Source organism: Carassius auratus, unplaced genomic scaffold (genome assembly GCF_003368295.1).
Source record: "Carassius auratus strain Wakin unplaced genomic scaffold, ASM336829v1 scaf_tig00003761, whole genome shotgun sequence".
In the NCBI taxonomy this organism is placed as follows: domain Eukaryota; kingdom Metazoa; phylum Chordata; class Actinopteri; order Cypriniformes; family Cyprinidae; genus Carassius; species Carassius auratus.
The window spans coordinates 1,322,680-1,394,768 of NW_020523543.1; the positions used below are offsets into that span (position 1 = coordinate 1,322,680).

Sequence of the window (72,089 nt, forward strand, 5' to 3'; positions counted from 1 at the left end):
TAATAGGCTATTTATTTATAACACTTCACACTTAAACATTTTTATTAAAACCTTGTTAAACCTGCTACAAGGACATAAAAAGTTTGTAACATGGTAATTATTATTTTTTTTTTCAACTATCCTTAGAACATAACTTGCTCTGGAGCAGGTTACGTTTAGTGAATAAACTGCTATCGCTACTTGCGTACTCTTAAAGTTACAACAGATTTTGGAACGGAAAGTTAATCCACAATATTTTGAGAAAACTTTCCCATGTTGTATAACCTGTTTTCTGGGAATTTTACTTGGGTATGTCATCAAAAAAAATGTACTGACAAACAGCTTTCAGTTTCACAAGAACACAGTTTTACTTTTGCATTTACAGACAAAAGCTTTTATATCTGCATGATCAGTCTTCTGTGACTTTTGTAAAATGGAGGTCTTTATTTTACTCTTAGTGTGTGTGTTAATGGCTGGTAAGTGCATTTATTTGTTCAAATGTCTTTCTGAATATCAATGAAACCAAAAGAGTAGTTTGAACATGATCTAGTTTGAATATATGTTCTAATCAGTTTTAGCTATTGCTGTTTTAAAAATAGGAGCCACTTTATATTAAGTGGCCTTAACTACTATGTACTTACCTTTTAATTAATAATGTAGTACAATGTACTTATTGTGTACATACATGTTTGTACATTGTAGTTATATATTTTTTAAAAAGCTACATGTAATTACATCTGTATTTAATTTCTGTAATTACATTTATAATTACACTGTTGACCCATACTTTACACCTTAACCCACCCTTAAAATTACCCATACCTCCAACCCTCTCCCTAACCTTACCCCTATCCCACCTCAATAGCAGCAAAAGTGTTTTACAATACAATATGAACACAATAAGTACATCGTACTTATTTTTTTTATGTAAGTACATAGTAGTTAAGGCCACCTAATATAAAGTGGGACCTAAATATCTAAGGATTAAGGATACATTTTTATTTTAGTAAGTCGCTGTAACAAATTATAGCATGTGAAATTTTAAATCAGTCTAAAACTTTAAAGTGCTGATAAATCAGATTCTGTAAATGCATGTAAAAAAAAGCACTGTATTTATCTCATTTCCTGAAGTCAATTGCAGTGTTTAGACATAACAATACATGGTTACACTGTATTAGACATTATACTAACTATGAGTAACCTTGTAACTTCGCATCAACTACATGTCTACTAGCTCTCAGAGTAGACTGTTAGGGTATGTTTAGGGTAAGTATAAGTTGACTAAGAAAGTGTAAGAGGATATTAAGTAGACAGTCTACTAACTGCTAGTTGACATGTAGTTGCAAAGTTACTCACTGTTAGTAGAATGTCTAAAGTGGACTATCAAAATAAAGTGTTACCCAATACATAAGCACAATGCATAAACCCTTTACTTTCTTGCCAACAATGGAAAATGAAATATTAGTTTTGAGAGCTCTGGTACAAACTGATTTGTTCTAATGCTCGATATTCAAAAACGAACATTGGAACTTGTTTCCCTTCTAACAAAGCAAAAGTATGTTCACAGCACTTTCCTGTTTTATAATTTAGGTGTTTCTGGTGTTGATGTACATGAAGTGAATCTGATGATGGGCGTTTCAGTCACTCTAAAAACTGGTCTTACCACAGACCAACAAGAAAAGATTAGATGGTTTTTTAAAGACACTCTCATTGCTGAGATCACTGGAGATCTGGGTTACATCTGTACAGATGTTCAGTGTAATGAAAGTACTGAGAGATTCAGAGAGCGACTGAAGCTGGATCATCAGACTGGATCTCTGACCATCACTAACATCAGATACTCAGACTCTGGAGAATATAAACTACAGTTTAACAGCAGCGACAGTGAAAACATCTTCAAGGTTATTGTCTGGGGTGAGTTGAGTGAAAAGCAGGTTGTATGTTTAAATCACATAATATTTATTGTAATACATTTACGTTTTGCATCATTTTGTTATCACAAGAAGCTATTTTGTATTACATTAAGTAATGAATTAAATAGTATGTTATACATGTAACATGTGTAATATGTGCACCATGGGGGTCAATAATGACTGCTTCCAGCATCTGTTGGGTTTGGTTTTAGGTATTTCTGCCAGAAAACAAATGTGGATCCTGGAGGGAGAATCTGTCACTTTAGACGCCGGTGTAATGCAACAAACTGATATGGCAACTTGGTATTTTAATGACACTGTCATTGCTCTCATCACTGGAGATCTCAATAAGATCTGTGCAGATGTGCAGTGGAAAGATAGTAATGAGAGATACAGAGAAAGATTGTGGCTGAGTTATTTGTTTACATGGTCTCTGACCATCACAAACATCAGTACCGCAGACTCTGGAGAATATAAACTAAAGATCGACAATAGCAGACACAGCATCATGAGGAGCGTCACTGTTACGGTCACTGGTAAGTCTGCTTTAATCATTCAGGCCATGTCCCCCATGAGCAGCTTTAGAAAACAGTTGTTAAATCAACACAATAAAAATATTTATTTTGTTTTATTTGTAAAACTGTTTGTGATGAATCATGCTTGAATGTCAAAGGTCGCATTTACACTGCAGGTCTTGATGACCAGTTATGATTTTGTGACTACATCCAGTTTTTTGGACGACGTATCAGATGTGTGCATTTTACAATGCACTTGTTGAAGCATATATGACGTCACAAATCAATTTCAATAGTACGTTGGGTTTATTTTTCATATAGAAACATATTTTAATGCAATAGTTATGCAATAATTATCTATATACTTTCAGCACGGATGCGAAGCTGAATGGGCATCAGATGCATTTAACAATAAATAAAGTGCATAAACAGTACTAAGATAGTCATTGTCATACTGTTGTGTTGTTTAAAGGGTTAGTTCACCCAAAAATTAAAAATATGTCATTAATAACCCTCATTTTGTGCCAAACCCGTAAAAAACCTCTGTTTATCTTCCGAACACAGTTTAAGATATTTTAGATTTAGTCCGAGAGCTCTCAGTCCCTCCATTGAAGCTGTGTGTACGGTCTACTGTCCATGTCCAGAAAGGTATGAAAAACATAATCAAAGTAGTCCATGTGACATCAGAGGATCAGTTAGAATATTTTGAAGCATCGAAAATACATTTTGGTCCAAAAATAGCAAAAACTACGACTTTATTCAGCATTGTCTTCTCTTACGTGTCTGTTGTGAGAGAGAGTTCAAAACAAAGCAGTTTAGTAATATCCGGTTCGCAAACAAATCATTCGATGTAACCGGATTTTTTGAACCAGTTCACTAAATCAAACTGAATCGTTTTAAACGGTTCACGTCTCCAATACGCATTAGTCCACAAAGCTGTAAACTTTTTAAAAATGTGGCTGACACTCTCTCTGAGTTAAAACAAACCAATATCCCGGAGTAATTCATTTACTCAAACAGTACACTGACTGAACTTGCTGTGAAGAGAGAACTGAATGTATATATATATATATATATATATATATATATATATATATATATATATTTTTTTTTTTTTTTTTTTTTGCCACAAGTCTATAAATGTTGTTACACCTTAACTATAATGATTATTTTGATTATTTATATGTCTGTTCTTGAGACGTTACAACTTTTTGATAAAACTCTGATTGGTTTTCAAATATGTTTCAAATTTATCTGCATTTATGACTGTAAAGCATATATGTGCGTACAAAATTGTGATTAAAATCGAAATAGCAAAATTGATCAAAGAAATCGCGATATGTTTTTTATTTTTTTCATATCGCACAGCCCTAGTTTATTCAATAAATACAGTTAACAGTCTAGCTTCTGAATACTAAGTTATTAACCCAGCAATAGAGCAATAGCGGAGTCAGTTTTTTTTTTTTTTTGCAGTGGGCCACGCAAACATATGTGTTTGTTTGCGTGGGCCGCGAGTTGAAAAAAGTTGGGAACCACTGAGCTAGATAAATGCATGGGCCTATCAGGCGTATAACCAGTCCCTGGTTATTACAGTTTTAAATATGAATATTTTTCCCAGAGCTTCACTTCAGAAGGCCTTTATTACCCCTCTGGACTAATGTGGATTACATTTATGATAGACGCATGTATTATTTTGGGTTTCAAAATCTAGGCTCCTATTCACTTGGAAGCTTGGAAGAGCCAGGTATATTTAATGTAACTCAGATTGTGTTCGGCTGTAAGGAAAAAGACATATAGACCTATGATGGCTTGACATCCCAGCTAGTACCATTTTGTTTTTATCAAAGAGTAAAAAGTGTCAAAGATATCAGTGAAATCAGTTGCTCTCCATTAATAATAATGACTGTCTTTAAAAATTCCAGTTCGAAGTCTGTTTCCAGCTCTTTTAGTTACTGCTGCTCTGATGATGGCTGTTTATTCCTGTTGCATGGGAAAAGCAAGTCAGAATGGTAAATATTACATACAGGAGATTTTACAAGATGGAAATATAAGATTTAGGTAACACTTTAACTTTCATCAATAAGTCTTTAACAAACAATGTTTAACTAATCATTACTTGCTATATATTCAAATAACCAGAAATATTAAATAATGTGATTTTTAAGGTTAACTAATGAACTTATTAAACAGTACCAAATGATTAAAAGATCATTAATTAATGTAAATGTAAATGCTTACAAATGTCATGCCATTAAACTCAATGTGTTTTTAATAGAAATTACACAATGATTACAAATTTATTTGGTAATGTACTTTTTAATGCTTACAAATGTCATTAAACCTCAGTTCACATATAAGCTAATGCTCATTTTTATATTCACAAATTGTAAAAATATAAGGTTACAGGCACTTCACAAACTATTCTTGTTAATATATCCATTAACAGGTTTATAAAGATTTACTAATCGTACAAGCAGTCATTTTGATGGCAACATGTAAAGGCATTACACACATTATCATTTGGGTGCACACCACATTTTTATCCCCTCAACACTTACATGTTGATATCCCTTAATGCATTCTTGAGGCTCCGATGAGACTCTGTGGGATGGTCGATTGAGTGATGGCACTCTTTGAGTTGTCAAGTGGGCGCCCTCCTTCCTTGGTGTTTCGCTGATAGGCCCACGACACCTCCAGAGGGTTCAGCAGTGAATCCCAGCGCCCCAGGTTCACTCCCTAGGTGCCATCAACCCACTTGAAGACCCAGGCAGAGTCTTTTCTCTTTACCCATAGCCACTGGCTTCCCTTTTCCGCAGCCGTGGAGAGGTCTTTGACTGCCTGTCAGTGGGCCTTTCCTCACACTCTCATCTCCCTGAGTAACCTGGATGTTGAGGTGGCTACGAACCCTCTGCAGCCTACTTCCACTGGGCGTAATTTAACATTCCAGCCTTGTTGTTGCGCATCGGTTGCAAGTTCAGCGTACCTCAACCTTTTATGTTCATAAGTCTCCTCCACTGCACCCTACCAGGGCACGGTGAGCTCGATGATGTAAACAAGCTTGAGCGAAGCTGACCACAGAACAAGGTCTTGTCGCAGGTTGGTGGCTGTGATTTCTGCTGGGAAGCAGAGTTTCTTGCTCAAGTCTGCCAGCAGCTTCCAGTCCCGTGCTCTGCCCAGCTGACCAGAGTCTGATTTTATGGTGGTGAGGTTGGCTTGACCCTCACCCTCCCGAACAAATGGTGTTGGATTCCACTGGGGTGACGGGGGAGGAAGGGCATTCACGCTTGTCCATCGGCTTTCTAACACTGCTGCAAGACACTTTAGCACTTGGTTGTGCCGCCAGGTGTAACGGCCTTGTGTGAGGCTGGTCTTGCATCCCACTAAGATGTACTTCAGTGTTGCTAATCTTGGGCATAAAGGGCATGTGGGGTCTTCGACATACCATTGTTTTAGGTTTGCGGGAGAAGGAAGGACATCGTAGGCAGTACTGATGGTAAAGCTTGCCCTGAATGCCTCCATCTCCACCCCTTCCCATGCTATCCACTGCCCTTGCTTTGCTTGAACCACAGCTTGGGCACACCTTCTTGCTTCCTCCTCCTGACGTACCTCCTGGACCACCATCTTGCGTCTCTGATATGGAGAGGCCTTGCTCCACACTGGTGTACTGTCCCCAAGTCCAAGACCACTCCACCCCTCCTGCACTCGCCCCACGATGTCTTTGTGTCTGATTGCTGCCTTTGCCTGCTTAGTTGCAACCAGCTGGGTCCACTTCCTCCCGGTGGCAAAGATGGGGGCAGCTTGGGCTACAAATGGATAATTTGAATCCAATAGCATCATCTCTATTCTGACTTTGGCACATTTGTACTCCTCTATCAGACTGGAAATGGGCAGATGTAGCATCCCTTTGCCGTAAAGTCCAATACTGCTGAGGCACCTGGGAAGGCCAAGCTACTTCCTTACATATGAGCTGACCAGCCTCTCCAGTTTTTCCACCTTTGAGAGCGGGACTTCATAGAGGGTAAGTGGCCACAGTAGACGTGGAAGTAGTCCATACTGCATGCACCAGAGCTTCAGCTTGCCAGGAAGCAGGGTTCTGTCAATGTTCTCCAGGCCACTGGCTACCTCCTTCCTAAGCTGCTCCACTTGCTCTTTGTCTTTAAGGGAGGGATCATACCGCCGACCTAGGCTCTTCACTGGTTTCTCGGAGACAGTTGGGATGGGTTCCTCACCAATGTGGAAGCGGTGGTCTGACAGCTTCCCCTTAATGAGAGATGCTTCTGGACTTGCTCGGCTTGATCTTCATGCGAGCCTGCTCAATGTTTTCCTGGAGCTTTCTTAATAGCCGTGCAGTGCAAACCTTGGTTTTGGTGAGAGTTGTGAGGTCATCCATGTAGGCTCTGACCGGCGGCAGCCTCAGCCCAGGTCATATTCGCTGTCCGCGAATGGCACTCTTTGAGTTGTCAAGTGGGCGCTCTCCTTCCTTGGTGTTTCGCTGATAGGCCCACGACACCTCCAGAAGGTTCAGCAGTGAATCCCAGCGCCCCAGGTTCACTCCCTAGGTGCCATCAATTAGACCCAGGCTGAGTCTTTTCTCTTTACCCATAGCCACTGGCTTCCCTTTTCCGCAGCCGTGGAGAGGTCTTTGACTGCCTGTCGGTGGGTCTTTCCTCGCACTCCCATCTCCCTGAGTAACCTGGATGTTGAGGTGGCTACGAACCCTCTGCAGCCTACTTCCACTGGGCGTAATTTTATATTCCAGCCTTGTTGTTGCGCATCGGTTGCAAGTTCAGCATACCTCAACCTTTTATGTTCATAAGTCTCCTCCACTGCACCCTACCAGGGCACGGTGAGCTCGATGATGTAAACAAGCTTGAGCGAAGCTGACCACAGAACAAGGTCTTGTCGCAGGTTGGTGGCTGTGATTTCTGCTGGGAAGCAGAGTTTCTTGCTCAAGTCTGACAGCAGCTTCCAGTCCCGTGCTCTGCCCAGCTGACCAGAGTCTGATCTTATGGTGGTGAGGTTGGCTTGACCCTCACCCTCCCGAACAAATGGTGTTGGATGCCACTGGTATTCACGCTTGTCTGTCAGCTTTCTAACACTGCTGCAAGACACTTTAGCACCTGGTTGTGCCGCCAAGTGTAACGGTCTTGTGTGAGGCTGGTCTTGCATCCCACTAAGATGTGCTTCAGCGTTGCTAGACTTGGGCATAAAGGGCACGTGGGGTCTTCGGCATACCATTGTTTTAGGTTTGCAGGAGAAGGAAGGACATCGTAGGCAGCCCTGATGGTAAAGCTTGCCCTGAATGCCTCCATCTCCCACAGCTCTTTCCAGGAGATCTTCCTCTTCTCCACCCCTTCCCATGCCATCCACTGCCCTTGCTTTGCCTGAGCCACAGCTTGGGTGCACCTACTTGCTTCCTCCTCCCGACGTACCTTTGCCATAAATTAGTATACTATTGTGATTCATTCAACAATATTCCTCGAGTCATACATCTACACAAGGGGAAAACACATTTTTAAGAAAATAATTATAAAAACAATGCAATATAAACAGATATAATCGTGTTCCCTGACAATAATCACATTGACCCCTGTACACTTGTTGACCCCTTACCCAACCTTAAACCCACCCATACACCTTATACCTGCATCACACCTCAATAGCAGAAGTGTTGTGCATTAAAACAAGCTTTAAATCATTGAATTACACCTGTTAAAAACCATTCATAGATTTTCAAGATGTGCATGATCATTTGAGATAGAATTGTAATGATATTTGCAAGAATTTTAATTTAAATTAAATGTTATTAATTAGATAACGTTTAATAGATTTATTAGTGAACATTAACAAGCACATTATTTCACATTTATTGATATGTAAATATATTACCTAATGATCTATTAAGCGTTACATAATGTTTGTTAATGATTTATTATTTAAAGTTATTATAAAGTGTTACCAAGATTTATTGTGGGACAAAAATGTATTTCCTTCTAATTCACCCCCCAAAAATCATGTGTTTAATTGAGCATTTTGTTTTCCAGACAGGATGCAGCACAATGATTGTGTGCGATTCCACGTGAGCTGAATCTGTCTCAGATCACTGACATCTGTTATTGACATTTGAGTTTTCTGTGTGTGGATTCATTCAGATATCAGCACATACAAGTTTCAAATGCATTGATACATAATATTATTTTTATTATTAATTATATAATTGTTCTTAATACAATATATTATGATCCTGCTTTAGGGTCAGGTTATAACAAATGTGAGGACAGTTGTTTTCCCTTCCTTTATTATGATAATGATAAAAAAACAACTCGAAGTTTAACAATATGAGTAATATGACAGGGCAACAGGGTATAATGTTATATTTTTTTCTTTCTGTTTTTTGCTAATGTGGCATATATTTGATGCTTTCCAATATATATATATATATATATATATATATATATATATATATATATATATATATATATATATATATATATATGTGTGTGTGTGTGTGTGTGTGTGTGTGTGTGTGTGTGTGTGTGTGTGTATGTGTAATTGCACTTTTGTATGTAGTCTGGTATACTTCATGTAAAAGTGGAAGTGAATCAGTCAGCCAAGTTTTCCACTATTAAAAACATAACAAACACGATTAATGTGAGATCGGTATAAAAAGTCCACATCTTGCATCTAAATAAATGTGCATTTTGATTGGTAATGATGTAATGCGTTATTTCATGACGACAGACGCAAAACAATAATGTTATTATTTTTATGCCCGCTAGAGGCCGTTCAACTTAAAACGTAAATATAAGTTGTAATAAGGAGCTTGCACAAACGACCTATATGGTCGTGTTTTGTTGGAGGACAGGCTCCTTTTGGAGCAAGGGTGCCACCATCTTGCCACATCACTGGGTTAATTCACTCCGTGGCCAGTTAAGTAATATACCGCATTGAAATCTCTTTCGAAGTCACACACGTGTACCCACAAGATAGCAGCACCCTTGCTCCAAAAGATAAAACAATACATCCTTTTTTCTTAAAAACGGTTATATGAATCATGTTTGTTACATTTTTTTTTTTTTTTTGTATTAAAGTGAAAATCAATTAACTTAATAATGTAAACTTTACTGACTGCTTCACTTCCACTTTAATTTATATGTATGGGTTTTATGCTATTGAGATATATGCACTTTTAAGAGATTTTTTGAGTTCATGTGATTGGATGAAAAAATTATACGTGTGCTCCTCTCTGTGTTGAACCTTCATGTGTTTTTGAGCTTGTGCACCACCTTTTTTTATTTCTGAGCTTATTCTGTATTCTGCTCTAATTGGAATCAAATTTAATCTGGGTTTTAATAAGATCTTGTCTGGAAAGTCACACTGTGGAGGATATGTTGATGCACTTCAGGTTTATGGTCCTTTGGTTGGTTTTGGTTAGTATTCCTCTCAGGTTTAACCATGTAGCTAGGAGTATTTATACATGTAGCTAATTAACTTTGCCTGCCTCACTCTTTCCACTATTTCTGTGAAGTGAATAAAAAGGTTAGTTCACAAAAAATTCCCTAATGTGTAAGAATTTCGTTAATTTTTGATACAAAAGTATAATATAATGTATACTCACTTGTTATTTTATTAATCACTTGTCATACGGTCAGGTCTAAGTTAACGTGTTTCATGACTTTGTTATTAAAGGTCCTGTTTTTCGTGCTTTTTTTGAAGCTTTGATTGTGTTTACAGTGTGCAATAAAACACGTGTTCATGTTTCACGTGTAAAAAAACAGTATTTTTCACACAATTCACCTATCTGTGAACCGCTGTTTTCACTGTCATAAAAACGGGCTGATGACTTCCTTGTTCTATAAAGTCCCTCCTTCAGAAATACGTAATGAGTTTTGATTGTACCAGAGGTTCCTGTGTTGTGATTCGACAGCAGCTGAGCGCATGCTGCCCTCCTGGAAACACGATTGGGCTAGTTTTGAGAAGCAAGTGGGCAGGAGCATGTGCTGGAGATGTACTTATAATCACAGGAGCGTTTTTGCTGATGAGATGCACATGAAAATCGCATTCAATTTTTTTTGCACAGCCCTAACATCTAGTTAACAAAGCTAAACAGAGTTGCCTTTTGTGTAATAAGTTAAAGAAACTGTTAAACGCACCAACTTTTGGTTTCTGTCACGCTGTCTAGTCTCTGTTTCCCTGGGTGTCCACTAGTGGGCTCACTTCCCCTTAGGCACTTCACCGTAGGCACTACTATTCCCACTAGCCTTGTCCCTTCATCACAGTAATTGCACTCCTGCTAATTGCACCAGTTGCCTTAACTTAATTGTCATTAGTCTCCCTATATTTACCAGTCCTTTTTCTGTTGTCTCTATGGAGTCCTTTACTTTCGTGATCCTGTCTTCTCGTCCTCCGAGATTCCTCGTATTCTGAGTTCCCGTTCCCTTCCTGTTCCTTCCCTGTTTGTTTTCTGTTCGATTGTTTTCTGGTTTTGATTAATCCTAAAATACTCAAGAATGGTCTCGTCAACAGTTTAACAGTTAAATACCCACAGTTGCAAAGAGACCATAATTAAGCTTTACCATTAACAGAAGGGACATACCCCACAGCAAATCAGTGCATACGTACAGTCGTGGCCAAACGTTTTGAGAATTACATAAATATTAGTTTTCAAAAAGTTTGTTGCTAAACTGCTTTTAGATATTTGTTTCAGTTGTTTCTGTAATGTACTGAAACATAATTACAAGCGTTTCATACGTTTCAAAGGCTTTTATCGACAATTACATGACATTTATGCAAAGAGTCAGTATTTGCAGTGTTGGCCCTTCTTTTTCAGGACCTCTGCAATTCGACTGGGCATGCTCTCAATCAACTTCTGCGCCAAATTCTGACTGATAGCAACCCATTCTTTCATAATCACTTCTTGGAGTTTGTCAGAATTAATGGGTTTTTGTTTGTCCACCTGCCTCTTGAGGATTGAACACAAGTTCTCAATGGGATTAAGATCTGGGGAGTTTCCAGGCCATGGACCCAAAATTTCAACACGCCGATCCCACAGCTGAATCCCCTTTAGGAGACGATCCTGGCGCTTGCTGGACTTTCTTGGATGCCCTGAAGCCTTCTTTACAAGAATTGAACCTCTTTCCTTGAAGTTCTTGATGATCCTATAAATTGTTGATTTAGGTGAAATCTTAGTAGCCACAATATCCTTGCCTGTGAAGCCATTTTTATGCAAAGCAATGATGGCTGCACATGTTTCTTTGCAGCTCACCATGGTTAACAATGGAAGAACATTAGGCTTGTTCGACTTCACACAGCTCTGCGCAAACCGATCGTCAGCTGACTTGAAGCAGTGCACAACGGTTAGAAATATTGTCCGACTTGATACAGTGCTGACGCCACATGACTGTGACGTGTGCCATCAAAGTACCGCGAGAGCGATTGGAGAGTAGCCGGAGAACTCAGCCAGCACAGCTTCTGAAGAGCGGCTGCACAGGTTCTGATGACGACACAACTGATCCACGATTGGCTAGATTCACTGATGACACCGATGACTTGCGTTTCAAATTTATTGCACGACTTCAGTTTCAGAAATTCTCATATGGACTTTTAAAACAGTTCAATACGTTTTTATGTCGTCTTCATCTTATAAATCATATTTATTAAATACCGTTTTACTGTATTTACTTTATTGTTAATATAAAGTTTGTGTATGTTTATTTTGCATGACTTTCTTTTTTTTTATACAGACCTTTTACAGTATTCTGCAGCATAACCTATTCAAATGAGCATTTTTAATAACTAAAATGTTAATCTTAAAAACATACATGTGGTCATAAATGCTCCTATACAAATGATACATAATACATTATGTTCCTCCATTTGTTTGGTTTCTTCATATTGTCTAGTTTATTTTGCTGTGTTTATTCTTCACCTGCATGTGGTTAGCAAACTGCTAACAACTTGCTGTAAATTCAACTTAACAACTTGACAACATTCTGTTCACTTTCAAATAGTTGGTCTAAATCACAATATAAATCCAACAGAATTGTGCTTTTCTGTATATGAAAGTCAGTGGTGTTATGTTTAAAATGTTAAAAAGAGCTCAGCAGGAGGGTACTGTAAATCTTGTTGCTGAAACCTTCTTAAAAAACACATACCCACCAGGTACCCACCATTTTTTTATAGGTTACTTTTATCATTTTGTATTAGCAGAAACACCCATGTCATACTGCTAAAGTATATATTCAATATATTATCTTGTTTTGGAAGACACCCTTCCAAAACACCACTTATACACACATCTTAAACACGATCAAGTAAGCAAACGCCACGTGATCTGCCATGACTGACGTAATTGCAGCAAACGACGGGACCCACAACGTGTCCGGCTTCATATCTCAGTTTGCAGCTCCTCCCCACCTGCACGCGGCTACTCTCGCCGATCGGTTGCATCCAGCCGCAACCGATGTCGAACACACCTAATGATTTCCAGCATCACCCTCCTTTTAACATGTCAAGTCTGCCATTCTAACCCAATAAGCCTGACATAATGATCTCCAGCCTTGTGCTCGTCAACATTCTCACCTGAGTTAACAAGACGATTACTGAAATGATCTCATCATTTCCTTTAATGACAGCAATGAAATGCAGTGGAAAGGTTTTTTTGGGATTAAGTTCATTTTCATGGCAAAGAAGGACTATGCAATTCATCTGATCACTCTTGATAACATTTTGGAGTATATGCAAATTGCTATTATAAAAACTTAAGCAGCAACTTTTCCAAATTCCAATATTTATGTAATTATCAAAACTTTACAAATCCAGAAGCAAGTGACAAACAAAAAAGAAACTAAAGTAAAAGAAACAAATACACTTCCTTTCTGTTCAGCTTCAGTATCACAGCTCATCAGCACATTCACCTGTAGATATAAATGCACAGAACACTCAGGGGAGCAGCAGTCCGGTACTGTGATGGCCCACTGTTAGATGCATGCAAAGGACAATGAAACTGTAGGATCAGATGGTATTCTTCCAAACAGCCGTAAGAACAGCTATAGATGAAGCTAGCATGAGAAACAGCCATAGATACAGGCTTACGGAACAACAGCTAATGCTCAGACTACACCTCAGTCTTACAGCACAGTAAGCATTACGCTATCTGCGCTCATCACTTCGGACATGCGTGCACACACAAGGGGAAAGCAACAGGACATAAACCCCTGGACCTTTACGATCCACAAGACTAGAACACAGAGTGGAATAGCCCTGCCACACTTAGACCTGCTTCTTATAAAGCCATTAGGCCTCCACTGAAACAACTCAATGATTGAGCCAGCAGGTGTAACCAATGACAAGGCATCACTCAATGCCAGCATTGGGAATATGCAAAAGTTAAAATGGAAACGGACTCCAAGGAATCCATTAACCACAATAAAACTCATCCGGTCACATAAGTATGATTTAATGGGTAGTAGCATAGATGGTCAGAGAGTAACAAACAGGACAACTGGATGGAGAGAGGTAAAGTCACATGCGGCCAGAGAGGAGGAGGAGGAACAGTAGAGGAAGAACCAGACAGCAGGAGAGCGTGACGCGAAAACTGAGATGAGGTGAGTGAATGGTGTCCAGGAGTTAAGCAATCCAGCGATGCGAATAAACAGGAAGAACAAATAAGAGAAACCTGGCACAAACACAGAAAGCTTCAAACAATGATCTTACAAACACAAGACGAAAGAGAAGGCAATAAATAAGGAGCAGTTAATGAGTGGCAGCTGTGGCTGATGGAACAATTAATGGTGATGCCCACATGAAACGATCAGTGCTGACGAGAGACACAAAACTCCAGCCACATAGTGTTCAACAGAGAGGACAGTTCTACCAACTGCGACAGTATGAACAAAGGGGCTGCATCCAAAACCACATACTCAATGAGTAGGAACTCAATTTCAATAACTACTTAGTTAACGAGCACTAAAAGAGTAGGTACTCTACTGCCAAATCCCATTAAGTCATGTTGTAAACATGGTATTTATGAGTTGAACGCACATGAACGATGCCACAAAGTCGTTGTTACAAGTGGGGAACTCAAAATTTTCTTAAAGCCACAAATTTCTGAGTGTGGGGCGTGTTGGATGCAACAGACACAACCAAAGATTATATATATGAAGCATCTGAAAATGCTTGAATTTTATGTAGAAATGTTAAAGCTCGAACATACCACGAGGACCTGGGGCCCGTGTTTCACTAAGGAGGTTCAACCAACTCTGAGTTTAAACTTGAACTCTGAGTTGAATTACCCTGAGTTTTCGGTTACAGAACAGCTGAAATGAGTAGGTTTAATCAACTCTAAATTAACTGTCTCTGAGTTATGCGCGTGCACCACAACTATTAAAAGCCATTGATGGAGCGCTGATATTACGATTCACCATGGCAACAGCTCCCACCAAAAAGCCATCTGCATACTTCAGACTCGATACAAATGTAATTCTTCTCAGTGTTATAATATCACAGGTGAAAACTGGCAGAACGTTAGATTAATAAACTAATAGTTAATCATTTTATGGTATCTCATGGGCAAAATATATAAATAAAATAATATTAATAATAATATTTTAAATGCATTTTTCTTATTTTACAAATGATGGCTATTTACACTGATGACGCTTTTGGTATGCCAGCTCTATCTCGCAATGGACACATGCCACGACGTTCTCTTTACGCCCTCAAATCAAAACATTGCTGACTCCTTGCAGTACGTGATTTTTGGACACAGCGCTTGTCTCCTTCCACCAAAAAAAAAAAAAAAAAAAAAAAAAAAATACAATAAATCATTGCGAAAGAACCTGACGTGGGATTTAGAATAAATTAAGAGGCTTCGAGGCAGAGGAATTTGCCTACATCATTTTTTTTTTGTAATCGTGTTACTTGAGGAATCGTTTCAGCCCTAAACTTAAGCAGCTCAAAAGGGGCCTCTCACATAATCCGATAGATGCCCTCGGTTTTTGTTCATCAGACAAAAAAAATGAATAAATAAATACAAATTATTATAATAATAAATATATATATATTTATATATTTCAGCATCGGACAGGGCTCTCCCTTCCGGTGCAGCTGGGCAGTGGCTCCCTTCGGTCGCAGTGTGAGCCTTTCATCTGTCATTGAGTTGCGCTGCGCGCTCAGCGGCAGACGGGGTTATCTCTCCCGGTGCAGCAGAGCCACAGGCCCCCTTTGGTCGTTGTGACATCAGACGGGGCTCCCCTACCGGTGCAGCAGACCTACGGCTCCCTTCGGTCGCAGGGTGAACCCCCCCGTTTGAGTTATGTTGCATGCTCAATGGCGGACAGAGATCTCCCTCCCGGGGGAACACAGCCGCTGGCTCCCTTCGGTCGCAGCAGGAGCCCTCCATCCGATGCATCAAACTGTGCCTCGAATCTTCTTGCCAATTCTGCATCTGATGGGGCTCTCCCTTCTGGTGCAGCAGACCCACGGCTCCCTTCGGTCGCAGGGTGAACCCCCCCTCCCGTCTGAGTTATGTTGCATGCTCAAGGGCAGACAGGGTTCTCCCTCCCGGTGGAACAGAGCTGCTGGCTCCCTTCGGTCGCAGTGAGAGCCTTCCATCAGACTCATCAAGCCATGCCTCACATCGCAAGGGGGACTCGCCTTTCCGGTGCAGCAGAGCCGCAGCTCCCTTCAGACGCAGCAAGAGTCCCTCCAACAGTCGTATTCCAGTTAGCGTCAATCAGGGCTCTCCCCTCCGGGGCAGCACTCCCGCTGCAGAGTTGCGACCCCCCTACGGAGGCTGGGAGAACCCTCCGAGGCGAAAAAAAAAACCGTGCCTCACATTAACCCGCAATGGGGGACTCCCCCTTCCGGTGCAGCAGAGCCGCAGCTCCCTTCGGATGCAGCGGGAGTCCCTCCAACAGTCGCGTCTCTTTGCCTTCTCAGCATCGGACTAGGGCTCCTCTTCCGGTGCAGCAGTCCCACAGCTCCCTTCGGTCGAAGTGTGAACCCCCCATCTGAGTTATGTTGCATACTCAACGATGGCTAGGGATCTCCCTCCCGATGGGGTACAACTGCTGGCTCCCTTCGGTTGCATTAGGAGCCCTTCATCCGACGCGCCAAACCGCGGCTCGAATCTCATTGCCTATTCAGCATCTGACGGGGCTCTCCCTTCTGGTGCAGCAGACCCACGGCTCCCTTCAGTCGCAGTGTGAACCCCCCGTCCGAGTTATGTTGCATACTCGATGGCGGCCAGGGATCTCCCTCCCGATGGGGTACAGCCGCTGGCTCCCTTCAGTCGCAGTGAGAGCCCTCCATCAGATGCAACAAACCGCGCCTCGTACTCAGCCGCAAGAGGGACTCTCCCTTCCGGTGCAGCAGAGCCGCAGCTCCCTTCGGAGGCAGCAAGAGTCCCTCATTTCTTGATATCTGGCATTGTGCTCCTCTCATAAGCGGCACGGAGGGCTCGCCGGTAAGACGTTGTGAGCCGCAGCTCTCGTCGAACACTGCTCGGGCTCTCCCGGTCGCTCTGCATTTTCTTCCCAACACGCATATTTTGGGGGGCAACTAAATTTAGCTCTCTGGCTGCTGTCCTGTGGCTTTAAGCTTCTTTTGGTGAGTTATTTGGGTTCGGGCTGTGCTCCGGGCCCGGACCCCTCCCCCAGGACAGCACACCAAAATATGCCTACTATTCGCCTTCAGATTAGATGTAAGGGTGAACTCGTGAAATGTGGTTTTATTAACAAAGTTCAGGAGAAGCACGATCAGATAATCATCCAATTTGGCACAGGTGCATCTCGTTTAGCTAATCATCTTAAATAGCACACAAGCGTATATATATCCAGTCTTCCTACCTCCTGTCCCAAGACAGTTTTTTCCCTCCTCCACCCCAACTCCTCACTTCTAATCTATTTATCCCAAATTGGGGATAGGGGGAGGTACTTGGGTTCGGGCTGTGCTCCGGGCCCGGACCCCTCCCCCAGGACAGCACGCCAAAATATGCCTACTATTCGCCTTCAGATTAGATGTAAGGGTGAACTCGTGAAATTAATAAATCCGCGTTACAGGCTAGTTTTCCGTGCCAAAAACATGACTGCCTTCACCATTGAAGCCGTTATTCACATGTGTCATATTTAACCTTATGTGTCGATGGAGGGCGGAGTTACAGTAGATTTGCACTTAGTAATAGACACTCAGAATAATCTTGTTTTCCATTTGCATAAAGATAATTTTTATTACCAGACTGGCATATAATTTAACTTAAGTAAAATGCACTTAATTTAGATCCCCCCAGGAAACAAGACTAAGTATCTTAGTAAAAAACTTAGTAAGAAGAGCATTTATCCAGGGTGCATTAATTAAGTGTTTAAAAAGGGGGAGGAGACCAAAGGAAACTCTGGGTTTACCAAAGAAAACCTGCTGCTGACCAGGTTAGGTTCATAGAGTAAGTTACCATGGTATACCATGGTACCATGGGGCTTGACTTACCCTGCTTTCTCGGGTTTGACAAACCTACCATTCTGAAACTGAAAACCTAGAGTTTCCCTCATTTCAGGGTTAACATACTTCGAGTTTTCAATTAACCTCCCTTGTTAAACAGGCCCCTGAACACAGCATGAGAATGCAAATTCTCCTTGAGATTGCCCCTCCCCTCCAGAATGCAATCCAAGTGAAGCTGATTTACTAATTAGGATTCGGTTCACCTTTACACAATCATACTACATGTCTTGCGGAGTTGCCGGGTTACCATACGTATTATCAGAATAAACGTACTCATGAAGCACAACTGGATGTACGTGAAGCAAAAAGGTTAAAAAAGTACCATCTTTTCTCTGAAACTTGAAAATGGATTTGAGAAGCGAGGTATTCCTCAACTTACAACCGATTTAAGTGTGAGACTTTGGTTATTACAAACCACTGTAGAGCAGGCTTATTTGAAAAACAATGTCTGTCATAGGTGTTGTTAAATGTTACTTCGTTTTAATTAAAAATAAGTTAAGTATTAAAGACGAATTGCAGCAGTAAGCAAAACAAAGTTTTAAAAAAAAAAATGGCATTAAAATGCAATTTTTTTTATTGCAAGAAAATCACTGAATTTTTTTCTGAGTGGATTATTAACACAGTTGATATGAAACCAGTGCCCACAGTCATCACAAGAAATCTGTAAAAATAATAATAATAATAAAATGTCAGCAATTATATCATACACAACTGTCCAAAAACACTACATCAGACTGTGGTGAATTGAATACTTTGTTGTTTGCAAACACCTTTTCTTCTTGAGATCAGGCTCTCCAAGTGGGTCAAGCAGATGTTTTTTTAGATGTGTATATAGCCTAGGTAATAAGATTCCCAGACATCACAATAAGGGAATATTAGTGGAAAATAAAAATTTTAAGGGATAAGGGAAAGCTCAAAGAAAACTATTCTCAATCATACACCATGCTCATTACAAAGTGTCCTCTGCTATCACAGATTCCACTGTGCTGTTGACCTTCTTTGAAATATGGAATATTGAAATTATGTAATCAATTTGGAATCGAAGAATGTAAATTATATCATACCTCCAACATCTCCGGGACCTCACAAGGGTCTCGTGCCTCCATGCCAAACATTAAGAAAAATGGGGAAAACCTAGTTGTCAGCTGAGTCTTGGTTCTTAAACCAAACATTACTGCATCTAGGTACTCATCCCATTTTTCAGGTTCTGTATCCACACGTTTACACAAGGCTCTACAGTCAGAACCAAGAGTTGAAAAATATCAGTATAACCATTTTGAAAGACAACCAATATTACCTTGAAGATTATATTCCCACAAAGCCACCTTTTAATAAAAGTTCACGTCTGAATGGTTCCATTTAGTTTTTCAACAAGCCCGTTAGTTTGTGGATGATATGGGGCTCAGAGGCTTCTTTCCACACAGAGGAAGGCAGACAGTTTTCTATTGTTCTGTTTGCAAAACATGCATGAGTTTTGTGCCCTCAGTGCCCTGGACAGTGAATGTCCTCTATGGTGACCCAAATCTGTAAAAGAAATTGATAATAGAGCGAGACAGAACTGCAGCAGCTTTGTTGGGAATTGCATAGGCCTCAGTCCATTTGGTGTAATAGTCGACCAGGACACAAATGTACTTGTTGCCTTTGTTGGTCCTGGTGACTAGGTCCATACCTATAACCACATTCTTTTTTAGGGAAATGTGGTGCAGTTGACCATCTATTAAAACACCATTATTGTTAGCAAAATCTTTAATAATAATAATAATAATAATAATACAGTTTTCAAAGATGTTCTTAAGGCCCAATGCAAGAAATAAGCCCATTTAGTATAGCTTATTGACAAGTATTATCATTGTATTAAATCTTGGTATATATCTATATCTTACTGTCAATATACAAATAACACTAGTTTGCTTACAATCAACTTTGAAGTTGGAAGAGCTACTGCGAATTACATTTTTGCTCCTTTTTTATCTCAAAGGGGTAATTGCCTTGAGTTTTATAATTCAATATGTCTTCATACATTTTTGGATCCATTGTTTGGATTATATGAAAATACCAGCAAGAATAGAAATTCAAGTGACAATGTGGCATGGTCAAGTCCCCTATTTATAGCATTGTTGATTAACTCGATTAAAGGGGGGGTGAAATGCTACTTCAAGCATACTGAGTTTTTTACACTGTTAAAGAGTTGGATTCCCATGCTAAACATGGACAAAGTTTCAAAAATTAAGATGTATGTTTGAAGGAGTATTTCTGTTCCAAAAAAACCTCTTCCGGTTTGCCACAAGTTTGGGAAAGTTTTTTTCGAGTATGGCTCTGTGTGACGTTAGATGGAGCGTAATTTCCTTATATGGGTCCTGAGGCACTTCTGCGGAAGAGCGCGCGCTCCCATATAGCAGAGCACTGAGAGCACAACAGACTTCACTGATCAGAGCGAGAGCGTCGCCAAATGTCACAAAAGAAGTGTGTTTTTGGTTGCCAGGGCAAGACAACCCTGCACAGATTACCAAAAAAAAAAACAGCATTAAGGGACCAGTGGATGGAGTTTATTTTTACAGAGCATCAACGGAGTTGTGCAAGTGTTTGTGTTTGTTCCCTGCATTTCGAAGATGCTTGTTTTACAAACAAGGCCCAGTTTGACGACGGATTTGCACATAGTTTATTTCTTAAGGATAATGCAGTCCCAACGAAAAAGGGTCACGATCGTGTGTTGGAACCGCAGGCGGTGAGTAAAACTGCTTAAAATATCTCTGCCTCCTTGTTAGTGTGTCCCCTCCCATGCTGGCGACCCGGGTTCGAGCCCCGCTCGGAGCGAGTCGTTGCTGCTGCTGCTTTCGTTCAGTTTCAGCCTCTGGATCTGATTCTGGATCATAAATAAACGGCTGAATCTGACTGTTAGCCATGGTTTGTTTTGGATGATGGTTTTGTCCTCACGATAATGTCACAGCTTCCAAACGCTCTCAACGCAAAAGCCTACTCGCACTCGTGATTCGTTAGCTCCGCCCACACGTCACGCCTCCAGCCGGTCGTGTTTTTCCGGGAAAAATCGGTACAGACTATCTTTCTCTTATGAATATAATAAAACTAAAGACTTTTTGGAGTTATGAAGGATGCAGTAATACTCTATAGGTACTCAAGATTAACAGGATATTGAGTGAAAACGAGCATTTCACCCCCCCTTTAATTGATTTCATTTGTGATTTTTAGCTGTGTATGGGGAGGGGAAGGGTATATAAGTGGGCCTGCATTTCAGACTTTTTCGGTCCAGTTTTCACATCATAGTTCAGAGGCATTTGTTCGGGCCTGTTTTAGGCTTCCCGTTTATTTTTATATTTTAGACATCCATCAATTAGCGATGAAAAATATCAAACATGCCGCTGTGTGTCTGCCGCTGGTCATTGAAAAACAAAAACCTATATTTACTGAACCAAAAAATACTCCAAACGTTTTTTCTAAATTAACTTATTAAAAAAACAAAACGAAATATAATCACTTTACCAGTACATACAAAACTGACCTATTTTAATATAGTTCACTTTATAATCTGCTTACTGCATATAGCCAACTGAAACAAAGGCATAAGAAGCAGACAAACACAGCAAACAACAAGACAACACCTCCATGACAGTTATTGTACTGGTGCAGGCATCAGGTTATTTAGGTACACGTGGTTAAGTTCAATTAGTCAATGTAGTTTAGCACATTGAGGATAGTTTAGTTTTGGAAATCGTTGTTTTATTTCGATTTGGCAATCAAATTTGTGGTTAACTTTGGTTCTTCTAGTTTGCCTTAATTTAAATTTTTACCATTAGTTTTTACTGTTTTACTTTTATTATAGTGTACTGTTGTTTTTGAATGCGTCATATACGGGCGATGATGTACTCATTCAAGTTATTGAGATGGGCTGTACTCCTGTGCTGTTGCATGCAGTCTATTCAAAATCTGACCTTATTTTGGGTCCTGTTAGCATTGGTGTGCAGTCACAGTTACCTGTGGAGGGCATGAGCATGATCTTGGGTAATGATTTAGCTGGAGCTAAAGTTTTTCCATACCCGATTGTGTCACAAGGTGACAATCTTTAGGGGCGGAACCAAAATTCGGGAAGTTTGGTTCCGCCCGGAAGTGTTTGGGAAAAACCGGAAAAACAGAACACCGGAACTTCCGGTAGCGCCGTAAGAGGGAAAATCAGGGAATTTGATGCACCTGTGCCTAGTTAGGGACAGCGGTTGGTGATTGGAGGATACGCTGGACAAGGCAGTACTTAAGGCCAAGTTATTTCACAGTCTGGGAGCTCTTTCTGGTGTGTGTGAAGCACTGTGTCGTGCCCGTCTTGGTGCGCTGCTGGTGGCTGTCTGACTCTCTCTCTCCCTCAGGCTGGAATTGTATGATTGTGAAGACATCGCGAACCTTAAAGGTTGAGAAGTGAACGGATTATACGGCGAATTGAGACGACGTGAAAAAGGGGATTGGAAGCGGCATTGATGTGAGTACTAAGAGCAAGCCGAAAGTGCCCTGTATATTGACCTGGCGTTGTGTAGATCTCCCCAGGAGGAGGAGGGCGGCCCTACCCCTAATATAACGTGGTGGGAGAGCCGAAGGAATACTTATTGAAGTAGTCACAACGACGACATCACTAGCTAGGCCGCATATTCCATCGCCAGATCCGAACCAAGCGAAGTGAAGGAAGACGGGTGTCCTTTTCGTACACTGAGTGTGGTGGGTGAGTCTTCGTGCTGTGAAAACCTATAATTTTGACGTGGTGCTGTATATTGCTGTGGGTTGCTGTGTATTGCCGTGTGTCCTGTCAGATAAACCCCCGCCTTCACGCACTCTGTCGCGGGAGGACAAGGAGACTGCTGGTTCTAGCCTAGTTCAGTACAGTATATGTTGTGAGCGTGCTTCAGATCTCCGGAGATAGCACGGTACGCTGTGTTCAGCCCAGAGGTGGGAGCTATTCAAAGCAAACTAACTGTGCTTTGTGTCCAATCTGATACCTGTGGAGAGAAAAGGAAAGAGAGAGTGAGTAACACAAGGAGAAACAGAGGAAACCTGTACTTACAGTACGCTGTGTTCAGCCCAGAGGTGAGAGTCATTCAAAGCAAACTAACTGTGCTATTGTGCCCAAGTTGATACCTGTGGAGAGAAAAGGAGAGAGAGTGAATAACACGAGGAGGAATAGAGCGAACCCTGTACTTACAGTACGTTGTGTCCAGCCCAGAGGTGAAAGCCATCCAAAGCAGAGTAACTGTGTTTTGTGTCCAAGTTGATACCTGTAGAGAGGAGGAGAGAGATTGGATAACGCGAGGAGAAATAGAGCGAAACCTGTACTTACAGTACGCTGTGTCCAGCCCAGAGGTGAGAGCCATTCAAAGCAAACTAACTGTGCTATTGTGCCCAAGTTGATACCTGTGGAGAGAAAAGGAGAGAGAGTGGGTAACACGAGGAGAGACCGAGGAAACCTGTACTTACGCCGCTGCCTGTGGAGAAAGAGAAAAGCGAGTGAGCACCCAAGGAACGAACTGTGTGAACCAGTACTTACTGTGAGCTGCAATCAGCGAAGAGGTGAGAGCAAAACCAAGCCGAATTAACTGTGCCTTTGCGTCCCAGCCGTTGCCTGTGGAGGAAGAGAAAGAGAGTGAGCACCCCGAGAACGAACTGTGTGAACCAGTACTTACCGTGAGTTGTATTCAGCGAAGAGGAGGAAGAAGGAGGGCGCTACGGATACCTAAGACTCTGGCCGGGCCCCGAGTCCCACGCCCCGGATCCCTGTGGCCCCCTTGCTCCCTGACCTCTTCCCGGCCATAGCCCATCTGGAGGGCCGAGTCAGAGTTTAGTTTTAATTGCCCTTTTCCCTATTCCCCAAGCTATTTTTAAATATTTAAATAAAGATTTGTTTTATCACTTACTTGTTCTCGTATTGTTTGGCCATTGGGTTGGCTTTGGGGACCTCCTCGAGGTGGAAGTTGAGAAGGGGTGTGGCTTAGTCAAAGCATAGCCCGCCCCTGGGTGTGACAGATTTGGCGTAGTCGGCAGGGTTTCCACCTCGAGTTGAGTAACCAAGGTCGTCCAATGACCGACGACGCGGGGCCTTCAGCCCAACCCCGTGCTATGCCCGTTTTTATGGGGAGCCCCTGGATCCAAAAGTATGGGGGGACAGAATCCGAGGTACGATTGTCTGAATGGAAGGCCCAACTAGAGTACCTGGCCGACCTACAGGGCCTTAGTGCAGCCCAGCGGCTTCAATTTGTGTTAAACTCCCTGGATGGAGAAGCGCGGCGAGAGGTGCATGCCGCCCCCGAAGCCGTTAGAGCCAACGCCCAAACCGTGTTCCAGTTCCTCACTGAACAGTATGGTGACCACACCCCCGTAGCTGTCCTTCGCTCCCAGTTCTTCAATTGTAAGCAGGGCCCCCGTCAACCGATTAGAGCTTTCGCCCTGAGGTTGCGAGAGCAATTCGCCCGACTACAGACCCGTCAGGACCACGGGTTGGGAGATGGAGAGACTCTATTGCGGGACCAGTTTCTTCTGGGGCTGAAGGAGGGTCCGGTGAGACAGAGCCTACGTATCCAGTTTCGAAGGGACCCGGGTCTTACGTTCGAAGATCTGAAGAAAGAGGCACTGGCCCTGGAAGGTGATGAGACTGAGGTGAGTGGTCCCCCAGTGTGTGCGGCCGTCAGTGAAGTAGCACCAGCACAACCCGGAGGCCCTGACTGGAAGCAAGCACTGAAGGCTGAACTTTTGAAAGATGTCCGCGATCAGATGTCTGAACTGTCTAAAGCCCTCGTAGGAGAATTGCGCCAAGGACGGGCGCGGGAGGAACCACGGCCGGCGCCCCGAGACCGAGTGTACTCAGAGGGAGGCCGAGAGCCGTTCAGGCGCCCGAACCACTTTAATCGGCCCCGTTTTGAATGGGACGAGCAAGGGCGACCCATCTGCAACCGCTGTGGCAAACCAGGTCACTATAGCCGCCAGTGTGGGCCCCGCAGGGCGTCAGAAGGGGGTTTTTAGGTCGGCCGGCCACTGTGGGTCATGTGGCCGGGACCCCTCGAGAAGACCCTGGAAGAGGATATGGCTCTAGGAGCCAGATGATTGGGCGTAGCCCCGTGGCGAAGGTGAGAGTGTGCGGCAAGGAGATTCAATGCCTGGTAGACACAGGCTCCCAAGTGACGTTATTTGCTGAGAGTTTATCCGAAGAAGTGTTTGGGAAACAAGGGGCACCAGGGGCGGAGGCCCCCTGGCTTACTCTGAAGGGCGCAAACGGCCTTGACATCCCATATATTGGCTACCGATTGACGGACCTAGAGGTTCACGGAGTGATGGTCCCCCAGAAAGGTGTGATTATCGTGCAAGACCATTGTCTGGGTGCACATCGAGCCCTGTTGGGCATGAATGTCCTCGCTGATTGTTGGGAAGAGCTATTTCGGGCTAGGCCCGTATCGAAGATACCACCTGCAGAGAGGCCCAAGTGGGAGTGTGTGGTAGCTGACTGTCGAAGGGTGCAAATGAGCCAAGTCCGCAGAGAACAGGAAGAGGTAGGAAGAGTGATGTGTCGTTTTGCTTTGTCTGTCCCCGCAAAAAGTGAGGCTGTTGTGTGGGCGCGAGTACCGCCCCGAAGAGCGGGCCCAGAAGAGTGGGTGCTGGTGGAGCCCCATGTGGATTGTCCACAAGTGGAAGTGGCACGAGGACTAGCGACGGTCCGGCGGGGGAGAGTCCCCGTGAGGATACGGAATGTACACCCATACGCGGTGCAACTACATCGGCACCAACGATTAGCCCGTCTGACAACGGTTACACCCCACCAAGTAAGGGAAGAGAGGGATATTAGTTTTCGTCAGGTGTGCCCCACTGTCATCGAGGTGGCCCTGACACAAGTAGACACCCCATGGGGTGGTATGGAGAGGAGTGTGCCGAGCCACCTGGCGGGTGAGTCATTACAAGGGGAGGATTTAGAACAAGCACAGACACAGAAGTTACAGGCCCTCCTTCGGAGATGGCAGCATGTGTTCGCCACCCACGATGAAGACTACGGATGCACCCAGGTGGTACAACATCATATACCTACCAGGGATGCAGGGCCCAGCCGGGAGAGGTATCGCCCAATTCCGCCCACTTTGTATACCGAGGTACGTACACTCCTGCAAGGCATGCTGAAGCAAGGAGTTGTCAGGGAAAGCAGCAGCCCGTGGGCGGCCCCCATAGTGCTGGTGCAAAAGAAGACGGGGGCTTGGAGATTCTGCGTGGACTACCGTAAGCGGAACCTCGTGACTAAGAAAGACGCTTTCCCTTTGCCGCGGATCGAAGATTCGCTTGCCAGCCTCACGCAGTCGGCATGGTACTCTACCCTAGATTTGCCCAGTGGCTACTGGCAGGTGCAGGTGGCCGAAGCAGACCGGGAGAAGACTGCCTTTACAACCCCGTTTGGACTATTTGAATGGGACCGGATGCCTTTCGGGCTCTGTAACGCTCCGGCCACCTTCCAGCGGCTGATGCAGCGGTGCTTGGGAGGTCAGTTAAGGGAGTCAGTATTAGTTTACCTGGATGATGTGATTGTCTACTCCCCAGATTTTGATTCACACCTGAGGCACCTCGAGGAAGTCTTTCGGGCCATAGAGAAGTACAGATTGAAACTACAGCCCAATAAGTGTCACTTACTACGGAGAGAAGTCAACTTTTTGGGCCACGTGGTCAGTGCGGCTGGAGTGTCCGTAGATCCTGGAAAGGTATCGGCCGTGAAAGACTGGAAGGCCCCGAGGACAGTGAGGCAAGTGCGATCCTTTTTAGGATTTGTGGGATACTATAGGCGTTTTATAAAGGACTTTTCAAAAATTGCTAAACCCCTTAATCAGTTGCTGGTTGGCACAGGTCGTAACCGGGGCCGGGGGTCGCCCAACGTAGACTGGGATGCAAATTGTGAGTCGGCGTTCCAGACATTGAAGCAGGAGCTGCTACAGGCCCCTATCTTGGCATACGCAGATTTCACAAAACCATTCCTTCTGTATACAGATGCCAGCAATCTCGGGCTGGGAGCGGTGTTGGCTCAACGGCAGGACGGAGTCGAGAGGGTCATCGCGTACGCCAGCCGGAGCCTCCACCCAGCCGAGAGGAACGATGCGAACTATAGTTCTTTCAAATTGGAGCTGCTGGCATTGAAGTGGGCCCTAAGTGAGAAATTTAAAGACTACCTCTGGGGTGCCAAGGTGACGATCATTACAGACAATAACCCATTAGTACACTTACAGACGGCGAAGCTGGGAGCCGTGGAGCAGCGGTGGGTGGCCCAACTGGCCAACTTTGACTATCAACTACAGTACCGACCAGGGCGTGAACACACGAACGCGGACGTCCTCTCAAGGCTGCCCGAAGCGGAAAGCCCCGGAGGGGCCAGCCCGGAGGAGGGCTATATGGTAGGAGCAGTAGAGGCACCAGGCAGCAGACAAGAGGCCGTGCCTGAGAACTGGGGATGGGATCCCCGTCGGTGGAGGGAGAGACAGGCCAGGGATCAAGATGTGCGGCTGGTAAGAGAATGGCTGGAACAGGGCCGACGGCTGACGCCAGCGGAGAGGTTAGCCCAGACGGATACTGGGAGGAGGCTGCTGGGGCAATGGGACAGGCTGGAGCTGAGAGATGGCGTTCTGTGCAGAAGGGTCAGTGACCCGAAGTTGGGCGAAGAAGTACGCCAGATCGTGGTACCCGCAGATGAGGTAACGGCGTTAGTTTCGGCGTACCACAACCAGTTGGGGCACCAGGGACAGGAGAGGACTGTGTCCCTGCTTAGGAGATTCTTCTTTTGGCCCGGGCTAGAGGCATCGGTGCACGCCCTAATTCAAGCTTGCCCAAGATGCATATTGTTTAAGTCCAGACGGGAGGTCCGAGCGCCAATGGTACCCATCCATGCGAAGGCCCCCCTTCATATCATGGCTATGGACTTCTTGACACTGGGCCGACCACGAGATCGCTACCAGAACATCTTGGTAATAACGGATTTGTTCACAAAGTACGCTTGGGCTATCCCCACCCTCGACCAGACTGCAACCACCACCGCTACAGTTTTATGGCGGGCCGTCTTCCAGACGTTCGGATGCCCGGAGTTTCTGCACTCCGATCAAGGAGCCAACTTTGAGTCCAGGGTAATTAGAGAACTATGCCAGTTGTACGGTTGCACGAAAACTCACACCACTTCGTATCATCCTCAGGGGAACGGCGGCTGCGAGAGATTCAATCAGACCCTATTGGGGCTGCTGGGGACCTTGGACCAACAACGGCAGGACGATTGGGTGAGTGCATTGCCAAACCTCCTACAGGCCTATAACAACAGTATACATAGTACTACGGGTTACGCCCCCACGTACCTGATGTTTGGCAGACACATACGAATGCCTACTGACCTGGTCCTAGGAGTGACAGCCGACCAAGAGGAAGCAAGTGTAACGGAGTGGGTGGGGCGCCATCACCAGCGCTTGCATTTCACCTACGAGCAGGTGTCGAAAAGGATACAGACGGCAGGAGAGAAAAGTAAGCGGTTGTATGATCGGACTGCTAGAGAAGCCCCTCTACTGCCAGGAGAGAGGGTGTTGGTGAGAGATAATCGGCGGCAGGGGAAGGGGAAACTGAGTGACCGTTGGGAGGCCACCCCTTATGTAGTCTGCCGGCAGCAGAGGCCGGGACAGCCGGTCTATACCATCCGGCCAGAAGGGAAGTCAGGCCCCGACCGTGTGGTGCACCGGAACATGATTCGCCCATGCCCTAACTACCCTGAAGCCGTGGAAGAAGTCCCCAAGGAACCTGTACCAGCGGCCCCCTGGATTGAAGGTTGGGCTGTGGTACCAGGGAGACCCGTGGTGGCACCACCCCCGATCGCCCCGAGAGAACCAGAAGCAGCCCCTGTACAAGCTGAGCCCGATTCACCAGTGAGACGATCCCAGCGAGAGAACCGAGGCCGACCCCCTGCCCGCTATGGTGAGTGGACAGCCCGAGGACGTTCTAGGGACTAGAACGGATTGGCGGGGGAGGATGTCACAAGGTGACGATCTTTAGGGGCGGAACCAAAATTCGGGAAGTTTGGTTCCGCCCGGAAGTGTTTCCGCCCGGACCGGAAAAACAGAACACCGGAACTTCCGGTAGCGCCGTAAGAGGGAAAATCAGGGAATTCGATGCACCTGTGCCTAGTTAGGGACAGCGGTTGGTGATTGGAGGATACGCTGGACAAGGCAGTACTTAAGGCCAAGTTATTTCACAGTCTGGGAGCTCTTTCTGGTGTGTGTGAAGCACTGTGTCGTGCCCGTCTTGGTGCGCTGCTGGTGGCTGTCTGACTCTCTCTCTCCCTCAGGCTGGAATTGTATGATTGTGAAGACATCGCGAACCTTAAAGGTTGAGAAGTGAACGGATTATACGGCGAATTGAGACGACGTGAAAAAGGGGATTGGAAGCGGCATTGATGTGAGTACTAAGAGCAAGCCGAAAGTGCCCTGTATATTGACCTGGCGTTGTGTAGATCTCCCCAGGAGGAGGAGGGCGGCCCTACCCCTAATATAACGTGGTGGGAGAGCCGAAGGAATACTTATTGAAGTAGTCACAACGACGACATCACTAGCTAGGCCGCATATTCCATCGCCAGATCCGAACCAAGCGAAGTGAAGGAAGACGGGTGTCCTTTTCGTACACTGAGTGTGGTGGGTGAGTCTTCGTGCTGTGAAAACCTATAATTTTGACGTGGTGCTGTATATTGCTGTGGGTTGCTGTGTATTGCCGTGTGTCCTGTCAGATAAACCCCCGCCTTCACGCACTCCGTCGCGGGAGGACAAGGAGACTGCTGGTTCTAGCCTAGTTCAGTACAGTATATGTTGTGAGCGTGCTTCAGATCTCCGGAGATAGCACGGTACGCTGTGTTCAGCCCAGAGGTGGGAGCTATTCAAAGCAAACTAACTGTGCTTTGTGTCCAATCTGATACCTGTGGAGAGAAAAGGAAAGAGAGAGTGAGTAACACAAGGAGAAACAGAGGAAACCTGTACTTACAGTACGTTGTGTCCAGCCCAGAGGTGAGAGTCATTCAAAGCAAACTAACTGTGCTATTGTGCCCAAGTTGATACCTGTGGAGAGAAAAGGAGAGAGAGTGAATAACACGAGGAGGAATAGAGCGAACCCTGTACTTACAGTACGTTGTGTCCAGCCCAGAGGTGAAAGCCATCCAAAGCAGAGTAACTGTGTTTTGTGTCCAAGTTGATACCTGTAGAGAGGAGGAGAGAGAGTGGATAACGCGAGGAGAAATAGAGCGAAACCTGTACTTACAGTACGCTGTGTCCAGCCCAGAGGTGAGAGCCATTCAAAGCAAACTAACTGTGCTATTGTGCCCAAGTTTATACCTGTGGAGAGAAAAGGAGAGAGAGTGGGTAACACGAGGAGAGACCGAGGAAACCTGTACTTACGCCGCTGCCTGTGGAGAAAGAGAAAAGCGAGTGAGCACCCAAGGAACGAACTGTGTGAACCAGTACTTACTGTGAGCTGCAATCAGCGAAGAGGTGAGAGCAAAACCAAGCCGAATTAACTGTGCCTTTGCGTCCCAGCCGTTGCCTGTGGAGGAAGAGAAAGAGAGTGAGCACCCCGAGAACGAACTGTGTGAACCAGTACTTACCGTGAGTTGTATTCAGCGAAGAGGAGGAAGAAGGAGGGCGCTACGGATACCTAAGACTCTGGCCGGGCCCCGAGTCCCACGCCCCGGATCCCCGTGGCCCCCTTGCTCCCTGACCTCTTCCCGGCCATAGCCCATCTGGAGGGCCGAGTCAGAGTTTAGTTTTAATTGCTATTTTCCCTATTCCCCAAGCTATTTTTAAATATTTAAATAAAGATTTGTTTTATCACTTACTTGTTCTCGTGTTGTTTGGCCATTGGGTTGGCTTTGGGGACCTCCTCGAGGTGGAAGTTGAGAAGGGGTGTGGCTTAGTCAAAGCATAGCCCTCCCCTGGGTGTGACAATTGTATCAGCAAAGCCTAATGTTAGTGAGCAGGTAGCTGCTCTATCACCATTCCCCACTGTTTTTCCAGCATGTAACGTGCACAAAAAAAGAAATTTGAAGATGTAGTGGATCTGTCACGTTCCTTTGTTGCTGCACCGCCCGAGGTCGCGGAATGCAAATTACTTGTTAAACCCCAACTGAGAGTTTCAGCGCAAACAAAACCTTTTTAGAAGTGGGTAGGGAATAGTTACTTGCTGCGCAAAAATCCGATTCAACTCTGCGTAAATGTATCAGTGCAGCTGTTGATAGAATTCGAGCATCCGAGTCCTTTCAGATGTAGAGAAGCTGAGCCCACATTACCAGACATCAACTGTGGAGTCATTACACAAAGTCATCTTGCACTTTGGACCTGTGTTTGCCTTCATAAATATTTTCATAAATTTATGATAAAAATAGTTTATTAAGTCACTATGACAATATGAACAATTTGTGTTTGTTTGTATTATCCTTTAGGTTGTACCTTGCAGTGATTCACTTCAATGAGAATGCTGTCCGGCCACAATTGTCAAAATCTAAAGGGAAACTTGTGTATAAGCTTATGGTGACATAATAAATTACATGTTTTTACCATGCTAAAAATATAATTGTAACTGCTGAAGTTATGAGTTAATGTGTAATGTTAAGGCTATATGCTAGTTAACGTTTAGGTTGAAGTTCTAGCTTCTCTTTCCAAAGGCCAAAAAGGAGGACACATCATAAAACCAGTTAAAACAGTAAAAAGGAGGCCAGCCAGCACCACTGCACAAGATGCCAGCGCCACAGCACAAGATGGCCGCCAGCCCAGCGCCACAGCACAAGATCCCTGCCAGCCCAGCGCCACTGTGCAAGGTGGCCGCCGGCCCAGAGCCACTGCATAAGATGGCCGCCGGCCCAGCGCCTCTGCACAAGATGACAGCCACAAGTGACCCTCCAGAGTCGAGTCAGGTCCCCTTGGTCTCTCCAGAGTCGAGTCAAGTCACCATTAACACTCATGAGTGTATCACTACCACAGTTGGACCTCAGGAGTCAAGTCACCAGTGTTCTTCATGGGCAAGGTCAACTCACAGTTGATCTTCATGAGCAGAGCCAAGCCACCGTTGATCTTCCTGAACCCAGTCAAATCACCATGGATCTACCAGAGCCTCGTCACGGCTCTGCTGAACCTCCACAGCCTTGTCACGTATCAGCCGAACTTCTAGAGTGCTAGTCCTATCCTGTAATGGCCATGGAGGCCATCCATGAACTCACCGCCTGGCATGTCATGGACATGGAGGCCATCTACCATCTCATCATGGCCACAGAGGCCACCCTTAACCTGTTCATGTTCTCTGTTTCAGCCTTACCTGACCAGACTTGCTCTCCTGGGTCATCAAACCCACGATTGTGGTCCTCTGCTCCACCCCGGTGGGCTTCTGTCTCGACCACACGGAGGTGGTGGTCTTGTGCACCACCCTGGTGGGCTTCGGTCTCCACCGCATGGCTGTGGTGGTCTTCTGCGCCGCCCTGGTGAGCGTCAGTTGTCTGCTTGGCTGTGGTGGGCTCCAGTTCCACCTGCTCCACCCTGGAATCCTGCCCTGTCGGTCCTGCCCTGGGCCCCTGAACTTTACATTCCTTCCGTCCCTCCCCCTGGTCCTCCGCCGGTCCACCTCCCTCCTGGTCTCCTTGTTTTTTTTCACTTCTTTTCCCTCTATGGACCTGGCCCTCCGTCCCTCCCCCTTATCCTCCACCAGTCCACCTTCCTCTTGGTATCTGTGTTCCTTGGTTTGTTATTTTGTTCAGGTGAGCATAAGGTAGCTGCTCCTTGAGGGGGGTAATGTCACAGCATCTGGTCTGTGTTTCCCTGGGTTTCCACTAGTGGTCTCAATTCCCCATAGTCACCCCACTGCAGGCACTACATTTCCCACAAGCCTTTGTCCCATTCATCACGGTTAATTGAACACCTGTTAATTGCACCCAGCTGTCTTTCATCGTTTACATCTGTTTATAGAAACCGGTCTGTTTCAATCTGTTAATGGAGTCCTTGTTTTCCGTCACCCGGTTTTCTCGCATTCCCTTGTGTTTTCTAGTTTCTTGTTTTTCTTGTTTCTGGACTGATTTTATATTATGACCTCTTGCCTGTTCTTGGATTACGATTTTTGGATTACCCAAATAAATACACTGTTTTTGGATCAATCCCTTCCTGTGTTCAATCATTACAATAACAAAGTGTGTCTCAATCCATGACTCACTTGTCACACATAATACTTGGGATGAACTGATTTAAACTTGCCGTTTTGTTTCTAATAAAGTTTACATTAAAATCTGTAATGGAAAACTCTCAGAAACACTATACTTGTTTATGTACCAACCTTTGGCACATTTGTAACAACTGGGCTGTACTTCTACAGTTGCAGAAGCCAATGATGACTTTGACTGAGTTTCCAATCTTAGACCTCAAGCTGAAGTGTGGTGAAAGGCTCCTTGATGTTTCAATGTAAAGAGAATGTAGGAGATAATGTGCAACTTAGTCACCTTCGTGCAATCATTTCGCCAAGAGGCAATGGAAAATTTGAGTCCTAAAACTACACCTCCATTAAAGTACTTACGATTATGTACTACACATTACACAGCTCTCTAGATCAATTTATATTATTTATATCTATCCTACATGTCTGCCTTCTCACTGTCTGTTGTGTGTAAATATACTCCTGTCATAATCAGTACCATACACACACACAAAGTAATTTTTTATTTAGCTGTAAGTAGACATTTCTGCCCACTAAAACGCTGTCTCCCAGATACACCTTTCTCATGGACCAGAGGAATGTGACACACTTTACAATTCAAGAGTTATTTGTGTGCACACATCTGCCAGCTAAACAAGAACTATCACAGCGGTCACGATTTAAGTGTAATGTGAGGTGAATGATAAGTGTTAGATTTTAGAGTAGATCTGCTCATGTTGCATCAGATTTCTTAATACTCACATTTTGGACACCACTCTCTGGTGACCGTGCGTACGACAGTTAGTGGAAGCTAGAGATTAAGATTTATAAAGTTGTAAATATGGATCTTTTTATTACACAAATGCATGCATCACGTTCCTTCAGAAGGTCTTTATTAGCCCCCCTATTAGCCATGTCTTTTATAATGGATGAATTTTGCCCATTATAAAGAATGGATTAGCCTAGACATTATTTAATATTACTCTGATTCGTCTGAGAAGAATGTCACATACACCCAGGATGGCTTGAGGTTGAGTAAATCATGGGCTAATTTTCCTTTTCGGGTGAAATAACCCTTTAAGACATCCTTGGACACAAAAGTGTTGTGTAGTGACAGCTACGACAGCAATGCTGCACAATATTGAGATGTTGAGATGCCAGACAATCAAGCAGACAGGTTTAATGGTAGTAGAGATGGTTTAATGAGGATTACAGGCATGTGGAAAAAAACATCTGCATCTTTCTTCCCTCGTCTGTTTTCATTCATTACTCCCATTAAACAGTTTTTAAACATGCTTAAAAGTGTTAACAGAAGGCTTTAAATGTCATTACAATTACACACAGAGACATGCATGAAGAAGTGCAGAATATACTTATATAAGAAATTAAAGTTATTTTTAACATTATGTTCAATTAGGTGAGTGATGAGAGACTCATTCTTATCAGAGTCTCATGAAGACGGGTACATTTTCTTTCATTGAAGATGAACTTGTATGCTGTTCTTCAGAATATAATTAGAGATTGTAAGGTAGCTTTTCAAAACACAACAGGCAATCGATGTTTAAACACGTGTTCATGTTCACAGCTGTGCTTCATTATAGACTTTACTCTCAAACAGTGTTGCTCATGTTTACAACACATGTCAAGAATGACTGCTCATTAACCTTATACATTATATTTACTTATTTAGGCTTCACGATTCACTCACTTATTTTTTTTTTGCACTTGAAAAACAAAGGAAGACAGAAAAGGAGAAGTGCTCAAAAGATTAGCGAACTGTTGTGAAGGTCTGTGAGGCTCTATTCAGCCTGTCCTCTGTACGTTACTTTTAGCTTTCATAATGTACAGGCAAGCCGTGTTCACACGCTAACACAATGTATTGAATGGACAACCTCCCTCTATAATATTCACAGTTTGGGTGTGTCTGCCCACTTTTTAATCTACACGTGACCACATCAAATGGCGTGCCGCTTCTAAACAGGTTATAGTACAGTCGAGTTCCTCCGGTACAGACTGCTGTAATGTGTTCATCTGGGGCTCGTATGAAGCTGTTGACACGTTTGCATTCACCAGCAGAGTCCGTTATTTTCCTGTGTCTGATTTCACTGGTACACATCTCCACATTCACAAAAGGACCCCGATGGTGATTGAGGAAGTTTTGATAACGAGCCCATGATTGAGCATGAGTGTAGGACGACACACACAAGAGCAGCAGCAGAATCACTGTAGACTGATGAATCTCCATCACCTGAGGAACAACACACACATCAAACACTTTCTGCTCACATCTGACTTACTGAAGCAGTTTAGACATAATTCATTAAATAAATGACTGAACACTTCATGTGTTATCAGAGCCGGACAGTAACGGAGTACATTTACTTGTGTACAGTACTTAAGTACAATTTTGAGGGATCTTTACTTTACTCTAGTATTATTTTTGGGGAATACTCATGACTTTACTCAAGTACATTTGAGAGGCAAATATTGTACTCTTTATGTGACGATCGTGCACCATAGAAACACAAGGAGAGGGAGAGATCCAATTGCAGGTAGTTTATTTAACAAAAAGGGTAATCCAAAATGTCTCTAAGGATACAAACAAAAATCCAGAGGAAAAGTGTTTTCAAATATATCCACTCTGGGACCCGGTTTCAAAAAACATTGGTTTCACTCTTCCAAAACGCCGGATCCGTGTAGAGTAATCAACAGCACTGAAACTTGCTCCAGACGCGAGGTTAGACTTCACTGTTGTTCGTCAGTACCACTGGAGTATTTATTGCAAACCGAACATGATCTTTGAACACTGTAAAGTGTAAACATGGCCTTGGCCAGTTGAGCTATTTGCAAATATTTAAAACTGAAAACATTACTGATGTTTAAAGTACAGTTTCCCACACTTGAGCTCCTTCAGCTAGATTTTAAATGATCTTAAATATCCAGACGGTTGGTTTTACTGTATACAGTATGTGATAGTAGATATACTAAAGTGTCAGTAGTTATGTTTCCATCCAATTGTCCTGACTGCTTATTTTACAAAAAATTAACTATTTAACTTACATCAGCATGAAAAAAAAACTACAGAATCAATAAAAAAACATCTTTGGAAAATAATTATTTGAAATGATAAAATCTGGGAAATGAGCATGCTTCTGTTATTCATAGTTTATCTTATCTATTAAACACACAAGAGACAGAGAAACTGCACGTTCATTTTAATCCTATTTTAATGGAAATAATCTGTGGCTAATCACAGTGTTCAATTTAAGATGGATCCTGTTTCAGAAAATGTCCAATTTGTGATTTGTGTGTTTGGGTGATTGTTTTAAAGCATCCGGCTTAGATCGTTAGATCGTGACAGTGCCTTTGTGTATATGAGAGCGAGCGCAGGTTTATGTATTTGTAGGTTATGTTTTGGTCCTCAACATATTTTTTAATAGACTTATTTGTAAATAGAGCAGTCACTGTCTGTGTCTACACCGGATGCGAGAGTTGTCATCTGTGCCCCACTGCGCTAAAAGTGTGTCTAAATTGGATGACATCACACTATAGTGTCAAATCATCTGAACACAGTGTCAGAACATTTTGTCATAAACAGAACGAGCATCAGTTCACTGATGGGGATCGTGTCCAGTGTATCCATCACTGGGTTCTGTTGTCTTTTGTCGGATCACGCCACTCGTGTCCGGTGTAGACCTGGCAGGCTTGGCGAGCCGAGCAACGAGCATTGCCTGCAGGTTGATTTTTAGCGGATATGCTGTACTTTTTTCCCTATCACATGCCAAACTAATAACATTGTAAGCATTAAATCTGCTTTCTGCAGTGCAAATTTTGTTTGTGAGGAAAATAACATTACATTTTTGTCAGTTAATTTATCTAAACAGATCGATGAATTTCTTCAAGATTTTTAAAATCAGATAGCATGCTGATAATGTAGTAGCACTGTGAGATTACATTTGTTTGAATGCATTATTGCTAAAGCGATTGCGTGTGAATGTGCTGTATCTGTTTAAATCATGCTTTAACCTGAAAATAATCAGTAAAACAAACAGGCAAAACTCCTTAGCCTTTAACATGCCGCTCGACTCTTGCAGTCATTATAACCTTCTGATCAAGCCATAGCTAAATATGTTTAACATGAATTATTGCAGAATATGCAGTTATATAATGGGCTGTTGGCATGAATTGTATGAATTATCGCTCCAGTACGAATTACACCACTCAGCTCATCCTTTGTTCGGCGGCGTGTCTCTGTCAGACTCGTGGGGGAGGGTTGAGCCACTCTGAACTACAGGAGAACGTGGTGCGTCAGTGGATGTTAAAAAGAAAACAGATTTTCATTCAAACAAACTGATGTAAATTACAAATTCGAGTTAATTGATAAAATCGATTTATCACCCAGCCCTGCTTGATTTCATATAATTTAATAAAAAAAAATGCAGATGCATTTAAATTCAGGTGTGTAAAATATATGCAAGATTTGCACTGCACTGATGGTAGATGTGCAGCATTTATTCTTATTTGTTTTATCTTCATTACAAATCTTGTTTGGTTTTATTTTGGGTAATTGCACGTAAAAAAAATATTTTACGTAATACATATGCAAAATGTGAATTAATATTTATATTCAAGTGTTTGTGAAAAAATTATTAATCCGCATTAATGACAGGGCGCATTAATATTCAACATTCAACAATCAGTGAATGTTGCATTTCTCTGTTGGAGAGAGCCAGCACTGTGAATTTCATCTTGCAGCTGACAAGAAAACATTTGTTTATTAATAAATAATTAAAATGTCTAATTTTTCACAATTATTAGGCTACTTCTGCATGTGCTTTGTGGCAAACTTAATGAATGTGCTTGAGCGCGGAATATATAATGACTTGATTATGTAAATTTAATATAAACCTCTGATTAGTTGAATATAACAAATGAACGACTAGAGCTAGAAAAATCTTATGTGGGGGCAGAATCTTTTTTAATCTATAGCCAAAACAACAGTCCTAAACCCGTTCAGCAAGTTTAAGACCCTATCCATATGAAAGAGCAAGAGATTCACACCTTTATCTCGACCCCCACAAGCCACACAAAACTACCCCCAACAACCCAACCCCCTCCAGCTGAACAGAATTCGGTCTGTGTTTTGTCTCTGAGGAACAGTGTGTTACTGGGCTGAAACATGCCTGCACTCAGCAGCACTACTCTTTGTATTCATAATTTTCTCGCAGCCCATGTTATTAAGACCATAATGATCATAACAAATCATCAATTAATAATTAATAATCATTTTACGAAAATCATTGTTATTTGTGATCATGGATGTTTGCAGAAGGCTTTAAGACCAAGCGGAGTCCTCTGTTCCCGCCTCACAGCACGCGGGTCTCCGAGGCTTCACTGTCTGCAGTTTGACTTTACTAAATCAGATTGAGGCGAATACAACTTATTGATCATGAGCCCAACATTTAGCAAGCAGGAAAACATTCATTCTAACTGAAGGAAGACGTATATCACTGAGCTAATGCTCTCAGAGAGAGAGAGAGAACCAGTCTAGGGCTATTCTTAAACTTGGAGCTCATCATATTGAAGTACATATCCAAACACCAGAAACGTTATGCATTTTATGAATAATGAAGTGTTATGAAAAGTATGCATTTTATTTATTCACATGCTGTATGTTTGAAATGATATTTTAGTTCACAACTTTAAGTTCCCTTTCAGTCGGTCACTCTCGACGCCACATCGAGGACTGACGAATATGGGATATCGCTTCGATAGACCAATCTACTTTGAGTGTAAACTAAATGAGCCAATGCACATTGGCATGCAATTATTGCATCCAGCTGCCGCTGATCACTGCATGAGTATAAGAGGGCAGCAGGTGCAATGCATACCAGCTTTTCGCTTCAAATCCGAGCGACAGTATCGTTCTGCTTACCTTGAACTGTGTCTACGGTGAACTGCGAGTTCAGCACGCTCTGGGAAGCTTCCTGTGTTGGCGGGACGGCGCTACAGCGGCGGTCGTTCCAGTATCGAGTGGGTTGCACACTTCAGGCTGCACCATCACCTGTCGTGTGGCAAGCGGCCATCTCCCCTGTGCGACTCAGCACTGAAAGAGCATTTCCTAAAAGAGCAAATTCTCTCTAAAAGAGCTTCTCTAAAAGAGCTCTCCCGTGCGTTTCTGGGTGCGGTCGTTACCTGGCACCGGTTGATGGTCACGATCGCTGCCTCACGTGTCTGGGCGTCAAGCACGCTGAGGTGGCTTTCGTGGATGAGTCACCACTCCTCTTGGAGCATCCCACGGAATGCGCTGGGCCCTCTACAAGGAGCGTACCAGTGGTATCCAGTGGGCCTCCCAACGACCGGATGTCGATCTCAGCATCGGAGGGAGAGCTGTCGGATGAAGATTCGGCTGCGCTGCCACCCTCTGGGACGGTGGCAAGGCCTGAGTCAGACCCTGAAATGTCAGCTATGCTTTCCCGGGCCACCGAGAGGACCACTCGAGTGGAATCCTCCACCGCGTCCCGAGCCCTCGCGGCTGGATGATTGGTTTCTCAGGGTGGCGCGCGCTGGTTCTCAGCACCCCACTCCAGTGCCTTTCTTTCCGGAAGTGCATGACGAGCTCACCAGGTCGTGGATGGCACCTTTTACTGTCAGAAACCGGCCGGTGGGCTCCTCCTTCCTCACCACCCTCGATGGCGGTGCAGTGAAGGGGTATTCGGGAATCCCGTCGGTGGAGCGGGTGGTAGCGATGCAATTGTGTCCTAAGTCCGCCTTCTCCTGGCGTGGAGACCCGGTGCTTCCTTCCCGGGCCTGTAGGCACTCGTCTGGTCTGACCGGCAGTGCCTATGCGGCTTGCGGGGAAGCTGCTTCCGCCTTACACGCTATGGCGTTACTGCAGGTGCACCAGGCTAAGGCACTGAAGGACCTGCACGAGGGTGGTCATGACCCAGAAGTTCTAAAGGAACGAGAGCTTCGCCCAGCAGTTCTCGGCTGCCCGGAAGCAGACTGAGGTGATACGACACATCCTGCCTCGGCGGGCACCTGCTGCCTCCTCCCGTCCGCCGGCCGCAGTGCCCCAACCTGCACATCGCCGAGGGCGGCCCCCTGCGTCTGCCCCCGCTCCCGCACCGCATCAGCAGCAGCCTCCAGCAAAGCAGCGCTGTGGAGCGGGGCGTGGGCGGGCAGCCCCACCTGTCCAGGCCCCCGCCAAACCTGGCGGTAAACGGAAGAGCAAGCGGCCCTGAGACAGGCGACCCAGAGATGGAGGGATCTGCTCTTCGGGAGATGGTGAACGCACCACTCCCTCCCCCGTGGAGAATCTTTTGTTTCATTTTTTCCCACCGTTGGCCTTGCGGCCGACGGTACCCAAATACTTGATAAAAGAGCAATTTCCCTTATCTCCGGGTCACAGGGGGGCACGGAGAGTTGCGGTCGGCCAAGCTCCGGACCCCACTCATCCTCCTCCTTCACCAGATGGCAGCAGCGGGCGATTCTAGAGCGTCAGCAAAGGCCCTACTCACGCACCCTCTGCCAACCTGTGGAACCAGGTGAGCCCTGCACCCCACACCACACTCCGGCCTGCTCACAAAGCCCGAGTTGGGTCCCGGTGTTCCACCCCGCTGCCCCACTGCAGGTACAGCTATGGTTCCGCTGGTCCCGCTTGTACAGTTCTTAAGCGCCTGGTCAGCACTACCCAGCCCGTCTCGCTGGCTTCTGCGGACCATCAGCCTCGGCTATGCGATTCAGTTCGCCCGGCGTCCCCTCAAGTTCTGCGGTATCCGCTTCACTGCAGTGAAAGCGTCCGATACCCCTGTCTTGCGGAAAGAGATCGCAGTCCTACTGGCGAAGGACGCGATAGAGCCGGCCCTCCAGCCGATATGAGGACAGGGTTTTACAGCCCCTACTTAATTGTACCCAAGAAAGGCGGTGGGTTACGGCCGATCTTGGATCTGCGAGTTTTGAATCGGGCTCTCCATCGGCTACCGTTCAAAATGTTGACACAGAAACGCATTTTCGGGTGCGTCCGTCCCCAAGATTGGTTTGCAGCGATCAACCTGAAGGATGCGTACTTTCATGTGTCCATCCTTCCGTGCCACAGACCTTTTCTGCGGTTTGCATTCGAAGGACTGGCATATCAGTACAAGGTCCTGCCCTTCGGGCTGTCCCTGTCTCCCCGTGTCTTTACGAAGATCAAGGAGGCAGCTCTCGTTCCCCTCAGAGAGCAAGGTGTTCGCATACTCAACTACTTGGACGATTGGCTGATACTAGCACAGTCTCGGGATCAGTTGTGCGAGCACAGGGATGTGGTGCTCCAGAGATTTTAATATTCACGTTGATAATGCAAATGATACATTAGGACTTGCGTTTACTGACCTAATAAACTCATTTGGAGTCAAGCAAAATGTCACCGGGCCCACTCATCGTTTTAATCATACACTAGATTTAATTATATCACATGGAATCGATCTTACTGCTATAGATATTGTACCTCAAAGTGATGATATTACAGACCATTTCCTTGTATCGTGCATGCTGCGTATAACTGATATTAACTATATGTCGCAGCGATACCGTCTGGGCAGAACTATTGTTCCAGCCACCAAAGAAAGATTCGCAAATAACCTGCCTGATCTATCTCAACTGCTATTTGTACCCAAAAATACACATGAATTAGACGAAATTACTGACAACATGGGCACTATTTTCTCTAATACATTAGAAGCTGTTGCCCCAATCAAATTGAAAAAAGTTAGAGAAAAACGTACTGTACCATGGTATAACAGTAATACTCACTCTCTCAAGAAAGTAACTCGTAGTCTTGAACGCAAATGGAGAAAAACTAACTTAGAAGTTTTTAGGATTGCATTGAAAAACAGTATGTCCAGCTATAGACAGGCTCTAAAAACTGCTAGGGCAGAGCATATACACAAACTCATTGAAAATAACCAAAACAATCCAAGGTTTTTATTTAGCACAGTGGCTAAGTTAACAAATTACCAGACGCCACCTGATTCAAATATTCCACCAACGTTAAATAGTAATGACTTTATGAATTTCTTCACTGATAAAATAGATAACATTAGAAATACAATAGCGAATGTCGATTCTACAGCGTCTAACACTTCAGTCTCATCCATCGCACCCAAAGATAAACTGCAGTGCTTTACAACCATAGGACAGGAAGAGCTAAATAAACTTATCACTGTATCTAAACCAACAACATGTTTATTAGATCCTGTACCCACTAAATTACTGAAAGAGTTGTTACCTGTAGCCGAAGAACCGCTTCTCAATATAATAAACTCGTCGTTATCTTTAGGACACGTCCCAAAACCATTTAAGCTGGCGGTTATCAAGCCTCTTATTAAGAAACCAAAACTAGATCCTAGTGTACTGGCAAATTATAGGCCTATTTCAAATCTTCCATTTATGTCTAAAATTTTAGAAAAAGTTGTGTCTGCTCAATTGAGCACCTTCCTACATAAAAATGATCTGTATGAAGAATTTCAGTCAGGTTTTAGGCCCCACCATAGCACAGAAACTGCACTTGTTAAAATTACAAATGACCTGCTCCTGGCGTCAGACCAAGGCTGCATCTCATTTCTAGTCTTACTTGATCTTAGTGCTGCGTTCGACACCATAGATCATGACATACTCATAGATCGATTACAAAACTATACAGGTATTCAAGGGCAGGCTCTAAGATGGTTTAGATCCTACCTGTCCGATCGCTACCATTTTGTTTACTTAAATGGGGAGTCATCTCATTTATCATCAGTAAAATATGGAGTGCCACAAGGATCCGTCCTAGGTCCCCTTCTATTTTCAATATACATGTTGCCCCTTGGTAATATTATTGGAAAATACGGAATTAGCTTCCACTGTTATGCTGATGATACTCAGCTATATATCTCAACGAGACCAGATGAAACTTCCCAATTATCTAAGCTAACAGAGTGTGTTAAAAATGTAAAAGATTGGATGACAAATAATTTTCTCCAATTAAATTCGGATAAGACAGAGATACTAATTATTGGACCAAAAAACACTACACAGAATCTTGTAGGTTACAATCTGCAACTAGACGGATGTACTGTTACTTCCTCTACAGTCAGAAATCTGGGTGTTATATTAGACAGCAATTTGTCTTTTGAAAATCATATTTCCAATGTTACAAAAAGTGCATTCTTCCATCTTAGAAACATTGCCAAGCTACGAAACATGTTATCTGTTTCTGATGCAGAAAAGCTAGTTCATGCATTCATGACCTCTAGACTGGACTATTGTAATGCACTTCTAGGTGGTTGTCCTGCTTCGTCAATAAACAAGCTACAGGTAGTCCAAAATGCAGCAGCTAGAGTCCTTACGAGGTCAAGAAAATATGATCATATTACCCCAATTTTACAGTCTCTGCACTGGCTACCTATTAAGTTCCGTATCAGTTACAAATTATCATTACTTACCTATAAGGCCCTAAATGGTTTAGCTCAAGCGTACCTAACTAGCCTTCTACCACGTTACAACCCATCACGCACCCTAAGGTCACAAAACGCTGGACTTTTGGTCGTTCCTAGGATAGCGAAGTCCTCTAAAGGAGGTAGAGCTTTCTCGCATTTGGCTCCCAAACTCTGGAATAGCCTTCCTGATAATGTTCGGGGTTCAGACACACTCTCTCTGTTTAAATCTAGATTAAAAACACATCTCTTTCGCCAAGCATTCGAATAATGTATCTTTTAAATTGTGAGTGTAGTTGCATCTGATCAAAGGTGCTTTTTTATTCATTAGCTTGGGTTAAACTAATTTTACTTTGTTGGATCAGCAGCTATGCTAATGATGTCTGTATTTTGTTTCTATGTTTCGCCACGGGATTTACATCCCGCGGTAACTAGGATTTACACAAGCTCCAGTCTGGATCCAGAACACCTGAGAAGAGATGATGCTGACCCTCAGAGGACCTCAGATGATGCTAACCCTGAATCAACAAACAGAACTAACAATTATTGCTAAATGTGTGACTGAATCATATAATTAACTTAATTAATAATATTGATAGTTCATCGTCTAGCTGACTACGTCTTGTATTATTATTATTATTATTTTTATTTTTTCTAAAATCCTGTCAAATGTGCACAAACTACTAGCTACTACTAAATATTGTAGAAACATAATTTTCTGTAAAGTTGCTTTGTAACGATTTGTTTTGTAAAAAGCGCTATACAAATAAACTTGAATTGAATTGAATTGAATTTCAGAGGCTCCTGGGGCATATGGCGGCCGCGGCGGCACTTACACCACTCGGCCTATTACATATGAGACTGCTCCAGCACATGCTTTATGGCCGAGTCCCGAGGTGGGCGTGGAAGCGTGGCAGTCACCGGGTCCAAGTTACACCGGCCTGTCGCCAAACCCTCACCCCGTGGTCAGATCTTGCGTTTCTCCGGGCAGGGGTGCCCCTAGAGCAGATCTCCAGGCATGCTGTGGTTTACATGGATGCCTCCACCACCGGCTGGGGGGCCACGTACAATGGGCATGCAGTCTCAGGGGTTTGGACAGGCCCACAGCTGCAGTGGCACATCAATTGCCTAGAGTTGCTAGCAGTACACCTTGCCTTGAACCGTCAAAGGTCTCTTACGAGGCAAGCATGTGCTGGTCCGAACGGACAACACTGCGACCGTTGCGTACATCAACTGACAAGGTGGTCTGCGCTCCCGTCGCATGTCGCAACTCGCTTGCCACCTGCTCCTTTGGAGTCAGAACGTTCTGAGGTCACGTCGTGCCGTCCACATTCCAGTCCTGCTCAATGATACAGCCGACGAGCTGTCTTAAGCAATGCTCCCGGGAGAATGGCGACTCCATCCCCTGATGGTCCAGCTGATTTGGAGATGGTTTGGAGCCACTCAGGTAGACCTGTTTGCTTCTCCAGAGACCTCTCACTGCCAGTTGTTCTACTCCCTGACCGAGGGTACTCTCGGCTCGGACACACTGGCACACAGCTGGCCGCGGGACCTACGCAAGTATACGTTTCCCCCAGTGAGCCTTCTTGCACAGACACTGTGCATAGTCCGGGAGGATGAGGAGCAAGTCTTGCTAGTAGCGCCATATTGGCCTACTCGGACCTGGTTCCGCGAACTAGTGCTCCTCTCGACAGCCCCTCCTTGGCCGGTTCCTCTGAGGAGGGATTTACTGACTCAGAGACGGGGCACCATTTGGCACCCGTGTCCAGACCCTTTGGAAACTTCATGTTTGGTCCCTGGACGGGACGCGGAGGTTCTAGGTGACCTACCCCAAGAGGTATTGAACACCATCACTTCGGCAAGAGCACCGTCTACGAGACACGCCTATGCCTTGAAGTGGAACCTGTTGATTGAGTGGTGTTCTTCTCACCGAGAAGACCCCCGAAGATGCCTGATTGCGGTCGTGCTATCCTTTCTGCAGCAAGGGTTGGAGCTAAGGCTGTCTCCCTCCACCCTCAAAGTCCAGGTTGCCGCTATTGCTGCGTACCATGACCTCGTGAATTGGAAGTCTTTGGGTAAGCATGACCTCGTCATCACTGGATTGTGGATGCCATAACCCTGGTTTATCAGGCTCAGGGTGTGCCCTGCCCGTTCAGGTTTCGAGCTCAGTCAACTAGAAGTGTTGCATCCTCCTGGGCACTGGCTCGTGGCGCCTCGCTGACAGATATTTGTAGAGCTGCGGGCTGGGCGACCCCTAACACGTTTGCTAGGTTCTATAGCCTTCGTGTAGAGCCGGTATCCTCCTGTGTTCTCACCTCAAACGGGTAGTGGCACTGAGAGGCCCCGGTTAGTGTCGGCTTGCTAAAACTGCTCCAGAGTGTCCGTACTTTAGACCCTGTTTAGATCCTCCATCACCCTAGGCAGCTGGACGCAGCGGAACGTCCGGTGCCAGACCTTCATGATGAATCCGTGAGAACCATGGAAGGCTGGGTTCCATATTGAGACCTAAGCGGTACTCGTATGTGTATAGTCCACGGTATAGCCTTAGAGCCTGTGTTTCCCCGGCAGACTTCTGCCTTCCCAAGAGGGTTTTAATCACCTCAAATTTCTCTGTATACTCCTAAACGGATGCTATATGTGTATTTGCTTCCGAGACCTCCTTCGGGAAGGATGGGGCTTCCGCAGCTCCAAGCGGACCGGGTACGTTTTCCCAGTGTTATCCAATCTCACCCAGTGAGGTAGTGCTTTGACAATGGTGAGTGGAGCTACTTGTTCTGAGCCCCGGCCTACACCTAATAGGGGCGCAGGTGGCTTGCACAGGACACTGGAAGGGGCAGCACCCATGGCGCTTTGATAGGGATCCCATATTCGTCGGTCCTCGACGTGGCGTCGAGAGTGACCAACTGAAAGGGAACGTCTCGGTTACGTATGGTAACCCTCGTTCCCTGAAGGAGGGAACGGAGACGCCATGTCCTGTCGCCATGACATTTATTTATTTTTTTATAATTGTAGCCTACATAAATAGGTGATGCAAAACAAATATTTGGATCGTCCCTTATTTTTTCCCTTATTTTCTTAAAGAATAAACACGTATTTAAAGAAATAAAGTAATAAGTAAAGAAATAATTTAAGCAGTTAAAACCAATTTTTTTACTTGAGTTTAAATACTATTAAACTAACTTTTAAATCTCAAGGAGTTTATGAATTAAAACGGATAAAATGTCACAGTGCATGTTAAATAGCCTAAATGAACTTTTTTCCATTTTACAATTACATTAATTTCGCAATCTGTCCCTTTGCACCACCTGGCGGTAGTTTCGCAAATGATTTTAACACGCGACTGAATTACAGTTAACCGTGGCGGTACACATGCCGGTAATGCCCATTTAGCTTGTCCACCTACTGAACATGTCCATTCACTGAACAGAGGTCCCATAAACGTTCACTCACACAGATTGAGTCAAGGAGGCCTGAGCCTGAGGGGAGTGGAAAAGACTCAATAAGGATATATATTAAAAAATAGTTTGTGGTCTTTCCTTCCTGATGTATTCTATGAAACAAGGAGATTAACAAACTGAGAAATCAAATGTTTGGTGGTGGGAGGGCTGGTCATAATATCAAAAAAGTCATGTTGCATGGAGGTCGCATCTAGAAGAGAAGAAGTATATTATACAAAATTCCTAATTTGTAGATAACGAAAAAATTGATTAGTTGGGAGTTTGAACTTTGAGCAAAAGAAGCAAAGTGATTATCAATGTAGAGATCCCTGATAGTAGTTAAACCTTTATTTGACCATTGCATAAAAACATCAATCAAACCAGGCTTGAAACAGGGGTTCTGACATATGGGGGCATGAACTGACTTTCCTGACAGGTTCAGCATTGCCTTGATTTGCTTTAAAATTTTAATCGAGTTGCAGAGTAAGAAATGATTGCATAGAGATTTAATTTTATTATCAGGTTTTGAGAATAGAATGGCTGACAAGGAGGCACCAGTAAGTAACACAGCATTACTAAACTCAATCTCAGGCCATCTAGGGCTGGGTCCGCTCATCTCTGACCCCCAGCCGTGGACTGATTCCAGAAAACCCATGCTCTGGCATTACAGGCCCAGTAGTAATGCCGAAAGACAGGCAAGCCTAAACCACCCTCCTCCATGGGATTCTGTAAGTGTGCCTTTGAAATACGGCCGGGCTTGGAGGCCCAAACGAAGGGCATGATAATAGACTCTAACATCTTGAAAAAGGAAGAAGTGAGGAAGATGAGCACATTCTGAAATAAGTCAATTTTGGGAGCACCACCATTTTAACAATGTTGACATGGCCAATCAAATGAGAGGGGGAGAAGTTTCCATTTATCTATCATACACTTAATCCTACCAATCAGATCCATATAATTAAGTTTAAAGAGAAGTTTGGGATTTCTGGGGATGTTAATGCACAGGTAGGAAAAGTGGTCATTGGAGATTATGAAGAAAACAAGACCGTTAGATAGAGGCATAAAAACAGATTTCTCCCAGTTTATAGTAAATCCAGAGAATCGTCCAAAGCCATCTATCAGATTAAGAAGGGGTGAAAGGGATGTTTTGAGATCTGAAAGGGTCAGAATTATATCATCTGCGTACAGACTTGATGGTGCACTCAGATGTGCCTCGCCCTATACCGGAGATTTGTGGGTTGGCTCTAATGGCTATGGCCAGCAGCTCAAGAGCTAAAGCAAAAAGCATTGGAGAGAGCTGGAGATCTTTCGTGTGTTTGTTAGAATAGAAGATTGGGGACCAGCATACAGCATTTTTAATATAAGCATAAATTTCCACCCAAACTCAAATTTGTCAAGGGCAGCGTACATGTATTTCCACTCCACCTGGTCAAAGGCCTGCTGGGCATCAAGAGAGATCACAGCGCAGTGGGGCAATGTAGTTCAGTATATTAAATTAAGCAAACACCTCATGTTTGAGAAGGAAAATCTGTCGGTGATGAAACCTGATTGATCAGGGTGAATTAAAGTGCCAATATATTTGTTTAACCGGTTAGACAGGACTTTAGCTATAATGTTTTGGTCAGAGATAAGCTTCGATTAGTTTCGTCTCTGTCCTTTTTTAATAGGACACAGATATGGGCATCGTATAGAGTATGAGGGAAAGTACCTGTAAAAGAAGTCTGTTCTCTATAGAATGCTAGTCCACTGCTGAACTCCAGCAAGAAGTGTGACAGGAGACAGATGGTTGTTCGGTGGTTTATATCTTCAAGATGTGTCACTTTATATCATCCAGCATTATACAGTTCTTAAATGAACAGAGGTCGTTTAGTCTGAAATATACAAATGAAATATCAGAATTCGTCTGTAGACCTTAACACAGTAACAACGTTTACCTCAGTATACATCTTCTCTGTAGATTAAATTTAAATACCACATTTTAACATTTGCGTGTAAATAACGCATGCATAACTTCTCCATATTCTGTATAAATTTAACTACAGTATGCACTGATGACAGTAATCAGATATGCTGTGGTAACATTGTTGCAATATGACAGATAAAGAAGGATAAATTAACTTACGTTCAGGCACGCACATTTACCACTCCTTGAAACAGCGGCAGAGGAAACGAAACCGAAAGTAATCTGGAACCGATCTGACAGACTCCAGTCAGCGATCTGCACGCGCACAACCACGTCACGCGCACATTGACGAGACTACCCCTTACAAACCAATAAGGAATCTAGTACAGTAGCTACCCTTTTCACTGAGCAATTGACCATCCGAAGCAGGAGGGGGGCAATAACGTCAGTGTGCGTCTTGTAAAATTCTATCCCAAATCCATCTGGGCCACATGCTTATCTACCGGGAAAAGACCGAATAGCGTCATATATAGGTGTGTGTGTGTGTGTGTGTGTTTGGGGGGTCCTAATAACTAGACTCAACCCTGTCCAGACAGTTTGATTTGAGTGAATACTTGTCAAGTATTATTACTATTTAAAATGATTGTTTTCTATTTCACTATACTTTTAAATATATTCCTTTGATGTGCAGCTGTATTTTCAGCATCATTACTCTTCATACCTCTCCAGTCTTCAGGTGTCACATGATCTTCAGAAATCATGAAAATATGATTTTTTATCAATGTTAGAAACAGTGCTTAAGAGTCACTCTCAATCGGTCCGTCTATAAAGCCTGTAAAAGTAAGTCTTCATGTATTTTCCTAACTTCAGTTTGTGATTTTTATTAAGAGGGGGTCATTTTTTTTGGTATCCTAACATCTCTTTTTGGGTTATTTTATCTGTAAAAGAAAATGTCACTAATAATTATGCACAACTGAATATAAGGCGTTTTTCATTTCCAGCCTTGTTTAACAATTATATATATATCACTTATAAACTATTAAATACAAAATGAATAGTAGTTATTAAGAATTATGTGGTTTGGAATTGGTCATGTCATGAATATGAAGAAGATTTTATGCACGTTTATGACCACTGTCACTCTATTGTGACATTTTTTAAATGCAAATTTGACATTGTTTGAGACAACTTAACATAAACCAATATATCCTACACAATCCTACACAATATATCAAACACAAGACAGATGTCATTCACATTTTACAAACAGACGTTCTACACCTTTTTGCTAAGAAATTATTAGTAAGCATCCACACTGTGATAGGCTTCTATCGCATCTCTCGTGTACATGCAAGCAGCCACAACACGCAATCAGACTATTCAGGCAAACATTTAATGTTCTGTGTAAAAGGTTTTGATAAACCTGAGATAAAAATATGGCACCACCGGAAATGCTTCAGGGCAGATTAAAATTGTGCTTTTGCGCGTTGGTTGGCACTGAGCCAGAGACGGACGCGCTCAGCGCTGTCATATATCACAACTATGCAGTGTTTTCAACCTCATAATGTTTATTTTAGGTTTCAGCCATTTTAATACACATAAGCACTAGTGAAACAATACATTTGGAGTTTGTAATACACACTGATGTCTGTGGAAGCAGCAATAACAATCTATTCAAATATAATTTGCCGACGTGTGTTATTCACATCAGACAAACAGTGGAAGTAACTATAAAGTTTACTCTATTCTTCTCGGAGTCCACCGGCCACTTTCTTGCATGTATTTCGGGAGAAACTGATGGCAGACAGGATTCTCTGAACTGCGTCGCAAAGAAACATTGCGGCGCCCATCTCACGTTATATATCAAGATTATTTATAAAGGTTTTTAAACGACCAAACACACTCACTTACAAATTTTTGAGAACCGAAATATCAGATAGTTGATGACATGGTAAGCAAGTTTGTGAATATTTTGAAATAAAAAAAGTAAAAAGGAAATTAAGGCGATCTGTTATTGTGGCTGCGGTATGACGCGTCGCCATGGAAACATTAAGAGGGAATGTTCTAAAAAAAACAGTCGCCTTGAAAAAAACAATAACAAAACATGGATAAATTTGTGACACGGACCTCAAAGGCTGTCGAGCCAGCGCCAGCAGAGAGACACAAGCCAGACGGATCTAATCAACCAAAAAGCCAACCGAAAAGAAAATATGATGATGGTATCTTGCTCTTGGATTCACGGCAGCGGTGGTGGGGGCAGAGGAGAGACCGATGTGTGTTCTGTGTCTTAAACTGCTAGCAGCAGATAGTTTGAGACCCAACAAATTAAGACGACACCTAGAGACCACACACCCCAGTCACGTCAATAAGCCACTTGATTTCTTTCAAAGAAAACTTGAAGAAAACCGTCAACAGGAGACTCGCATGGTAAAAGCTGCCTCAGTAAACAGTAAAGCACAGATGGCGTCATATAGAGTGGCATACAGAACTGCACAATCCAAAAAACCACACACAATTGCAGAGCAGCTCATTCTCCCCGCTGCGCTAGACATGGTGTCAATTATGCTCGACGAGACAAGCGCAGCAAAATCAAAAGCCATTCCCCTGTCAAACGACACAGTTGCAAGACGTATATGCAACATTTCAAGTGATCTTGAGGAACAACTCATAGAAAAAGTAAAAGTCGTTTTGCATTACAAGTGGGCGAAGCTACTGAGAGCAATAAAGACTGCTTGTTCATCTCGTACGTCCGCTTTGTGAATGGCGAGTCACTGTGCGAGGATTTGCTGTTTTGCAAATACATAAAAAATAGAGCCACAGCTGATGAGCTGTTTAAGATCATGGACAGTTACCTCAAAGAACACGGCCTTAAATGGGAAAACTGTGTGGGCTTTTGCTCTGATGGCGCACAGACCATGGCAGGGTCAAGAAACAGGCTGCAGGCACTAATAAAGAGGGTTGCATCAGATGCGCACTGGACGCACTGCGTCATTCACAGGGAAGCGCTCGCGTCAAGGCAGCTCAGCCCTGAATTAAATGAGGTTTTGACAGAAGTAGTGAGCGTGGTAAATTTTATCAAAACCCAACCCCTGAATGCTCGACAGTGAAGCAAGGTGGCTGTCCCGCGGCAAAGTGCTGTCGTGTGTCTTTGAGCTCAGGGCAGAGATTCAGATGTTCTTGGAGGAGGAGCGCATGTATGAGGCTGCAAGCAAGTGCATTGATGAAGAATTTCTGTTTAAACTGGCCTACCTCAGCGATATGTTTGGCAAGCTGAATGAATTAAATCTTCTGCTTCAAGGCAAAGACAAGCACATACCTCACCTGGCAGATAAGATCAATGCATTCAGCCGAAAGCTTGAGGAATGGGGCAGGCGCCTCGATCAGCAAAACATAGAGTGAAGTTGCTGAAAACACTGATTCTGGAGCCACCACAGTTATCCTGTGTATTAAGCAGCACATCTCTTCCCTCAAAGAATTGTTTCAAAAATACTTCTGAACAACAAGTGGGGAATGACCAAAAAAGTTCGAGAACCACTGATTTATATATACATAATTAACAGTACTACACACACACTTTTTTATATAAAAATGGCTTTCTTAATAGCAACAACCGGTTTTATGATATTTTTGATATTATTATTGATATCAGAAATGAACATTTCTACCAGTAGCAATTAAATTCTTGATATGTAGTTAAAACATTTACACTAGTAACCACGTGATTACTGATACCAAAAATAAAAGTTGTTACTAGTAAGAATTTTATTTCTGATATGGGAAATTTAAATTTCAACTAGAAAGAAATCAATTTTTGATGTAAAAAAAACTAGCTGCTAATAGCTATAAAAATATATTGCAAAATATGCCAGTACCACATTTTCAACAAGTCCAATAATTTGGATTTAGAATAGATTCAAAAACCAAGAGGCAACGCTACACACGGCAGTGGAAATATGAACAGAGATCACTGCATGAAAGGTGTATTGGAGAGGAGTCATCAGTTCATCCAGTTCAACACTTCAAGAAAGAATTAATGAAGACAATTACACTGAAGACATCTCAAGTGTTACTGAAAGTGTAGAAATTGGGGTCAGTGGGGAGAACTGCAGTTTTGGACTGATATGTCCAGTGAGGAAAACTGCAATTCAGAAACTGAGGATGAAGTGTCCCAAACTTCACTCTCAACATTTTTACAAGAATGGGCAACAAAACACCTCATCAAGCACAGTGCCCTAGATGATCTCCTGAAAGGACTTTAAAAATGGACATCTGGAGTTTCCATCAACAGCAAGGACATTGCTGAAAACTCCAAGACTCTTTAAATCAGTGGCAAAATCAGGAATGGAGTGTGTCCATTTCAATTTAAGAGAGATCCTTCTTGAGCAGCTACAGCGCTATCCAAAAGAGAGGAGTTAGCATATTGGAGCTATCATTTAAGCAGCAAAACCTATCTTTGGGCCATCCTCTGTGCCATTCACCTGCCACCCATCAGTGTCTTTCCTGTCACACTGACACTCGGTCCCACCAAACCAACAAATTTGGATTCTACTGAAGAAGCTATAAAGGACATTCAGGAAACTTCTGGACAATATTTTGGATAGAAAATTAATGAAAATCAGATGTGTTGTGTGGGATGCACCCGCAAGAGCCATGGTAAAAAAGATCAAACAGTATTCTGTGTACTATAGGTGTGATAAATGCACACAGAAGGGCACAGTGGTGGTTGGATGCATGACCTACCCAGGGGTTGATGACCTCACTTTACGAAGCAACGACTCATTTCACTCTGAAATGATTAGACATCAAGAAAATGAGGACACTCCTGTGTCCCCCTTTTTGAGCCTCTCATTAGACATGGTACAACAATTCCCAATTGATTACATGCACCAAGCTTGCCTGGGAGTAATGAAAAAACGAATAACAGTGTGGGTAAGAGGAGACAGGAAAGTGAGAATGTCTGCTGGGCAAATAAGCAATGTGACCCAAAGACTGCTGTCACTTCGAAAGGTCATTCCCAGCTGTTTTGCCTGGAAACCTAGAAATCTGGAAGATGTTGACAGGTGGAAGGCAACCGAACTGCCACAGTTTGCTGTTTACAGAGGAAAGATTGTGCTTAAAGGGGGGGTGAAATGCTCGTTTTCACTCAATATCCTGTTAATCTTGAGTACCTATAGAGTAGTACTGCATCTTTCATAACTCCAAAAAGTCTTTAGTTTTATTATATTCATAAGAGAAAGATAGTCTGTACCGATTTTTCCCGGAAAAACACGACCGTCTGGAGGCGTGACGTGTGGGCGGAGCTAAAGAATCACGAGCGCGAGTAGGGTTTTGCGTTGAGAGCATGTGGAAACTGTGACATTACCGTGAGGAAAAACATCATCCAAAACAAACCATGGCTAACAGTCAGATTCAGCGTATATTTATGATCCAGAATCAGATCCAGAGGCTGAAATTTAACAAGAGCAGCATCAGCAACGACGTCTCTATGTAGTATGTACTGAAACTGTATATATTTGCTTAGTGGTTTTGGAAAATGACCAAGTTCCACTTTGTCGTCTTTTTTTTTTTTAGCTGTACATGTGGAAAGTGCAGTTTGATGACAACATCGCATGTTGTTTACTTGATGTGCTTACTCGCCGATAGCTAAGTTAACAACACAGAGATATTTGAAACAGTTTTACTCACCGCATGTGACCCTTTTTCGTTGGGACTGCATTATCCTTAAGAAATAAACTAAACGCAAATCCGGCGTCAAACTGGGCCTTGTTTGTAAAACAAGCATCTTCGAAATGCAGGGAACAAACACAAACACTTGCACAACTCTGTTGATGCTCTGTAAAAATAAACTCCATCCACTGGTCCCTTAATGCTGTTTCTCTTTTGGTAATCTGTGCAGGGTTGTCTTGTCCTGGCAACCAAAAACACACTCCTTTTGTGACATTTCACTCTCGCTCTGATCAGTGAAGTCTGTTGTGCTCTCAGTGCTCTGCTATACGGGAGCGCGCTCTTCCGGCAGACGTGCTCTTAGGACCCATATAAGGAAATTCTGCTCCATCTAACATCACACAGAGCCATACTTGAAAAAAACTTTCCGAAACTTGTGACAAACCGGAAGGAGTATTTTTGGAACAGAAATACTCCTTCAAACGTACAACTTAATTTTTGAAACTTTGTCCATGTTTAGCATGGGAATCCAACTCTTTAACAGTGTAAAAAACTCAGTATGCATGAAGTAGCATTTCACCCCCCCTTTAAAGGAATTCTGGCTGACCAGCTATATGATCACTTCATGGTCTTCAGTGTTGCCTTGGGTCTTCTGCTTTGCCCTACACTCCGCCTTGCTCCCAATACAGACTTTATATAAACAAACGTTAAAAGTTTTTGATAAGAAACCACGTCACTTTCATCACTGTAAGATTTTATTAAAATATAATCTGTTGAGTTGGGAAAACTTGGTTAAGTTTTCAAATGGTTGTTTAGCTTATAAAATTCTCAATTACCTGGCCCCACCTCTTCTTAGTGAGTTTCTGAGTTTAAGATCAGAAAACAGTCGTCTCACTAGAGGAACATTTAGAAGGGACTGTGTTATTTATTTCAGGAAAAATGGAAGCTTTAGCATAAGTTCTGCCACGAAGACTCAATTGTTAGCGTCACCTATTACCTTTTCAATTGTCCAATCACGTTCTAATAATAGAAGTATAAAAGAACCTGTGCTTACACTTGTCTGAGTTTGCAAATGCTGAATGCTTCACTCAACTCACTGGTGGTTGAGTGGCAGAGTTGTTGTTTCCCACGCAGGAGACCCAGGTTCGATTCCCAGCAAAAGCAAAGCAGTGTATCTTGCTACTTTAGAAGTGGGGATCTTGTTAGTGTTTTAAGAAGTACTTCCACGTAACCACAGTCAACCATTTTCCTGTCGGCAGCAGGCGAAGGAAGCAGTAAGGTAGCAAGATTGATGTCCTTACCTTGGATGATATTGCTCTTCAATGGCTAGTCACTGTTGCGGCGGCTGGTGGAACAAAACGCCTACCGAATGCTCGTGCTGGAGTTGCTGTTGAAAGGTTGAAGTTTGAGGAAGCCGGTGAAGCGGAGACATTCGAAAGGCGTTGTAGTGGTGGAAATTATGATTCTTTCTAGAGATTCGTTCATTTTCAGTTCGTTCACCAAAATGATTCGTTCAGAATCGTTCACTGATTCGTTCAGTGACCAATTCTTCGTATTACACAAAATAAGCCAGCGGGTGGCAAAATAGAGTGTATTATGTGTTATGTCTTAAATCAACGAACGTATTCACTTGTTACAAAAACTGACCTGGCTTTATTAATGTGTGTATAATCGCATTTAATATATAAAGTCTAATTAAGTTGTTCAGATGAACAAAGCACAAGGTTTTCTTGCCTTATTAGCATTTTAATTGTTTGATCCGACAGTTTGTATATTATATATTCACATTCATAAATCGGGGATTAAACGTGGAATTGCTAAATATCAAAACAAGCGTATGTGCACAGTACAGTAACTATAACTGCGCTTTGCATTTTTGCGAGATTGACATGATAAATGGCAGACTAACCCGGTTTACTCGGTGTGTATCAGTTCAGTCATTTCATTCACGAACGAGATGTATCATTCAACTCGTGCACGAACGACATGTGTGCCAGTTCAGTCATTTCATTCACGAACGAGATGTATCAGCACATTCAACTCATTCACGAACGACCTGGGGAAACCAGTTCAGTCATTTCGTTCACGAACGATAAGATCTCTAGATCTCGTTCAGACTCATATGAAACTCGTTCATTGAAGGGCGTATTCGTTCACTACATTGAACAAATCACATACTCTGTCACATTTCATACTCGAAGGCTATTGGCTCGAGGTTGAGTAATTCTTTGACAGGATGAAATGCTTGTTACCCGGTTCACCGAGCTGTGCATGCGCTGCTTATAGCGCCGCGCTGCTGCGGAGGGAGGAACTTCACTGAACGAGAAATATGAGTCAGTGGATAGCGTGAAACGAGAACGATTCGGTCACCTAAAAGATTCGTTCAAAAAGAACGATTCGTTCACGAACGACACATCACTACTGGATAGTGAGCTGAGAAGGTGGCGAGGAAGCTGAAGTCGATGGCATGCTCTGATAGTTACTAATTCCAGAAGGAGGAGGACGAGATTGTGGAATAGCTGAGGAGTGTATTGCCGGATCTGTACTTGAGTGGGAACTGGTAAAAGAATGTTCGAGGTTAGTCATTTTTGATTGTAGTCTTTGACTGTTTTGGAGAGATGTTGAACAGCAGAGATGAGATGGAGATTCGTATCGGTGGATTCGATGAATTGAGAATTTTCGAGAGCTTGTATATATTTTCCGAAGACCACTGAGCCATGGTGAAGTGCGGCACTGTAAACGCGAACTTCGGCGAGCGGTAACAGGAGATGGCAGGACGATTTCATTGTCAGAGTTCGGAGTATTCACAAATATATTGCGAGTTTTGAGACATTTGGTCGGCAACTGAACGCGAGCAACTGGGTGAAGCGTTCAGCATCTGCAAACAATAATAATTCAGGTAAATTCCTATGCAACTACTGGTGGTGGTGCCATGCTCTATCTATTTGTCATAGTACAGTTTTCATAATTCATGCCATGTATTAGTTGCGTTTTTCTGCGTCACCTTGTCTATGTGTGGCTCAGCGTGGCCTTGTCTATGTGTGGCTCAGCGCGGCCTTGTCTATGTGTGGCTCGTCACATGTTATTAAAATATATAAAAAAAAAAAATATATATATATATATATATATATATATATTTTTTTTTTTTAAATTAATAAATGGAACCCTATTATATGGCTATAGGAGGCTATTATATGGAGGATGGCAAACCCGCGGAGCTCATACGTTATTGATGATGGGCTGAGGGCAAGTAGAGGGGCTACCAGATGACAGCGGTGGAGGAGGCAGGAGTGGGTGGGTAGGATGCCTCCGGGCTTAACTTGGGACCAGGAGCCCTCTCAGGGCTGTACGTGGGAATAGGAGCCTTGTCTGGGCTAGACATGGGAACAGGAACTTTCTCTGTGCTAAACTCAGGAACGGGAGGGACAGAGATTACCGATGGAGGAGGAAGGAAAGGGGGCAGGTCAGTAAACAAGTCGATTAAGTTTTCCTCCACTGCATTCTTCAAAATCCCTTTTCAGCTCACGGTGCTCTCTCTGTTCACGGTTTTCTCCCTCATGGAGGGTGCTGATCTGTGAGGCTCTGGCTCTGTGGCGATCCTCAGCTCTGTCGCACTCCTATGCGATGGCTCATCGGTCGCGACAGGCTCGGGCTTCAGCATTGTGCATTGGGCAGATGGTGGACTGGGCTCTGTTTCTGCCCATGATCCAGATCAGGGTTAGACACCGTCCAGACACCGGATGATTGCTTCCCTCCAGCTCAGTCCAGTAGTGTCTGGGAGGTCAACAGGGCGATGGTAATTTGCCCCGATCCAGAACAGTAAGTTAAGCGTAGCATCGTCGAACGCCGTTAAAATGCCGAGCTGTCTGAACTCAACCGCATACTCCAATAGGGAAAGGTCTTTCGGGCAAGTGAGGTAAACTATATTTAGGAAATGGAAGCTTTAGCCTAAGTTCTGCCAGGAAGACTCAATCACTTCGTCATTAATTACCTTCATCATTATCCAATCACGTCTTTATACTCCTGTATAAAAGCTCGTACTTACACATGTTTGAGTTCGCAGATGCCAACGCGACAACAACCTCCACCCTCCCCACCACCACCAGGATGGTCCTGTCCTTACCTTCAAGGGGGGTCTGCTGCGCCCCTGCCTTCGTCTTCAGGCAGGAAATGCAGATTCGCTACCCTTGGATTACGAACCATGGACGGGGCCTTCCGCCAAAGAAATTTTATAATTGTGCTCGCTGAGCTGTCAATAAATGTATGCTTCGTACATTCCTCTATCTCCCGAGTCTTTCTGGTAGAACTATAGGATCTGTAGGAACACGGGGAAAACCGAAAACAAACACTGTAAGAAACACAGAACACAAAAACGGGGTGAGGGGGGAGGTCCGTGGTTTTGTCACAATTGCCTATGGAAGGGAACGAGGAACACAGGAGAATAACATTAAACTCTCTTTTAATATCTGAAACGTAGAAAACGTAGCACAATGGACGTATTTAAAAGAAGATCACCAATTTCCATGAAACAACTGTTCCTGAACAGAGACAGTATATCTAAGGTATGGACACACAAGTACCAAACTGTGGCAACGGAAAGGTGCACGCCAGGCATTAAAACCATCATACAGTTTTGGCTTTCGCTTCTACAGTGGCTGAGTTTTCAAAACACCTCTTAAAATGCTTGCTAGGAACGCAACCCTATCCAAATTTATTTATGAAGGATGAAAGTTTCGGAGGCAGTGTGTAAACGTGACTGACACAGCTTGAGGTTATGTTTATTTTTTAATGTGTGAAAAATTCAGATGAAAATTTTCTGACTCCGTGTGCAGTGACCTTTAGGTTTTTAAAATTAAGTACTGTGATCAGAGAAAGAGCGAATGGTGATTAGATCAGTCTTTGATCAATGGACTGCTGAAGTCCTCTGTCCTGTCTTCCACAAGTGATACAAAAAAGCAATTCCTGAGCAGAGGTTGTGCAGAAAGGAGTTTTTCCACAAAATAATACAATTTCTTGTGTTTTATACATATAAGCCCTATCTTGCACCCAGCGCAATTGACTTTGTACACCGACGCATGTGTCATTCCTATTTTGCACCCGCGCAAAGCGCGCTTTTCCCTCCAAAGAAGCACGTCGTTAAACTAGTGAATGAACTTGCGCTCCCTGGGTGGTTCAGCGCAAAAAAGGAGGCGTGTTCCGGCGCAAACAATCCCTGGTGCTATTTTGCTGTTCCATTAGACAATTGCGCCACTGACCAGAAAAAAACTAGTCTAAAGTCAGTGGCGCGTTGCGCGTTGTTCATTATGCTATTTTAGGGGCGCATGCTTGACCATAATGTATAGCGTGCACAACGCGCATACACTTTGCTCATGTAATATACACAGATGCAACAGTTATTTTTGCAAATCATAAATTCTTACACTAAAAAAATATTAACACATGAGATGACGGAAATCATGACGCTGTTTTGGGTGGGTTTCTCCCATCCCCATACAACACAACTCTTTCACTGTCTTTCACTGCTCTTACAAGAACATCAGTCTCCTCGGCTGTGAACCGCTCCTGGCGTGCGCCTGGTAAATACGCCATAATAATAGCAATCCATAATGGAACTTGCGCACCTGCTTTTAAAGGGAATGTTGGATGACGCTCTGATTGGTTTATTTCACGTTACGCCCAAACCACACCTATGAATAATGAAGCTACTTCAGACCAACCCATTTTAGATTTGCGCCGGGCGCAAGAGCCATTTATCCCGCCGGGAAAATAGCAACAGCGCCGAGACCCGCCCACAAACTTACTTGCGCTTCGCGCTTTGACACTTGCGTTTCAGATCGTTAAAATAGGGCCCATAGTCTGGCGTTCAGTATATTCTATATTTTAGTTATACGTTAAGAAAGAATATAATTTATTTATTTGTATTTTTTTATTGTTTTTATTCCATGCACTGTTGATATAAGATTGTTGCATGTGGGGGAAATAACATTCAAACTCCATCAGCAACATTTGTGGCATGATATCAATCACCACAGAAATAACTGTCAACTCATTGTTTAGTTAAACCAGTAAACATTAAATCATGCCCTATTTCAACATTATATGTCAACATTACTTGCTGATTTTGTCTTTGTAAATTTACATCCAGATCCACATGGATACTAGAAAGTGGCGTGACATTTCTATATCAATTTAAAAAAGATTAGTTATCTTCTGTTGTGCTCAACATTGTGCCACAAACCTCATAAATAGAGTTAAACATCTATTGAACCCGGAACATCCCTTTAAATACGGTTAACATTTAACTTGAACTAATTTTTTATCTGAAGCACTATAAATCAAGCACAGAAGACAGTAAATCAGGACACTATAAAAAGAGCATGAGGGTCTGTGAGTAAGACAGAACCAGAGCTGGACATCAGTGAAGAATGAAGGGTTTGTTATGTACACTGCTGCTGCTGGAAACCTTTGTGTTTGTGGTACAGCAGCAGATAGATGGAGGACTCGCTGAGAATGAGATCCATCAACAGCTCAGCACTGAGGACAGAAGACAGTATCCAGCTCAGACAGACCCTCGGAGAGATGAAGCTTCAGCTGACAGCCAACAATACTGCCATCTGAGTTTCCCTGACATCCACGCAGCACTGAGAGAACTGACCGCCACCGTCACTGAGCAGAAAGCCAACATCAGAGATTTAGAGACACGACTGAGGAACTCAGAGAAAACTACAGAACAACAGACAGTCATTCTGGAAGAGCTGAACAAGAAAACTGATGGTATCTTACCAGCACATTCACTCTTTCATCAGAGATCCTCAGGAAAACACCAGTGCAATAGACTGCATAGTGTAAATGTTAGTCTAAAATTGAGTAGTCACTGTGTAAATGATGTTATCTCTATCTGTTATAATAAGCATTTTAAACATTTTCACAGGAATGTCTAATCTTACTGAAAGTCAAGTGGAGGAGCTGAGAAAGGAAAACAGAGGTAAAACTGTGATTGAATTCTATTAAGATCACCGTGTGCATTCTCAGTGTAAAATGGTAATATATCACAATATTTCTGTTTATGTTTTTCAATCACAGACAGAGAGATAGCATTTTCAGCTGCATTGATGGAATCTGGCTTTGGACATATCGGTCCTTTCACCACTGAAATCACACTAACCTACAGGAACGTCTTCACAAACATAGGGAACGCCTACAACCCATTTACAGGTAATTATCAATGACAAAACTCAATAGTAATGAGAATCCTTCTGCTTCATTTACACCTCTCTGCAGTTGTGTAATGTGAACAAGAGAATCAAATGATCTGACGTGTTTTAAAACTATTCCACTGTGTACAGCTGATACTCTTCTTTCTTCGTTATCTGCTTTAGGTATTTTCACTGCTCCACTGAAAGGAGCGTACATGTTCAGCTTCTCTATCTTTGGTTATACTACTTCCTCAACTACATCAACTGCCTCCATTGTGAAGAACGGAGAGAAGTTGGTTGTAGCACATGGACATCAGGATCAGTATGATGTAAACTCCTCAAAAGGAGTCGTGTTGATTCTGGAGGTTGGAGATGTTGTCTATGTGAGACTTTGGTCTGGAACGAGGATATATGATAACCAGCATAAACACAACACTTTCAGTGGTTATCTACTGTTTCCCTTAAGATAACAGGAGCTTTGCAGAATGTGATTTCAGTAAAACCAAAGCTTTAGCGTATGATTTAACACGAAAATCAATAAGGATTATTAACATAAGAACCTGTATTTGCAATAGATGACTGTATGAAAGTCAGCATATAAGCTATACTCATAAGTTCTCAGCTGTCGATGCATGTCACTTTGTATAAAGAGTTTCAGCACAGGACCCATGAATATCAAATGTGACTCAAAATGATTTTTTAAAGTAGCAAGATAGATATCTGATAAATAATAGATTTTTAAGTGTAGCTTATTATTAATCTTTGTTCTTTATCTCTTCATCTTACATTAATAAGAAAATAAAGACATTATTGTTCCATTTTCATTTTCTCATGTTCTCAGATATTTTCAGTAGTACAATAATACGTGTGGTGGAAACATTTATTTAACACTGCTTCTGTATGCCTACACTAAGTAGACAGCCTAAAGACCCTTTTTACTGCCGCACGTATCGCGGCGGCGTGTGTAAAGTGCATTTGCAGTTTTTGACCGCTGAGTGGCGCTTCAACCACAAGTTATCAAACAAGCGCATCAAAGCACATTTTCGCTAATAGACGTCAGTTTTGCCTCCTGATGTGTTACATTTGACGGCTTCAGTCACGGAAAATGAAAGAAAAAGACTATAGTTAAAATATTTAATATATTTAAAAATGTAATATTCACAGGTGAAAGTTTGGTATTTATGAAGTTATGTGCATTTCTTAGAACGAATTAAAGCAGGATAAATGTCAAGCCTGTGCCTGATTCTGTGATTATATTTTCTAAGCTACATGGTATTAAACCATATTTTAGATTGGACACATTTAAAAGGTGTGCAGTATTATTTATATTATATTAATTATGCGATATATTATTCAAAAGAAATTGAGGTTTTCTTTGCATCTGAGCATTAAAAGTGGTAGCCTATTTTAGTGGGGTATGCTACATGGATTAATATGCAATGTCAATATTTTCATATATTATGCCTATATTTTAATTTATATTTTCAAACTCATTTAATAAAACAACATGCATTTTTGTTATTCGTTACCTGTCCTTTATTTTGACAGATAACTCTTGGAAAAAACACATTTGTCTGTAAACTGATTAAGAAATTGTTGCATGTTTAAACCTGAAGCGCTGTATAATTGTTCACATTAATTATGCCTAATTAGCCTAAAACAAGAAACGAATTAAACCTGCATGATTTAGCTAAATTCTCTCATTATAATCAACAAATTGCACTCGATGTAAAAAAAGAGCTTAATTAACTGACAACTTAAGTGATTTTAAAGGGAGCCTTCTTTACTTGTTTTTAGTGCTGGGCGATAACATATGGCCTAAAAAAAAAAAAATCTGATTTATGATTTAAATCGATTTTAAAATCAATATTCACAAAACAAACAAGGTAGCCGAAGATATTTGAGGCAAAAAGTCTCCGTCAGGTACTCCACTATTTGTTGGGAATTTCATGTGGATCCAAACCGTTAATAGAGCCGATTTTGTCCACATACCGGTCCCTGGCATCCCTATTTAGCATATCCCTATAAATCCTACAACCTTTTCGCGATTTTGACATCTTTTTTTCTTTCTCCCAACTCTGCTGTTCTCGTTCAACTCGCTGTATGTTTACATTCGCGAAGCTGGCAACATGGCCGCCACGTCCCAGAATGCAACTCGGCGCCCAAGCCCTATTCATTATTTTCTCGCAGTCCATATTATTATTTTCACATGACCATAATGATAATAACAAATCATCAACTAATAATTAATCATTATTTTACGAAAATCATTGTTATTTGTGATCGTGGATGTTTGCGGGAGGCTTTAAGACCAAGCGGAGTCCTCTGTTCCCGCCTCACAGCGCGCGGGTCTCCGAGGCTTTACTGTCTGCGGTTTGACTTTACTGAATCAGATTGAGGCGAACTTATTGATCATGAGCCCAACATTTAGCAAGGCAGGAAAACATTCATTCTAACTGAAGGAAGACGTATTTTATTGAGCGAATGCTGTTAAACTTAACTCACTGTAAATGTTTGAATATTTTTTTAAAGACGTTGCAATGTTATATCATAATGTTATTGTTGTTTTACTTTTTCCTTTCATCTTACAAATACATTCATTTCACAAATCGTCCCTTTACTGAATGATTTTAACATGCGACTGAATTATAGTTACTGCCGTGGCACTGCTGCGGTGGTACACGCAACGATAAAGCCCAATTAGGCTGTCTACCTACTGTATATCTGAGCTGGTACCACTAAGAGTTCTCCTGAATAGCAGTAAAAGATTTTAGCTAAGAGTTTTTTTTCTTGAAACCGAATCACAAAACTGCTGAGACAAACTTATACTAAAGGAATAGAGCATCACAGTCCCGCCCACAGCTGGTGCCAATACAATTTCTGCATTGACAGTTGGGGTATAAGCCATAAAAACGTAACCATACATGGTAGACTTAAAACCAGCTACAGCTGTACTAAGCGATTGTGTCATGGGGCACTTAACCTTGTTTTGAGATAAATGCCTTTTATTTGCAATGTCTTGTATAAGTACTTCATTACCCAAAATCCTGAACAATCCCACAGTGATACATCTGACTGGTGGAACTGGCTGGTTAAACCTGACCGTGGGCCACCCAAACTGAAACAATATAAAATACACAATAATAAATATAAAATTCAATACACATTACTTTTATAAAACACTATTATTTACACCATTACTGCTGAAAGAACTGCTATTAACTGCACATTCACTATATAAAATTCACTGGAGGAAAAAGTTTGCGTGGCTGTCGTCAGATTGGGAAGTTGCTCAAAAGGCTCGTTCGCGGTTGTGGCTTCAGTCGAATTCAGTGAGGCGCGGTGGTTTATGGGATGAGTAGATCCTTCGCTCGGAAATGAAAATATGTACACAGTCTTGTACCTTTGACTTTTTTGGGATTGCCTCGTTTTTCACTCTAAATGATATGTTGTATGCTCATGAGTTCAGCCGTAGCTGATTATCCTCAGACATGCTCTAAAACTCTTTGAAATGGTTGATGAGACTCTGAAACGATGAAGTGACCACGGTTTCCTGGAACCATAGTGCTTCCGCCCATTTCAGTGCAGCCCCAGATAACTGCTGAATAATGAATTATATCTTGGATCGATCCGTGGGGTACTGATGTGCATGTTGTTCCAGTGCGAGAAAGCATTGTGACAAAAATCCATTGCAGTCCTCTTCCCGGCCAGAGAAGGGCGCTGGTTGAGAGATAGTGTTCGCGAGGTACACCAGTGTGGGAGCGGGGTTTGCGGAAGTGCCGTCCTCAGGTTGTCGAATTCATGTCGGTGTTGGTCAAGCCTTCTGTCAGGATAGTACTCAGGAGACAGAGGTGGTTGAATTCAACAAAAGCTTTATTGATATAAGGGTTCGTGGGAGGTAAGTTGAGGGTAGCTTCTGGTGCAGGTTCTGTGAAGTTCGTTTCTGTGAAAGCCAGGTGAGTTTGTTAAGTGTAGAGACGTCAAAGCCACACAATACGTGAATATCAATACTTGTCTCCTCTTCTTGCAGTGGAAGATCAATGCTCAGAGAATCACATTGGCACTCAGGAGATAGCGGTTCATAGGAGAATTCAGATCACAGATAATGCCATAAGCGTTCTGGAGATGGGAGAACAAAGACACACAGGTGAGCTTCTTAAAAGGTAAGTATACGTTACTGCTGGTGATTCTTCAAAGACGAGGTGAGCTGGAGACAAGATCATGAGGTCAAATCCTGTTGGATGCTTGACTGTGTACTGGTTCATGGGTGAGTGATATATAGTGCCATGGTGATGGAGATCAGGTGCGGGTGATTAGTACTCAGGGGAGTGTGAGCGTTGATGATTGGCTGGGACCGGGTCTGCCTAGTCCCTTACAATATGCATATAAACAGCCATTTAATTAACAGAATAGAATCATCATGACTCATAGTAAGATATGACAAAAGACATGTCCTGTTTGTTTATATTCAGTTTAGATTTGACTGGTATCCAATATCAACCCAGTTGGCAGTTCGTGATTTGGTCACATAATTTAATCTATTTATTCATGGCAGGGACATGTTTGTTTCGTTATTTTCGTTATTTCAGCATGTTTTTTTTAACTAATGTATTTCAATTGGATGCATCTTTTGTGCAACAGCACAATTCTTTCTGCCAGTCGTGCTGCAGGAGATAAGCTGTTTAATCAACATTTATTCACGAGATCTTATCACGGTTTATATATGTGCAGTGCTGCTGCTAGCCATTACGGTGCCCTAACCATAATACCCTTATGATTTTAAACATAATGACAGTTTGCCAGTCTTTTATATACCTCTTACTGTCAAAGTCAAACTTCGTCAGGTGCTGTGCAAATTGCCCAATCGAAGAGACCACTGGGCTTGATTGGATAACGAGTTGTAAGGGGGCACCTTCTCTTGACCAATTAAATACTCTTGTTATGCCTGAAAGGTGCCTAATAATATATACTGAAATAATATTGGCATTATAATTATTGAGGATGATTACTGATTTTTCATTAGACTATTTTTGGTGCCCCCTCAGCAAGTCAGTGCCCTACGCACAGCGCATGATGCACGTGCAGCGAACTAGTTCACAAACATTTTCTCAACTCATTCTTTTCGCTTTTCGTGTAATTTAATAATGTGATATGAACATTTGGCATGCAGTAGACATGATATTGTCACATTTCTGTCTCTCATCTGGGCAACACACACACACACTGACACACAAACACACTGTATTATTGTGAAAATGGCAGTTAAAAATCAGAGAAATGTTTATCCTTATCACAATGTCATCACGAACAAAGTTCAAAACTCAGAAGAATGACTGGTTAAGACAATTTTACCACTGACATTAAGAAAGCACATAGCATCCCGTGCATAGTGTGATTTTAAATCATATAGTGTGACATTAATTCAGAATGTTTCTATGGGTAGCCTATATTATACATAAATAACTTTCTCTTTTTTTCTTTCTTTTTTCTCAGACAACATGGTTTCTAATAAAAAGAAATGCCCCAACTGCCCCCAGGTCATGCCCTGTACAACTTAGATTTGTAAGGCCTGTGGAGCAGAGCAGCCCAAGAAGGCTCGTTTGATGAAGAGGCTGCAGGCCCTTGATATGAAGAAGGGGGAGTGGCTTGACAATCTTAAAAAAAACCACTATGAGGCAGCCATGCGGGATGAAGCCATCATTTTGGTGTGTACACAATATACAATTAACACTACCTATTTTAATAGGGTCGCCACATTTCCTGATTGAGTGACATTTTTGACAGAAGATCATAATATATTTTACAAATGCTTTTATTTTTGCTTTTTAAAATAGTGATTTAAACCAGATTTCTGAAATATATGGTAAACTGACCTCTAAACAGAGTTTAACACTTGATGGTTGCTCTGTCAATTCTTCGTCATCAGTTAGGAACCTAGGTGTGCTATTTGATCACAATCTTTCCTTAGAAAGCCACGTTTCTAGCATTTGTAAAACTGCATTTTTCCATCTCAAAAACTTGTATTCCACCAATGTCAAATGCAGAAATGTTAATCCATGCATTTATTGTAATGCTTTATTGGGTGGTTGTTCTGCACGCTTAGTAAACAAAATGCAGCAGCAAGAGTTCTTACTAGAACCAGGAAGTATGACCATATTAGCCCGGTCCTGTCCACACTGCACTGGCTCCCTATCAAACATCGTATAGATTTTAAAATATTGCTTATTACTTATAAAGCCCTGAATGGTTTAGCACCTCAGTATTTGAATGAGCTCCTGTTATGCCTCTAATATCCAAATCCGTTAAAGGATTTTTAGGCTGCATTAATTAGGTAAACCGGAACCGGAAACACTTCACATTAACACCCTATGTACTTGCTACATCATTAGAAGAATGGCATCTACGCTAATATTAGTCTGTTTCTCTCTTATTCCGAGGTCACCGTGGCCACCAGATCCAGTCTGTGTCCAGATCAGAGGGTCACTGCAGTCACCCGGATCCAGTACGTATCCAGACCAGATGGTGGATCAGCACCTAGAAAGGACCTCTACTGCCCTGAAAGACAGCGGAGACCAGGACAACTAGAGCCCCAGATACAGATCCCCTGTAAAGACCTTGTCTCAGAGGAGCACCAGGACAAGACCACAGGAAACAGATGATTCTTCTGCACAATCTGACTTTGCTGCAGCCTGGAATTGAACTACTGGTTTCGTCTGGTCAGAGGAGAACTGGTCCCCCAACTGAGCCTGGTTTCTCCCAAGGTTTTTTTCTCCATTCTGTCACCGATGGAGTTTCGGTTCCTTGCCGCTGTCGCCTCTGGCTTGCTTAGTTGGGGTCACTTCATCTACAGCGATATCATTGACTTGATTGCATATGAACTGAGCTGAATGATGACATCACTGAATTCAATGATGAACTGCTTTAACTGAAAAATTAGCATTATTGGCACACTATTTTCCTAATTAATATTGTTCAGTTCCTTTGACACAATCTGTATTGTTAAAAGCGCTATATAAATAAAGGTGATTCAACTTGAATGATGTTCTGCAAGAGTGCTATGTTTTCACTGCTCATTATCACAACACAATAAAATTATTAGCCTCCGTCTCAAAATGAGCTTGAAACATTCATTAGAGCGGAGTTACTGTGGTAGACTGCCACAGCTTTTCAAAGTGTGAAAGGTTATAAGGTTTCTCTCCACTGTGATATCTCTAGTGCAGTTTAAGTTCTTCCCACAATCAAAACATGTATGAACTTTCACATCTTTGTCTTTTCTTGTGTAATTTTAAAAGACAGTAGGACACTCAGAAGCAAAGACGAGGAGATCCAGGCGTTATCTTCAGCAGGGATTCTTTATTGAAAATGTGCCGTTTTGGTGCTGCAGTCATGAAGTCTGACTAAGGTTGTGATGTACTGGATTTTATAGGAAGTTAAACTTACACAGAGTCTCAGAAGTGACTTCTTAAAGCATTGAAAGATAAAACAAAAATTGCTTTAACAAACCTATTCCTAAAGATAATAGTACCCAAAATGATTTAAACGAGAAGTAGAGGCATTTAAACATCCACACATAGTTTGACTCTCACTGGAAACTATTGTATCTGATCACTAAACTGATGCCATTATGTTGAATGACCAATACCGTGTCATTTACCTTAGTTTTTCATGTGACATAAAATCAAAGCACAAGATAAGTGAATTTAAAACACATTCTTACATCAGTTTTCCCAAAACACAAAACAATAGTGAGGCTTGTCCTTTGTAAAAACTTTCCCATGTTTCTTCGGGTATTTTGCTCGTTCTTTTACTGTACTGATCACAGATAAATGGATGTTGTCCACAGTGAGAATGCAGATTTAACTTAAGAGTGTGAAGCATGTGGCTCGACTCTATTGTGGATTTTCATGTGTCCCTTAAAGTGGTCTTTTTTTTACAAAACTCTTCCCGCACTGATCACATGCGTGCGGCTTTTCTCCAGTGTGGATCCTCTCATGTATTTTCAGATATCCTGGCCAATCAAATCTCTGGTCACAGTGTGAACACTTGTAAGGCCTTCCTCTAATGTGAACTGGCTGGTGCTTTCTCAGGTCACCGGCAGTAATAAAGCTCTTCCCACAATCAAAGCACATGTGATCCTTCACACCACTGTCTTTTCTGGTGTGTTTTTAATCCATCTAGTACACTAAAACTCATTCCACACAAAGAACACATGTGAGGCTTTTCTTTTGTATGAATTTTCAGGTGGACCCTTAGGATTGAAGCTGATGTAAATGTTTTCCCGCACTGATCACAGTAAAATGGTCTTTCTCCAGAATGCGAACGCAGATGTAATTTAAGAGTGCTTGCATCTCTGAAACTATTCCCACACTGATCACATGGGTACGGCTTCACTCCAGTGTGGATCTGCATGTGAACAGTAAGGGCTCCTTTTTGTGCAAAACTCTGTCCACATTGATCACATGTGTGTGGCTTCTCTCCAGTGTGGATCCTCATGTGATGCTTAAGGTGTTCTTTTCGTGTGAAACTCTTCCCGCACTGATCACATGTGTGTGGCTTCTCTCCACTGTGGATTGTCATGTGGTTCTTAAGGTGTGAAACTCTTCCCGCATTGATCACATGTGTACATATTCTCTCCACCACGAACCCTTGTGTGACTTTTTTTGTTTGGGAATCTATTTCCAGTCCGAGGGCAAGAGCTTTTGGCTCCCCTAACAGACTTTTCTCCAGTTTTGACATGTTGATTTTTATCCTCTCATCACTGTCCTCAATCTGTTCCATTAAGTCTAAAAAGAAAAAAACATCTTATTTTAATTCATCTATTCTCCAAACCACTCATAAGGGGATTTCATTTTCTTTATATCATCCAATAACATTAAAGGGTAGTGAAAAAAGTTAACTCAAATACAACACCAGAGCATAGACAATTGCAGTACAACAGAAATGGGAATATTGACTACATTTTAATAAACAATTTTATATTCCTGGAACTATTCATGAATTAGGCATATTGGTCAGTTGTTATTTGTAAAACAATACAGGCACAAATCCTTATTTTAACCCACTGAACCACAATCCAATCTCAGCTTTTACACAAGTGAAAGTTTCCCAACACTGTTCCTAGAGGCACACCAACACTAAACATTTTCCAACTTTTCCTAATTAAACACAGCAGAATCAACTCATCAGCTCGTTAGTAGAGACTCCAGGACCAGTAATCTATTGCTCAGATAAGCGAGACTTGCAAAAGGTTGATTTGAAATGCAAAATGTGCACTGTTGCTGTGCCTCCAGGAACAGGGTCAGGAAACACTTATATAAATGTGGTTTTATTAACAAAGTTCGGGAGAAGCACGATCAGATAATCATCCAATTTGGCACAGGTTCATCTCGTTTAGCTAATAATCTTAAATAGCACGCAAGCGTATATATATCCAGTCTTCCTACCTCCTGTCCCACGACAGTTTTTCGGCAGGACAGTTTTTCGGCATAGACCGTTTGTCAGCATTCGGTTCGCTCTGTCCGTCATCTTATCACAGGCCCAATCTTCCTTCCGACGAAGATATCTATCCGCCGAACACCAACAAGCGTCATCGCGTCAGCTGCTCTTCTCGCCAAGCCACACGTTGTGGCCAAAAGCTCGTGCAAATCCTTGAGCTCGCCTCACTCGACAACACGATTTTCTCACCAGGACCGGGCTCTCTTATAATGCTGGATCGCAGCCGTGCTCCAGTTCTCAGCGGAGTAAACCTCTCTCGCTTTTTCAGCCGTGGCGCAGTTCGATGCTGCCTCCACTAGCGGCGAAGACCGTGCGTTGTTGTAGTGGCATGTCGTTCGTGAAAGAATCGTTTTTTTGAATGAATCTTCTAGGCGAACGAATCGTTCTCAGTTTACACTCATTTACGAAGAATTTTTCAGAGTTGTCATCCACAATGAGCGAGTTTCATATGAGTCTCAGAGATCGAGAGCTCTCATTCGTGAACGAAAGGACTAAACCGGTATACATGTCGAGTTGATTAAACGGATACATGTCGTTCGTAAACGCAATGAACTGGTACATATCTTATCTTAACAAAATTGATGAGAGTAAACCGGGTCAGTTAGCCATTTAGCATGTCAATCTTGCAAAATGTAAAGCGCAGTTATAGGTACTGTGCACATATGCTTGTTTATATATTTAGCATTCAAAAGATAAATTCCACGTTTAATCCCCGATTTATGAACGTGAATATATAGATCAATATATGAACCGTCTGACCAAACAATTAAAATGCTAATCATGCAAGAAAACCTCGTGATTTGCTCATCTGAACAATTTAAATAGACGTTATATATAGAATGCGCT

General features: G+C 42.9%; 2 protein-coding genes and 1 long non-coding RNA gene across 3 annotated transcripts; 2 read left to right on the plus strand and 1 right to left on the minus strand.

Annotated features, from left to right (window-relative positions):
• Nucleotides 1-368: 368 nt before the first annotated feature.
• On the plus strand, nucleotides 369-8,760 carry LOC113070326 (uncharacterized). Its single transcript, XM_026243590.1, has 5 exons — nucleotides 369-455; nucleotides 1,570-1,893; nucleotides 2,105-2,428; nucleotides 4,330-4,416; nucleotides 8,452-8,760. The coding sequence occupies exons 1-5, from the start codon at nucleotides 413-415 to the stop codon at nucleotides 8,493-8,495; spliced, it is 822 nt and encodes a 273-aa protein (XP_026099375.1). The 5' UTR covers nucleotides 369-412; the 3' UTR covers nucleotides 8,496-8,760.
• A 25,512-nt stretch (nucleotides 8,761-34,272) lies between these two features.
• On the minus strand, nucleotides 34,273-49,254 carry LOC113070342 (uncharacterized). Its single transcript, XR_003279903.1, has 3 exons — nucleotides 49,108-49,254; nucleotides 48,694-48,856; nucleotides 34,273-35,342 (listed from the first exon to the last, which is right to left on the minus strand). It is a non-coding gene; the product is annotated as an uncharacterized LOC113070342 (long non-coding RNA).
• An 11,663-nt stretch (nucleotides 49,255-60,917) lies between these two features.
• Nucleotides 60,918-62,552, plus strand: LOC113070327 (cerebellin-4-like). Its single transcript, XM_026243591.1, has 4 exons — nucleotides 60,918-61,326; nucleotides 61,484-61,537; nucleotides 61,636-61,767; nucleotides 61,932-62,552. The coding sequence occupies exons 1-4, from the start codon at nucleotides 60,978-60,980 to the stop codon at nucleotides 62,216-62,218; spliced, it is 822 nt and encodes a 273-aa protein (XP_026099376.1). The 5' UTR covers nucleotides 60,918-60,977; the 3' UTR covers nucleotides 62,219-62,552.
• The last annotated feature ends 9,537 nt before the right edge of the window (nucleotides 62,553-72,089 follow it).

Bases quoted from the DNA above. Each gene is read 5' to 3' on its own strand.
- LOC113070326 (XM_026243590.1), top strand. From the start codon at position 413: ATGGAGGTCTTTATTTTACTCTTAGTGTGTGTGTTAATGGCTG. The intron at 456-1,569 runs GTAAGTGCATTT...TTTATAATTTAG, and splicing joins AGTGTGTGTGTTAATGGCTG to GTGTTTCTGGTGTTGATGTA. The intron at 1,894-2,104 runs GTGAGTTGAGTG...GTTTGGTTTTAG, and splicing joins CTTCAAGGTTATTGTCTGGG to GTATTTCTGCCAGAAAACAA.
- LOC113070327 (XM_026243591.1), top strand. From the start codon at position 60,978: ATGAAGGGTTTGTTATGTACACTGCTGCTGCTGGAAACCTTTGTGTTT. The intron at 61,538-61,635 runs GTAAAACTGTGA...TTTCAATCACAG, and splicing joins GCTGAGAAAGGAAAACAGAG to ACAGAGAGATAGCATTTTCA. The intron at 61,768-61,931 runs GTAATTATCAAT...TATCTGCTTTAG, and splicing joins CGCCTACAACCCATTTACAG to GTATTTTCACTGCTCCACTG.